At 43.2% G+C, this 52,824-nt stretch overlaps 2 protein-coding genes across 2 annotated transcripts; one reads left to right on the forward strand and one right to left on the reverse strand.

Moving 5' to 3' along the window:
* Positions 1 to 11,565: 11,565 nt before the first annotated feature.
* Positions 11,566 to 17,117, reverse strand: LOC123653911 (U11/U12 small nuclear ribonucleoprotein 48 kDa protein-like). Its single transcript, XM_045589888.1, has 6 exons — positions 16,994 to 17,117; positions 16,550 to 16,724; positions 15,736 to 15,899; positions 13,715 to 13,869; positions 12,838 to 12,988; positions 11,566 to 12,132 (listed from the first exon to the last, which is right to left on the reverse strand). The coding sequence occupies exons 1-6, from the start codon at positions 17,108 to 17,110 to the stop codon at positions 11,608 to 11,610; spliced, it is 1,287 nt and encodes a 428-aa protein (XP_045445844.1). The 5' UTR covers positions 17,111 to 17,117; the 3' UTR covers positions 11,566 to 11,607.
* A 1,295-nt stretch (positions 17,118 to 18,412) lies between these two features.
* Positions 18,413 to 51,054, forward strand: LOC123653912 (eIF-2-alpha kinase activator GCN1). Its single transcript, XM_045589889.1, has 38 exons — positions 18,413 to 18,466; positions 18,500 to 18,560; positions 18,635 to 18,737; positions 19,149 to 19,344; positions 22,001 to 22,181; positions 24,630 to 24,794; positions 25,026 to 25,278; positions 25,656 to 25,834; positions 26,018 to 26,215; positions 26,377 to 26,529; positions 26,973 to 27,132; positions 27,431 to 27,760; positions 28,011 to 28,204; positions 28,466 to 28,644; positions 28,882 to 29,011; positions 29,088 to 29,168; positions 29,547 to 29,770; positions 35,165 to 35,397; positions 36,078 to 36,248; positions 36,902 to 37,032; positions 37,478 to 37,614; positions 38,464 to 38,695; positions 39,030 to 39,263; positions 39,880 to 40,074; positions 40,292 to 40,420; positions 41,070 to 41,193; positions 41,942 to 42,178; positions 42,700 to 42,879; positions 43,939 to 44,228; positions 44,561 to 44,756; positions 45,215 to 45,729; positions 45,812 to 46,291; positions 46,875 to 47,134; positions 47,444 to 47,780; positions 48,346 to 48,576; positions 48,661 to 49,344; positions 49,753 to 49,980; positions 50,574 to 51,054. The coding sequence occupies exons 2-38, from the start codon at positions 18,546 to 18,548 to the stop codon at positions 50,694 to 50,696; spliced, it is 8,088 nt and encodes a 2,695-aa protein (XP_045445845.1). The 5' UTR covers positions 18,413 to 18,466; positions 18,500 to 18,545; the 3' UTR covers positions 50,697 to 51,054.
* The last annotated feature ends 1,770 nt before the right edge of the window (positions 51,055 to 52,824 follow it).

Consider the following 52,824-nt stretch of genomic DNA (forward strand, 5'->3'; position numbering starts at 1 on the left):
GACAAATGTCAGATTGTCACCTGTCCTGTCACATTCAAAACACCACATCTGATATCTAAAATTTCGTTCAGTAATTTTAAATCCCTTCCATCATTCGTTTTACCTTATGTGTACCGTTAAATAGTTAAATAGTTAAGTACCCATAATGAGTATTTTGTTTCACGCATCACAGTAAAGATTGAAAATAAAGTATTTTCATATACTTTATTTGTATGCAAAAGTATAAAGTATATTTACTAAAAATAAAGTAGAATACTTTATTATAAAGTATGGTTGGCAACCCTATATGCTATTAACCCTCTTAACCCCCCCCCCCCCATAACTTAAGGGTGAGAAAAATAGATGTTGGCCGATTCTCCGACCTACCCGATATGCACACTCTGTCTGATTTAGATAACCAACCTATTTTTTTTTTAAGTTTATTTTTGGAAAAGGAAGAATAAAACATTTTTTTACTGTATGACACCGCTGACTTTGATGATATTTACGTCACAATAACACCAAAACAGTCAAGAAATCTAGACAAGAGATAAACGCGCTATGGTTGGTAACAGCATCAATAAACATAAAATTTTAGTTGACATTAATAAGACGGATTTAGACAATCTATCGTTAGATAACAACAAATATTAGATCAGTTTCATGTATAACTCATTTCAATTTAATATGGCCTAATAGATATTTTTCTTAATAATATGTCTCTTTCTCGTTTTTTTGTTTCTTATTTTCAGATGGTAACAGATTTTTATTCTACTGGGAGGTGTTGTTTGTTGTGTGCGTAAAAGACAAACGCAAAAATATCATTTCATCATTTCATTCATTCATCATATTCATCAGGTCATTATACACAAAACATGCATAGAAAAAGAATAAAAACAAAAAAATATATACAAATGGCGGTCTTGTCAATAGATAACTATTGGGTAAAGGAAATGAAGGGATTAAAGTGAAAAGGTGTACCAATTATTTTCACAACTATAGGTAGTTTCTGTATCTAGTACTGACTGGGTGGTAATAGGAGATCGGGTCTTGTGGCCTACCTTGTGGGAGGCTTACATCCAGCAGTCGACTGTAATAGGCTGGTGATGATGATAGTTTCTGTATGAGTATGATACTGTAGTTCGTCGATTAAGTTAACCGAATATGAATTTAGTCATACTTATTGTCAGTGACATGTGTAACTAAAACCTACAACAATTTTTAACACATTTTATTGTCCCAAGACATTCATTACGCTTCAGCCTGTAATATCCCACTACTAGGCATAGACCTCTTTCCCATGTAGGAGAAGGATCAGAGCTTAATCCACCACGCTGCTCCAATGCGGGTTGGCGGATATATTCCCTACTATGAGTAACTATCGCTATCAGGTGTACATGATAACAACCGGGACCGACGGCTTAACGTGCTCTCCGAGGTACGGTGGGGAGACCCACAAGGACTGCACAAACACCCAGACCACGGCAAACACCTGTATGGCCAATACAAATGTTTGTCATGTGCGGGGATCGAACCCGCAACCGCCAGCGCAACAGGTACAATCCATGGCTGTAACCGTTGCGCCAACGCGTGTCATTTTATTGTCCCTAGACATTCATTAATAAGACAGTAAAAGTCTTAACATTTCGAAACTCCAGATTTTCGGCGACGCGGACGTCGAAGGTTACGGGCGACTCAAGAGAGTAAAGAGACAGATTCATATTACACAAGGAACAACGTACAATATGGTTATACGGACACGGTGACTAATGCCTTAATTAAAGTAAGAAATAAATTTAAAAAATATTCTGAAGTTTGCGGGCCGTGAAATTAGTGGCACGGGGAATGAACGATGATTCATGGCGAACAGTACAACCCATACAGTGTACCTATATTTTCTTATAATAAAATTGAACTGTACTGGCCTATGTTAAAAATTATGATGAAAAAATGTTTTATAGATAAGCTTAGTATATTACTGTAATGCACACAAAAAGTCTCTAAAAAAATTATTTTTGGAACGAAATTCCTTATCGCTCGGTACACGCACTGAGCGGAATGGGAGCGAGATCGAAAAAACCGTAACAAGACTTTTTCTCGACACTTCTTCAACATATGTCATATTTTATTTATTTTATCCACTAGCCCTGCTTTCTGCTCCGGGGTCGTGGATTCGATTCCCATCCCGAATCTGGGTGTAATATATATTTATTTATATACATATGTACATTACATCGATACAGAGCAATGAATGTATATACAAAAAGAAACTCAAAACTAAATGTGTTACCTTTTAAGGTGAATACAGCATGCTTAATATTGAATTAAAAATTAACAATAATTCAATTTAATTATATCACGTTCAATGCCATCCGCCTACCCGCTTTAGAGCAGCGTGGTGAATTAAACTCTGATCCTTCTCCTACATGGGAAAAGATGCCTATGCCTAGCAGTGGGACGTTACAGGCTGACGCGTATATCACGTTCGCAAATATAAAAAAAGTGTATCTGTATCTACTTATGCAAGCACGTAAGAAGTTATACTTCATTGGCTAGCTTACTTCACGTTGCTAACTTCTTCGTTGACTAGCTAACTTCAGGGTGTCGGGTTTTTGTGACGGTGTGCGCGCGTATAGTAAAAATTTATATATCATTTTTCCCTGACGCGCCAAAAAATATGTATACGAGAAATATTTCGTAAAAATGAAATAACAATATTAATTTAATATACGGGTTTCAAATCTTGGGCATGATTTAAAAAAAAATCCTCGTTAACCACCACCATCTTAGGCGGTCAGACAAATTTATCGACAAACAAAGACAAACATAGGAACGATTCTTTTCCAAAGTCAGTTCAAAACAAATTTTTACCATTAGTTTGTAAACTTGCAAAATTACCTCGTTAGAAAAAAACGGTTCATCTGCCATAGCGAGTATGAATTAGAGCAAAAAATACTGTTTTTGTTTAGATAAGTTCATTTATAGATCAATGGGATTGATGACGCTCATTACAGATAATAATCGTTAAAATAACGACCTCAGCCGATAAATCCAAACACCTGCGCCGGTCGCTTTCGATTCCCGCGATCGAGATCATCAAGTAAAAAGTGACACCACGCGCTGCCAGACTGTTAAGTCTTAAACCGATTTATGTTCATTTATTATATTATTCTCGTTTTTTACGTATAAAAAGCCTCTGAGATTCATTATTTGTGTATTTTGTTACTTAGCATAGATACATTAGCAAAAACTAGATAAATTGTAATTGGTAGCTTTATTTTTTATTAAAGTTGTTCCGACTGCGGTTACAATAAGAAAACTTTAAAAAAATTATAAATATAATTTGAATAATTGTGTTTGCTCGCAAACGAAAAAAAAAACCGACTTTAATTACATCGACGAGTAATACAACGTAGATCGACGAAAAAATAGTCAAGCAACTACGCGTTATCAAAGATTACTCAAAAAGTAGTTATCAGATCTCAATAAAATTTATATGTGACCACATGACAAACATCAGCTTTCGATTAAATTAAAAATTATTAAAATCGGTACACCCAGTAAAAAGTTATTGCGGATTTTCAAGAAGTTCCCTCGATTTCTCTGTTATCCCATCATCAGATCCTGGTTTCCTTATCATGGTACTAAACTTGGGATATCTCCTTTCCAACAAAAAAAGAATTATCAACATTGGTACATCCAGTAGAAAGTTATGCGGTATAATAAAACGTAGGTCGACGAAAAAAGCGTCAAGTAAAAACGCATTATTAGATATAGCTTGAAAAGTAGTTGTTAGATCTCAAATAAATTTAAATGGGACCAATTGGCACACACCACCTTTCGATTAAAAGAAAATTTGTCGAAATCACTCCACCCAGTCAAAAGTTCTGATGTAACATACATAAAAAAAAAATACAGTCGAATTGAGAACCTCCTCCTTTTTTGGAAGTCGGTTAAAAAAGAATAATTCACATTTTTTTTTTATTATTTAGGAAGAAACAGTTGTATACAATGTTGAAAATACATCTTGGACAGCAATTTTAAACCCTTAACTCCTTTTACGCTTATTTTTTACTGTATTTTTCAATATGATTATTAAAACTATACATTTTCTTGAAATTCATCGATTAAGATATTTTTCTTATTAGTACAAAGGACGCTTTCTCTTTGTTTTCCGGTTATAGACACAGGAAATACTTAAATTAACTAGAACGCCTCGAGCGCCGGCGTCTGCTAAGCTCCGTCACACTCTCGTTGCTCGCGCATCCAACAAGCCACTGCGACACCTGTATAAATCCAGTTTATCCACATATAAAAAGACAACATATATGCGTGTCAGTATTTATTGGAATACTGGCGACCCGCCCAGGTATCGCACGGTTGTAAAAACTATCGGTGTTCCTCTAATATATTATGTATGTATTATACATATAAATCTTCCTCTGAAAGCACTCTGTTTACGGAAGAAAACCGCATATCTGACATATAATGAACCTAATACTTCATACATTCTAGAATGATACTCTCTGCACAACAACGCATTACCTCATTAAAGTTTTTATCGTCCTAAGATAGCAGCGTCTCAACTAAATCTGACCAAGTTCTTACAAAAAGGTAAAGCTTGACTAAAAATCGTTCCACTTAAGAAAACCTTTGAAATAAATTAGCATAATTATATTTATGATTCAGTTTACGTTTGAGCATTAACTATCAACTTCGAGCCAAAATATAATATAAATTATTCCGATGTGAATTTCTTTGTTTTACGTGTATTTTATTTAGTTATTTACATAATCGCGCTGTTTACATTAAAGGCCTATCCCGTGTTCGAGATTCCTCGTATCTATCTGTATCTACAAATCACATCCAAATAACATGAAGATATAAAAATGAAGCACAGAAATGTTGTTTGAATGAATGATTAGACAATAACTGAGGTAGTAACCCGGGCAGACCTCTAGGTGGTCAATGTTACATAACTTCCAGGTCGAGTGCGGGTACTTCGGAGGGCAAGGCCAAGTCTCGCCTGGAGGTGTTGGCAGAGCTGCGAGACATGAAGCGCCGGCGAGCTCGCTACCGTGGCGTCGCGCCCAACAAGAACTACTCGCACACGCTCAGGGAGCTCATCGCCACGCAGGTATACACAAATAAAATTAGAGGTATAGGAGGCTCTAACTGAGGTAGAGCACAGCAGGAAATTTCCTGCTCAAAATCTGGAGCAGCCTATTTGTGGAAGTACCTCGACCTTACAGAAGATCACAGCTAAATAATACTGCTTTCAAGCAAAGCTGTATTCCTGTGGTGGGTAAGGTGACCAGATGGGCGGATTGGGGCTAGGGTCGGCAAACGCTTGCGATGCTCTGGTGTTGCAAGCGTCTATAAGCTACGGTAATCGCTTACCATCAGATGGGCCGTATACGCTTGTTTGTCGACCTAGTTGTGTAGGTATAATAATTTTGATTGCTAATAAACGAAAAAAATCTACTTCAATTACTTCGATAATAATTTTTACAATGTAAGTAGATGGAAACAATTAACTAACGCACTAACTTTCAGCTCGTATTGAACATTTTGAACACAGTCTAATATGGTTCATTTTTGCAATTCTTCCGATGTTTTATTTATATTAAACTAAACTAATTAAAGAACTTTATAATTTTGTGATTAAACTAAAGGTATTGTTTAAAAGACGTTTGGCAGTTGGCACTCGAGTGGTTTTGACTGATCACGTGATCAAAGTACTGCGACCTAACCTCGGAAACACCTGTGCTCACAGTAGAATATGGCGGCGATTTATGACGTCATATATTTCCCTAGTGTACTGCGACAGTATACTGGCAGCCATAACGAGACGAATTTTTCTACAGTGATAGCACTGTGCACATTCGGTTGGACTGGGTGGCGTTTGACAGGCTTCGTCGAGTCTTGACTTCGAAGATTCCACAATTCTTGAAGATAAAAGTCTTCGAGCAATGCGTCCTGCCTGTGTTAACATACGGAGCCGAGACGTGGACACTGACGAAGGAACTGGTCCACAAGTTTAAAGTCACTCAACGTGCAATAGAACGAGCTATGCTTGGGGTTTCTCTCAAAGATAGGATTAAAAATGAGACTATCCGCGAAAGAACGAAAGTAACCGACAGGGCGCACAGAATTAGCAAGTTGAAGTGGCAGTGGGTTGGTCATCCGTGTCGCAGAATCGATGGCCGTTGGACCGACGATCTACGTAAGATTACCGGTGTAGGCTGGATGAGGATTGCGGAAAACCGGGATGTCTGGCGCGAACTTGGGATGGCCTAAGTCCAGCAGTGGATTGCCATAGGCTGAAGTGATGAAGTGAAGTGATGATAGCACTGTGCAGTGCTCGCAGTGCGTATCGAAACATACCCAAAGTTATCCGCGAACACATAAAAATATATATATGGTCGAATTGAGAAACCTCCACCTTTTTGAAGTTGGTTAAAAAAGTGTTAATTTTAGAAACTAGCGGTGTGATTAAATAACTGATATTTTAGTTATTAGCCGTTTTTGGAATACTACAAAAATAATAGATTATTATAAAAAAACTAATTTTGAAATAAATTTTCAAGTCTTTGCAAATTTTAATACCTACCCTATTTTCCGACCTTAGTGTGGTGTCTTTCTTTAAATTGAATAAGGAACAAAGGACAAGTAACCTTAACTTTATAAAAAAACGAGTGTGCTTTAGACCACACGACCGAAGTAAAACCTATGAAACGTTACTCTTCTCTCTCTCTCTTTATCTTCACTTCCGTTCGCCTCCCCCAATCACACTTTTCGTAACGCTCTCGTCACGCATACACAAGCTTACTTCCCAAGGCAAGCGGGCGTAAAGATGTTTTATTTTAATAATATTTTATGTAGTACAAATGGCATGGGCAACTAAGAGCCCGTGGATGGTATGAAATATAATTTAAAAAAAAATTGGCAGTTACAGAGACTGCCGATAGAAGTAAAAAACTTAAAACTTTTAGTATTAAAATTTGAAATTTCATTGTGTTTGATTAAAAATTATGTGTATAATATTTATTTATTTATTTATTTATTCTTAATGTACACCAAAATACAGACACATATAAAGAAAGATACAATACAAGATGTACAAAGGCGATCTTATCGCTAAATAGCGATTTCTTCCAGATAACCTTTGGGTACTGGACACAATACAGTATGTTGCACAATACATCAGCTATATATAGTATATCTACACATATACTGCTATAAGCATGTCGGTGACACGAACGCACGAGGTTTCACCCATCCAAAAAGTACCCAACACGGCTAAAGAAGTTTTCAGTTCAAAAACTTTATAAAATAAGTAACCCCAAACAAGAAAAAAAATCCCTTATCATTGCATAAAGTTCATTTTTGGCCTGCGAAAATTTGACCACATTACTCACTTTCGTGCTCAGTTAAAATGGCTCCCTATTCGTCTTTGGCGTGATATGCACATCCTTTCCACTCTCTTTAATATCCTTCATGATCCAAATCCTCCATCGTATCTTCGATCGCGATTTCACCTACTGCCCTCTCCTACTCGTTCCAGGCGCCCTGGCATTACAGCTAAGCTAGAAATACCGAAATGTAATACAAAATTTAAGTTAAATTCATATTCGGTACGCGCCTCCGTACTATAGAACAATCTCCCAAGAGTCATTCAAACGAGTCCTTCCCTTGTTTCCTTTAAATATAAATTAAAGAAACACTTGCTTTCACTAGCTAATGTGTAATCATCTGTATATTATAGAATATGTATGTATTTACTTATATGTTACAGTGAGTATGTATATGTTTATGTGTATATGTATAAGTATATTTATATTTTGGTATGTACCTATCTTTATATGTATTTGTTAATATGTAGTATGTTATATTTTTGTATATATAAAATTTTATTATCTTTTATTTATTTTTTATTTTTTTCTTTGGTGTTTTTATTTTATGTTATTTTTATTTTATATTTCTTCTTAACGAATACTTTTTGCACTGTTTGCCTCGCTATATGAAACACTTACTCATGACCATGGGTTGACTGGAAGAAATCTCTTGCAGAGATAAGTCCACCTTTGCCATAAACCTTACTATTATTTTGTTTCTATATGTATTTCTGAGTGCAATAAAGTATATATATTGCGTAATAGAATAAAATTTAAGGGTACGGAACGTAAAGATTAAAGATATACAAGCGAATTACAAACTACTTCTTTGTCCATTATCTATTACATATAATAAAACGGTAGGAAAGTCAAAACTGTACATTGAATATTTTTTTAAAAGAATACTTAGGGTGTGATCTACAATCGATACCGAAGCCAAAAATGTAGTTTTTAGAATTTTTGTCTGTTTGTCTGTTTGTCTGTTTGTCTGTATGTATGTCCGGGATAAACTCAAAAAGTACTGCATGGATTTACTTCAAATTTGGCATTAAGAAGTCGGGTCAACATATAGGCTACAAATTATCACGCTATCACCTACAGGGAACGAGCAGTGAATCTTTATTTCTTCAACGTATTCTGTAACAACGTGTAATCTAACGACTCATATTTGAATGTTGTTATTATGTTTATAACCATGCTATAAGCTAGCTTCAAACTATAAATAAATACATTCTGTGCAGTATATTTAGTATCAGCACCCGTGCGAAGCCGGGGCGGGTCGCTAGTAAGAAATAGAATTGAAAATAAAATAGGTCACTTTCTACGGACCCGCCTACGATTTGAAAGATAGGAAGAGTTTTAACATATTTAAACACTTTCATCGTTTTCTCTCGAGGATAAGTAACGCAGCAGCTAATAAATTCAAGTCTTGACGTCTTGTAATTATATTCAACACGAGCCGAGCGTGTATTTAGAAGACATTTAAAAATGATTATGTTGATGAGTGAAACGCTAGACAAATTAATGTTATGAGTCGTGCGTGTCATCAAGAGTTTTACATAAATTTTATTGTCTGCTGTTTTGGTGTAGTGGCCAAAATAATTCGTTAATTTCGGCTCGTAGTTTCGAATATCATTCGGATACTTGTGCATAAACCTATTATACAAATATCTGCGGCACGAGAGCACGTAAATTAGTTGGGCCGATTGTTATCCTAAATATACTTGATAAATAAATACCTGAGTGAAAAAAAAAATGTAAATAAAAAATTGTCATCTATTTATTGGATTAAACCATAGAATAAGATTATTTGCGACTAACTTGTATTTAATGTAACTTTATTTTAATACGACCCACACCATAACTCGGCGTTAATTGACACTAGTTGCAGTCGCAGGTTACCCTGAGTCGTGTTTACGAGCAATATTCTGTGGAATTTTTCATTCCATAAATAACATTAGCACTACACGTTTATTTAATCGCAAACGGTACTCTTGTGCTTGCTGGGATATTGTGCAAGAACTGTTAAAAATATTACATTTTTTTGTAAGTATACTGCTTCTTCGTCTTCGGTGCTGCGTCTTCGGTGCAACAAAGCCAGCCCTGCGGTCACCAACCCGCCTGCCCAGCGTGGTGACTATGGGCAACACACATGAGTTCACGCCATTTTTGGCGTGAACTTGTGGAGGCCTATGTCCAGTAGTGGACTGCGAAAGGCTGCTGTGATGATGATGATGATGAGGATACTGCTAAAGTGACCAATAAAGATATGTTTCACTAGATGATGAACGGTTACCTTACTTGGACGCCTGCAACACCAGGAGCATGACAAGCTCGTTGCCGAGCCAGCCCTGAAGTCAACACAGCATATTCAGAGAAATTCTGTCTGGCAAGAAAGCAAACCTATCGTCGACCCTTCCCAGGATCCTGGCTACCTTACTCACCACAGGAACAGTGCTCCATTTGCGAGCAGTATTATGTAACTGTGAAGTTCTGTAATGTTGAGATACTTCTCCAGTTTGACTACTTTCAGATTTCAAGCAAGATTTTACCCACAATGACCTTACTTACATGAATCAGAAAATTGTTTTTAAAATAAACAAAATTCAAATCCACTAGCAGTTCAATCCAAAATTCTACTTTTTTAAGTCGGTATAAATATTTTCAATTAAACATCATCTTAGTAGTAATGCGATGCGCTCACGCATGTTGCAGTGCGCAGTCAAATGAGCTACCACAGAGTATACTAATACAGGTAATCTACAATCTTCATGGGTACACGCGCGACTCGCTTCGACGCTGCTAATAAAAATAATTCATATCTCTTTATCTTCAAAATATTGTTGTATTTTGACCACTCGGTTCCAGTTCGTTAACTACTGAGGTTTTATTGCTGTTACTGTTACTTTATATATTTAACTTGATATAATGTCCGTGTACACGCAACGACTGAATGGCATCACTTAAGTGTCATTTAATGGTTTATTATCTCATAACTTCGATCTCAAGCAATTTTTTTATTTAAATGTTTTACACTCAACGGCCCCAGTACGATAATAATTGTATAATGGGAGTTCAAAAACGGTACAAAACAAAAACTAAAATCAGTTGTACCAGTCATACTCAAAGAGCCCTAGGGCTGCGCAAAGAATCTTCACGAACATATTGGTCATATTGAAGTAAATTACTAAAATGTTACGGAATTACTAGGCAGGAAGGAGGAATTAATGGCTACAGCCTATCGCAGTCCAATGCTGGATGTTGGCTTCCCTAAGTTCGCGCCAAACCTACCGGTTCTCTGCACTTCTGCAGTCCTCATCCAGCCCCCACCGGCGATTTTACGTAGATCGGTAGATCACCAATCCAGATGGCCATCCCGTTAGCAAACACGCGGTCTCAACTTCAGGATAGATAGGTCTACTCCAACAGCCATCGGTCCTGCGACACAGGTGTCCATTGCCACTTCAACTTGCTAATTCTGTGGGCTATGTCAGTTACTTTTATTCTCTCGCGGATAATCTCATTTCAAATCCTATCTTTGAGAAAGACCTCAAGCCCGTTCTATCGCACGTTGAGCGACGCGACTTTGAACATGTGGACTAATCCCCTCGTCAGTGTCCACGTCTCGGCACCGTATGGCAGGACGCATAGCTCGAAGACTTTTGTCATCATTGAAGCAAGGTAGCATAATACAGCAAAGCAAATCTCAAATTTTTTTAAATAGTCAAACGATATTTATTAATCATTTTTAGAAACTACGTCAGATACAATCATTGAACTAGTATTTAAAACTATGCCCCTGAGTGAATTTTGGTGCAGGATACGAAATAAATATCCACAAGATTCCTTAGCTCTGAAACTTCTTATCTCGTTCCGAATAACATAATTATGTGTTACAGAGTTCTCGACCTATACGCACCTACAAAAACAAATAGTTTTAACTCTCTTCATTAAACAATTGTTGGAAAATTAAAAATTAGTAGTAGTCTGTAATATTTGTATTTATGTATGTATTACTTCGATGTATTTTTATAAAAAATAAATAAAAATAGCTATAAAAATCAGCTGTTACCTGACCTACCACAAGCATTTAAATTGCTTACCGTAGAAACAGACGACCGTGTGTGTATGTTATGAGATATTAATATTTATATAGTACATGGAGAACTGGGTAACAAAAAAAAAAATATGGTATTATTTTTTTTTTATTAATGTACATAAATCTTAAATATTATCTTTGTTCTTCGGACCTTGTTTTTTCTTTAGAGGCGTGTCTTCTTGACTTCTCACAATGATTATCATAATACCGTGTGTATTCAGTCTTCTCACTCCTTCTGTATTTGTCTTCTTTTCTCTCCCTATGTCTCTTTCGATCTTCTTCGTGATATCTTTTCCTATCTATTGAAATATTATCACGGTCGTCGCGATACGCGTCATATTTTTCATGTCTTCTTCTGTCATCATATCTGCTATATTTTCTATCTCTTTCTGAATATGTAGAAGACTCTCTTTCGCGTTTTTTAGAATAGCTACCATCCATATGTTTGTACTTTCCTTTACTATCTTGTATATAGTGTTCTATTTCCTTGTCTCTTTTACTCTCCCTTAAATTGGAATCTTCTCTTACTCTTCCTTTTATGTATTTTTCCTTTTGTGTGTATTCGTCATCTTGTCTCTGTGTGTCGTGAACCTTTGTCGCTTTGTGCTTATTTTGTTCAATTTCTGCATCTGCGTTTGTGCCCGTATATAATTCCATCTGTGAATTAAACACATTTATAATAAAGACAATTTTGTTTAGCAACTTTGAAATAAAAGAAAGTTAAATTTTTTTTTGATAATTTATATTTAATGGTTGATAGAATACTTGTGTCTGAAACATAGGAGATTTTAAGAAAAACTATACAAAACTTTATTAATAAGAGCTAAGTCCAGTATGTTATAAAATCTGTTGCACGAAGTGGGATCCTATTTTTAGTTGTGACACCGGATATCTAGTTCAAAAGCTAGCTAAGAAGACTCCACTTCCTGACATAGTCTGGATATTTGGTTGGTACGTTTGTAGTTGTGTATTGTATTTCCGGACAACTGACATACAAGTAAATAAATCCTGGCGAGGATCGTTGAGTATGAGGCGCCTATATTTTTTTAATATATCACTAGGTCGGCAAACAAGCGTACGGCTCACCTGATGGTAAGCGATTACCGTAACTCATAGACGTCTGCAACACCAGACGCATCGCAAGTGCGTTGCCGACCCTATCCTCGTCCCCCCAGGAGCTCTGGTCACCTTACTCACCAACAGCAATACAATACCGCTTGAAAGCAGTATTATTTAGCTGTGATCTTCTGTAAGGTCGACGTACTACCCCAGTCGGGCTGCTCCTTATTTTGAGTAGGAAATTTCCTGCTGTGCCCTACCTCATTTAGAACCTCCTATACCTCCAATTTTATTTGTGTATACCTGCGTGGCGATGAGCTCCCTGAGCGTGTGCGAGTAGTTCTTGTTGGGCGCGACGCCGCGGTAGCGAGCTCGCCGGCGCTTCATGTCTCGCAGCTCTGCCAACACCTCCAGGCGAGACTTGGCCTTGCCCTCTGAAGTACCCGCACTTGACCTGGAAGTTATGTAACATTGACCACCTAGAGGTCTGTTTCTTCCTCTTAGGTACTAAATGTTATTCTTTACTTTAAAATGAAGTGAATTTGAAATTTCAGGACTCTGTCCCTAGTTTTGTACGATTAATCATCAAATTCTTTTGAGTTATTTCTTCGAGATATCAAAATTTAATTTTTGATATTTAATTACTGTTTAGGAACCAGCACTCCGTCGTTAATTGACATTTAATTTATTCGGCTGAAGACCTTTCTATTTAAATCAGTCGAAAATTAAGGATTAACAACACTGTGGCGTATCTACAATTCTACACATATACAAACTTTTTACATCAAAATAATAATCAAACCTCATTTTCGTTTTATATTTTTTATAAAAATATTTTTGATAGATTTCAAGAATTTATATATAAAATTCTTTCTATAATTTGATTATATATTTATTATACACTGATTTTATTACATATTTTTGCATAGTGAACATTGTTTTTGATTTTATTACTCTTTAATTTAATAAAGACGGTGATTTTTAACCCCCGACGAAAAAAGAGGGGTGTTATAAGTTTGACGTGTCTGTCTGTGACTCCGTAACTCGCGAACGGATAAAGCGGTTTCAATTTAGTTTTTTTTTTTTTTTTGTATGAAAAGTGAGTTATTTAACAGTTCGTATAACTATCAACTAACTTGCAAAATATAGGAACTAATCACATATAAGTAAATAAACATACCCAGCCAGCGCCAAGTCAGACAGATCGTGAGCGGAGGGCATGGCGTTGACAACCGCATCATACATGGCTCGCCGTTCATCCCTGGTGTAGGCGACCGCCATGCGGCCCCACGTCAACGGCTCTGACTCTACACTTCCATTACCTTTGTTGACGAGTTAAGTTTTTATTTATCATAATTACTATTTACAAGCATGTTATTTTGTTTCAAATAAATAAATAAAAAACATTATTTAAGTATGCTTCAAAAGCAGCTTATATAGTCATTTTGTCTTCTGAGAAGTATCGGCAAGAAATTTAAATTAAACTTTTAAAAAGCGATAGAATATAACCGGTAATCTTAATATATTAAATAAATTTGCACATTGTGTTCAGTTTAATTAAACTTGAAAAATAGGCTATATTTTATTTCGATATAAATAATTATTATATTCACAAAAAAAGACGGTACGCCATGAATATTTCCGAAATATTCTTATTTGGAAAATATTTTGAGATATATTCAAACGACATTGGCAACAGCATAAAACGACTAGCCCGTTGGCGCAGTTTGTAGTGACCCTGCTTTCTGCTCCGAGGATTGTGGGTTCGATTCCCACCCAGAGTCTGGGTGTAATATAAATATTTATTTATATATTTATATATGTATTATTTATAAGTATGTTTATCAAAAAAAATATGTATCTATACCAGTCGGCTGTTACCGAGGAACAGACGACCGTGTGTGTATTGTGTAGATATTTATTATTAAAAAAAATAAAAGATTAAGCTGCAGTAGCAAATTTTTTGATATAAATAGACAAGATGCTCCCATCAGGGTGGTAATTCTCGTTGTAATGCAATACAGTAGTGCTAAAATCCCATAAACGATTTTGCAATTGTCTCAATGTGTGTGTTTATTAAAAAGAAAATAACTAATAAAATTTATTATTCGGTGCGATATTACATAGATAATAATGATGTGTAGACTTAGTGACGCTGTATTTCATAAAAGATTTTTTTTTATGTCACTAGGTCGGCGAACAAGCGTACGGCTCACCTGATGGTAAGCGATTACTGTAGCTTATAGACGCCTGCAACACCAGAAGTATCGCAAGCGCGTTGCCGACCCAATCCCCAATCCCCCAGGAGCTCTGGTCACCTTACTCACCAACAGGAACACAATACTGCTTGAAAACAGTAGATTGAAAACAGATATTACTAATTTTGTAGTAAAATGCAGTTTATATATTGTTGTGCAAAAGAGCAACTGCGGAGTTTCTTGCCGATTCTTCTGCAGAATCTACTTTCCAAATCGGTGATAGCTTCACTTTTAAAAATTATAATCACTTTTAAAATTTTAGTTTGCAAGATGACGATTCGAAAGTGCTTTTGAAATTTACTTTAATTCCTTATTTTACCAATTATTTAAAAAGGATACATTATGTAAAGGATATATGTATTTACTCGGCTACGTACTGTAAATGTGAAAAAAAAGTAGTTTAATATATATTTTCTTAATTTTTTTCAAATAAATTTATATAATATATAAAAAAAAAATCAGCTCCAACGCGCGACTGCGGCTTACTCCTTAAAAACAATTACTGATATTTAAATATAACATATTTATTTCTTTCTCACAAGAGACAATGCAAAGCGAAACATTAATCTTTTTCTATGAGGTTGCATTTTTACGGCTAGGCTTTAGATTAAGAACCGCATTTTGAAGTTAGATAGGTTAGGGTTACTTTATTTTCTTTTTGTCACCAAATTATGTCCATAAACAGACTAATGTGGTAGTTAGATAGATTAGGATTACTTTTTTTTATCGCCAAATTATGTCCATAAACAGTCTATTTGGTAATTAGATAGGTTAGGGTTATTTTTTTTTTATTACCAAATTATGTCCATAAACAGTCTAATTTGGTAGTTACATAGGTTAGGGTTATTTTTTTTTTTTTTGTAACGAAATTATGCCGATAAACGGTCAAATTTTGAGCTTAGATAATTCGACAGTTCTTAATCTAAAAGCCTTACCATTTTACTTTTTCGCATGATTTCACTCTCTTTATTTTTTCATTGCTTATATTGTATCTTAAGGAGTAACCTTCATTGAAATCAATTATAAAATGTTGTACAAATCTACCTTTTTTGAACAACGGATCGTTTTTAGAAGCTGCATCGATTATTTGTTTTATGTCATCAGATGCTGAAAATAAATTATTAAAATTTCTCAAATGTTACTTCACTTATGCCGATTGTTATTTTAATTTTAATTCGCATTCAGTCTGTAACGTTCAACTAGGTACAGGCCTCTTTCTCCACGTAGGAGAAGGATTGGTGCCTATTTTAATCACCACATTGCTCCACTGTGGGTTGACAGTTATGTTCCCTATGCTTATATACTATGAGTAACAATCTCTATCAGGCATTTATTATAACAACGGGGACCGATGGCTTAACATGCTCTCCGAGAAACAGTGGGGAACCCACAAGGACAGACATCCGGAAACCGGAAACAACCGGAAGGAAATTTTAAAAAAATACAAATATCCATCTCGAGCAGGAATCGAATCCACAAACCATCGGTATTTTAGGTGACTACTCACACCACTCATCACCATCAGAGCGGTTGTTAAGACTTTTATTTAAATTCAGCTATGACAATTTATGTTTTTTACATGACATTTTCTAAATAATAATAAATTTAACTAATTTATAAATAAACGCCTCATATATTCCATTAGGGTGTAATTCCTGTGTATGGGGTCCAGAAAGACAACACACAAGACATTAAATAAAACCATTATCTTCATTGCAAGAATAATGATAAAAAAGATACATCAACTTTTAACTTACTTAATTTAATTAGAGTTTTGGCGTCAGGATCCAAAGGCTCCGGCAAGAATGTGTCATCAAGATCATATCCCTGAGATTTCAGAAAACATTTATGTTCATGTTCCTTTTGTGATTTTAGTGGTATCCTGTGGTTTGAGTCATATTCACAGGTGACCATGGGATCTGCTTTGATTTCCTGGAAATTAAGATAGTATAAGAAGTATCTTATTTAACATAATTTTGTGTTGACAAAATACTAAAATGTGTAAAACTGTGGACGTGGACTGCATTCAGAGTTTTTGATGCTATAGGAATAAAAATTATTGCAAGCTTAAAACAAAAAAGATTAACAGATAAAACAAATATGAATGTGATAGGTTGTACTGAAAAAAATACAATTTTTGCTTTATATACATATAATATCTGCATTTTGTGTCAATATTTATGTACAGTTGCAAAACAAACCTGCATCAAAGTATCCTTGTCCCACTGTAAGGTTTGTAGAATCAAAGTTACTTCATTATCTGCTTCCTTTATGAAAAGCTGCAGCTGGGATAACTGTTCCCGTCTTGACTCCATCATCTCTATAGCTTAATTTGAATTGACTTAATGAAATATAATTGTTACAAATGTAACAGTTACTCTGTAAAGTTTTTATAATGGGTTAATGGCTGTTTAGCCACAGAATTTTTATCATTTCGGGCTAGCTGTATTGATAGTTGCAGTTGAGATATCAGTCATTGAATTTTAAAATCAGGTAAGTCAGGCTTTCAGTTTTAAATGTTAACCTAAGTACAAACATTGAAGTTAAAATTAAACTGTAATATGTTATAAAGTAAAAAAAATAATGTTTGAACTGGTAGTAGATCTATTTGTAACTTATATTTATAGCAGTCATTATATTACACAGTAATTAATTTAAAAAAAAACCTTGTCAATAATTAATTGGATAGATAGATTAGCTGAGAATAAATGAACGATTGTTTCTCTGGAAGAATCGGTGATAGCTAGTCTTTCTTTTTTAGAGATAAAGGATATAAAAGAAATGTATTTAAACAGGACCACCAGTATTAGGGGCTCTGAAAGCCGGTCTTGAATCATTTAAAAAAAACATACCCACAAACTAAATTTAAATAAAAAAGGCTTACCTGAAAAAATAATATATATAGGTAAGTTCAATAATTAATTCATTTTATACACACTATAGCAATATAAATACGTAAGAAAAACAACATCCCAGTATCTACTGCCCAGTGAATATAAAGGTTATAACGCTCCTCACACACAAAGTACTTTTCATTAAACGTCTGTCAAGTCTTGTCACTTGTCATTGTCAACTACAGCTGATGCATGGCTGATGCCATATACCAAAGCACAGATAAATGAGATAATTACTTTAATACCAACACCACAAATTACACACTATACCTAATATGAGCTATAATTTATTAGTCTTATTTATTTATTCAATGTTATTTTTAATGTTGATTAAAATTGAGTTGACAACCCGTTACAAAAACTACTTGTACATTTATAACTCCTTCCTATAATATCGTTACTAATTTAGTTCCATATTTTTCTTGCACTATATATATAGGTATGTATGGATGTATATGTATGTTTATATATGTTTTCAATTTTATGCACGGATTTCATAAATATTTCTATTTAAACCTTCTACAATAGTAAGCCTATAACAAAATTGACCAGAATTGGTCTAGCTTTTCTCTAGTTTTCTCAAAAGAATCTCTCGAGACTTTCTTAAGTTACCAACACATCCAACTTCATCTAAATTCACTTTTGTTTCAATATAGAAGATATATTGATAAAGGTGCAATGCAATAACGACTTTCGCATAATGGCAACCAAAAAAAAGTAACAACTGTCAGCAGTCATAGTCCTTTTTAACTGTAATGTCTGAAATCTAGTAAGACGTGTGCTCTTGCCCGTTTAGGGTATATATGTTCTGTGGCTCTTGCAGGCCGATTTATCTGAAATTCTTAATGTTTTTGGAATAATGGCAGATTCTGAGGTAAATACGAAACTCACGCATTACTTTTTGTAGATAAACTATAGGTCGTATTAATCATATTATATTATTTTTAGGTTTTGAAGAAGTTAAAGGATATTCCGTTTAAAATACAAACCGCAAGTTTAAAAGAAAGACGTGATGTTCTTAAAGAAATAGAAAATGTTTTATCAACTCCGGGTAAGTTTATTAATTTTTCATATGTTCTAGTCGTATAAAACTTAAAGGGCGTATCGTATACTGTAATATAGTATAGTTAGGTTATCTAGGGCTTTCGGGCTAGCTGTATTGATCCATTATTCCTAAGTTTGAACTACGCACCTGAACATAGCACCAATCTCCGGTGCATTAATCAAAATAATTTCATACGCACATGACAGAAGGGTGCTCTCACAGTTCACTTCAGTCAATATAAATACATCAATACTTTAGTAAGCTTTCATCTGTTGCTATGATGTGTTGTTTTCAGGTTATTTCATTAAAATTAAATATCAAAAGAATATAATATAAGATAATTGTCACCGAAATAATTATTAATAGGGTACACTGTCTCATTTTATTACTTATTAGTGTGTAATATACTATATACAGGTATAACAGAGCCAGCTGTACGCTATGTCTGTCGGGTGTTATTGCTCACCCTAAACCGCTACAGGGACTCCACTTCCCAGCACTATGTTAAAAATCTGCTGGTGTATCTTGGAACTGAACACAGAGAATGGACTCTAAAGAATCTCTTGCCAGCTTTGCTGGAAGTATCTGAAAATTTGAAATGTTTAGCACCATCGTAAGTCTTATGACATTTTTTTTTTAATTTTAAACATCTTGTTTGAGTAAATCAATATTTTAAGTATGTGAATTGTTTATTTTTATTGTTTACCCTACTTAGTAATCTATGTAATATATTTATATATATAATATGCAATAAGACTGCCTTTTTTACACGTTTATGTTTTCCTTTTTTAATGTAAAAAATTTCCTCTTATTGTACAATAAAGTATATTTGTATTTGTTGGTCATTCTTATTTAATACAATCTTGCTTACAGTAAATACTTTTCTTGAAACAAAACGTAAGACAGTATGTGTATGTATTTATTAATAGTTTTAGATACCTCTAAATATCAACATAATAATATCAATTAGTATGATGATGCAAATGAATGGATAAATGTTTAGAGTTTTTGTATCTTTGCTTTTGACGTGACAACATCTAATAAACCGATGAACGTCGGTGGCATGCACGTAAAAGGATGACTCATTGCGTTATGCTCAGTGATAGTCATTCCATATACTATCGCTCGATTGGCCTATACATCCGAGGAGATGTTTTGTTATGACGTTGTCATGTTAAACTAGCTTCCGTTAACCATATTTACAGACAACCAGTTTTTTGTTTTTAACGTTGAAATGATATTTAAAAAGTTCAGTTGTTAGCGCTTTTTCCATTGTGCTATTGCGAACAATTATGATTTTCAAATTGTTTTAATAGACTCGAGGTATGCTGGTTATTTGACAATGAACACATAAAACATTATACCATTGTTTTATAAATTTAAATTACACGAACTATTAGTGTCCGACTGAAAGTACGGTTTTGGTTTCCGGTCGAGTTTCGGCGAAAAAACGGGTTACGGTATCGGCGGCAAACCTGTCAAAATTAAGATCAAAACCGAAACTGTATTTGCCATTTTTCGCGCTGTGAGCGAGTGTTTCCAGTGAACAATTATTTATTGCTGCTGGTCAAATTTATTCAGACAGAAAGAGAAATCTGCGAGGCGAAAATGATTGATGAATTGATGAAATTGATGAACTATTATTTCTTACATTTTTTTTGTTCGGATATAATTTCGTCGTTTATGAACCTATTCTAATGTTTTTTTTTTTGTTGGAAAAGAGATATTCCAAGTGTGATACCATCATAAGGAAACCAGGATCTGATGATGGAAACTCTCGAAAATCCGCAATAACTTTTACTGGGTGTACCGATTTTGATAATTTTTAATTTAATCGAAAGCTGATGTTTATCATGTGGTCACATATAAATTTTATCGATATCTGATAACTACTTTTTGAGTAATCTTTGATAACGCGTACTTGCTTGACTATTTTTTCGTCGATCTGCGTTGTATTACTTGTCGATGTAATTGAAGTCGGTTTTTTTTTTCGTTTGCGCGCAAACACAATTATTTGTTGGTTGTTGTTTGTTAGTAGTTGTACCTATTCTGATATAAATAAGGTAACAACTTAAATAAGTAATATCGTTTATTATTTAAAAAAAAAATATTTCAAAAAAGAATCTACCTACTGAAATAATACACCTCACCTATCCTAATTTTAAGGCGCAATTAAATTTTTTTTTCTAAAATGAGGGGTTGCTTTGATTCATCAATAAGCAAAAATATAAATAAAATGTAACTTTGTAATTTAAAGATTAAAAAAAAATAAAGACAGACTGATTTTAATAACGTTTTCCTTTATTTTTAACCGACTTAAAAAAAGGAGGAGGTTAAACCGACCGTACCGTATAATCGGAGATAACTTCGTCGTTTATGAACCGTTTTTGATGATTCTTTTTTTGTTGGAGAGAAAATATCCGAAGTATGGTACCATGATAAGGAAACCAGTATCTGATGATGGGATCCCAGGGAAATCGAGGGAAACCCTCGAAAATTCGCATAACCTTTTACTGGGTGTACCGATTTTGATGATTTTTAATTTAATCGAAAGCCGATGTTTATCATGTGGACACATTTAAATTTCATCGAGATCTGATTTACAACTTTTGGAGTAATCTTTGATAATGCGTATTTACTTGACTATTTTTTCGTACCTACGTTGTATTACTTGTCGATGTGATTGAAGTCGAGTTTTTTTTCGTTTGCCAGCAAACACAAATTATACGCTCAAAACACGATCCTTGTAAGGAAGTTTCAATTTCGGCCGAAACTGCGACCGTTGGCGTAAATCGGTTTCGGACATTACAAACTATATTTTGTGTTATAGATGACCTCAAACAATCAATGTTATGGACATTATGAGGAAGTCATAAAAGACGGACTTATTTTTTTTTTGAGATAAATATTTATTAAATATATTAAGTTGACGACGCGTTAGCGCAGCGGTAATAGCACTGGCTGTTGCGCAGGCGGTCGCGGGTTCGATTCCCGCTCACAACAGACATATTTATCGACTATATAGATGTTAGTCGTGGTCTGGGCGTTGTGTTTGTGTATTGTGTGTTTCCGGACCCCCGACACAGGAGAAAATCCTACTGGGGGATCCGTTGAGTGTAAAAAGTTTATTATTATTATTAATAAAGGTTTTGCTATTTTATATCTACTTTTTTTAAAATCCTTCCAAGATCTCATTCATTATTAAAATTTAAAAGGAATCAGATTGTCAATGAAATTTTTGTTTAATATGAACTATGTTTCCGTTTTAGCAAAAGCACCAGTCAAACTGGCCTATATGCACTACGTTGGACAACAATTTTAGTGGAGGGCTCCCTCAAGGCACCTGAAGATGCCCTGGACTATAAGACGCTTGTGCTCACACAGGCCTACCTGTTGACCGCGGTCACTGCCTTTGGTGACAAGAAAAAGAATGAAAAAGGATATTCTATGGTAAGTGATAATTAACTTTAATTCAGTCTTTTGTCTATCTGCAATCATCTGTTTTGATATAATTATTTTTTTTAAATTGGTATGTATGTTAATGGACATGATTATTTTTATTTAACTAGCTTTTACCCGCGGCTTCGCTTGCATTGAATTTTTTTTAATAAAAAGTATCCTATAACACTTCTAATATCTCCAAAAATATGTATACAAAGTTTCATGATGATTGACTAAGTAGTTTTCGCGTAAAAGCATAACAACAAACTTACATCCACATTTACAATATTATCTTATATATAAAATTAGGGATTAGGGATAATTGCACACTTTAAAGATGTGATTTTCTACAAATAAGCAATGTTGATTAAGAAGACAATGCGAACATGTTAGCTTCTTTTTGTAACTCTTCTTTTTTTTAAATCGTGAATTAACAATTTAGACTATAGTTTTTAAAATATTAGTTTTTAATTTTTAAAAAAAAAAAAAAGCTACTACTACGTTCTAGTACTTTGTGGTAGAGTGACAGATTTTAGATGTGTTCTTTAGTTTCCTTTTGTGTCTATATGTCTTTTTTTCTCCATCTGAAAAATATGACATGTCCATTGATGAGGCCTTAACCTCTATTAACTGAAATAGTTTAAAATTGTTATGTAAAAGAGCTTTCTTCAACCAACTTCGAAAAAGGACGAGGTTTTCAATTTGATTGTTTTTTTTTTTTTTTAATGAGTTTTACCTCATAACTTTTTCGTGGGTGGACTGATTTTGATGATGATTCGTTTTTTAACCAAAAGCTGGTGCTTGTTATGTGTTTCCGTTTAAATTTGATTCAAATCAACTATGGCTAGTAGTATTTGTTTATACAACTAGGTTGGCAAACAAGCATATGGCTTACATGGTGGTAAGCAGATATAATGACTTGTAGATGCCTGAAACACCAGAAGCATCGCAAACACGTTGCCGACCCTACACCCATTCCCCTCCAGGATCAGTGGTCACCTTACCACAGGAACTCAACCCTACCTAAAGCAGTATTATTTAGCTTTGATCCTCTGTAAGGTTGAGTTTACTACCCCAGCCGGACAGGATATTTCCTGACGACCCCTACCTTAGTTTTAGGTTATATGACTATAACTCAAATAATAATGACTAGCCCGTTCGCGCAGTTCTGTGCCGCGGGTTGCGGGTTCGATTCCCGCCTGAGTCAGGGTGTAATATTTGTATATATATATATATATATATATTATTTCTATGTATATTTATAAAAAAAAATATAGTTATAACAGTCGGCTGTTACCTGTAACACAAAAAAGCGATATATCAATAATGCGTATAAATTACTTGACTTTGACTATGTTGATGTTCTCATTTTATTAATAGGTGGCTACCTAGCGTTTATTATTTACTTATGTATATTATATTTATTTGTATTACATATCCATATGTTAACTATTAGTATTTAATTTATAAAATATTCTAATATATACATTTATTAAACAAGCATATCCGCACGATACCCGTAGTATACGGCGGCTTTGACATTAGCTCTTTCAGTGTTTTTTATACTGATATTTATTTTGTAATTATAAAGGAACGATCTAGAAAGACTCTACCGCGCATGATCGACAACTTTGACAAGGCTAAACAGAAGTAATTTGGTGCTACAAGAGATTTAATTATTAATAGCCTAATCTATATACGTGAAGCAAAAACTTTGTACCCCTTTTTACGAAAATCGCGCGGACGGAGGAGTATGAAATTTCGCACACTTATAGTTTATATAGACATGAGTGCAGAATGCTAATATTTTTTAAAATTATGCATAAAAAATATAGAATCAATAAAAAAATATTACACATACTACCATTACCAATTCGGAATGCCCTTCCGGCTTCCGTTTTTCCAACTAACAATAACTTAGGTATCTTCAAATCAAGATCCAGGACTCTCTAATTAAACCGGCTGAAGGCTCCCGCCGGGGTTTTGGTCGGTAATGCACCCCCAAGTGCTGAAGCCGACATATGGTTTAGCAATGCCTACCCGGGCATCCTGGATATCACCCGTAAATGGGTTCCCCTGCGATAACAAAAAAAAAGGTATCTTCAAATCAAGGGTGAATAGGTAGATACCGATCTTCTAGGCAAGCGCGCACCATCTCAGGTTGCATCTTCACTTACCATCAGGTGAGATTGCAGTCAAGCGCTAGTCTATATATTAAAAAAAAAAAAACATTTATTTGACACACACGCATATTTACTCTTTTGTTTTTTATTATAGAAGTATAGTCTTTGACAACAGAACCTTGATAATGTTCAAACTTATAATTTAAATTAATTGTGGTCGAATTTCGACCATTGGGCGACCACCAGTTATTGTTTAATTGCTAAAGTGGTATAAATTGAAGTTGGTTTTTTTGTTTGAATTCGAACTCAATTTTATTGAAAATGTTTTTTACAGTTGCACAATATCTGGAAGGCGATGGGAAATGAAAAAAGTCAAAAATGGTTAAATGTTCTGCTGTCACAAGCACCCGACTCCGGCCCATATTTGTGTGTCACATTTTCAGCATTTTGTCGTCACGCTAAGGAGATCAATGATAAGACACTTATCTCTAGTCACAAGGTAAATTATTATAAAAAAAATATATTATTATAAATATTATTATAAAAAAAATTAACACATCCTTTTTTGTTTAGAATCTCTTCAGACTATCAGCTGACACATTTAAGTTAATACCAAACATAAATTGTTTGCTTAATACATTATCATAACGATAAGTAGCTTAATAGACTTTTAAAAAGTAGAATCTGAAATCTGTACACTTTAAAACAATAATATTAAAAAAAATTTTAGGCAAAGATGCTGGATAGTTTTATTAAAAGCCTCATAAGCGTTAAGGCTCGGCCCAACGCCAATTTCATCCAAGGTTCCTATGACTTGCTGCATTTAATGCAAGCTCTAGACGTCCAGGAAGTACTGCTACCTGCTTTGCAAAAGGCCATGCTCAGGAGCCCAGAAACCATAGTGGAAGCTGTGGGGGTGGTGATTGCTAATCTAGATGTTTTTGTTGATGGGGTAGCCGTTGACATCGGCAAGAGTTTGATTGGTAAGTACATCATTATTTTCACAGTCAATTATTGTTTTCACTACTGAAGTGACGAGTAGTAGTTTACTAGATCGTAAAAACACTTTAAAGTTAAATTTTCTTCCAGCGATATTTGAAAAGTTAGTCAACACCTGTGCAAATGAAATGAAGCTAGTTATTTTTTAAAAAACGAGTGTCCTTTAGACCGCACGACTGATGTAAAACTTCTTTAGCTCCATCTAATTTATATCTCCCTCTCAACTTCCGTTCGCTTCGCCCGATAACACTTTTCGTAACGCTCTCGTCGCGTATTCACCAGCTTACTCCTCAAGTCAAGCGTGCGTAAAGAAGTTTTACTTCAATAAATGCATAGTGTAGTAACAAGCTTTTATCCACAGTGAACCTGCATTCGCGTGACGCGTGGGTGCGCAGCGGTGCGGAGGGCGCACTGCGAGCACTCGCCGGCTGCATCGCCGCGCCGGCCGCCGCTAAAGCGCTGCTGGCGCACGCCTTCGCGCACTACAACGGGGCCAACGGCAAGCTCAGCTCCAGCGAGGACAAGATCGCCGTACTTAATGTGAGGATACGAAATATTTATACGTATATTTTTTGAAAACTTATATAAAGAAGTAATTTTGATTGCTAAAGGTTATCCGGCTCGAAGGACCATTTTGTTAAATAAAAATACATTTTGATTAGTAGGCGAACAACTTTATTAAAAAAAACGTAGTCTAATACCGTACATACGTGTCGTTTGTAGGGTGTGGGCACACTGCACCAGTTGGCCGTGATCCCCGAGGAGCGCCGCAAGCTGTTCGACGACGTCGCCGTGCAGATCGCGCGCGTGCTCGACAGCGAGTCGCACGAGCGCACACTCTGCGTCGCGCTCGACGTCCTCTACCTCTGGACCATCAGCCTCAACACCCTGCTGCCCGAGAAGATCTTGCAGATATACATGGTATTCCACGTTCACGTCAATACTACCTTAAAATAAATAGTATAAAACTATACTTCTGCACGTCATAAACTCGGATTCTTAATCCAAGGCAAGGCAAACTTTGGCATTGAACATAATTTAGCACATCAATATACTAACGTAGAGTATTCTGGCGTGTGCAGAAGGGGTTGTCGGCGAAGAGTACGACGCAGGTGGTGCGCATCGCCTACACGTCGCTAGTGTCGCGGGTGCTGCGGCGCGGGCCGGTGCACGCGGACGTGCTGCGGCCCGCGCTGCTGGCCGCCGTCGAGCGCGCCGCGCAGCAGCCGCTGCAGGTAGGCGGCGAGCCAACACTACGTTCAATACTTATCGCTTAGTCAATTGCTCCAAACTCTGTCTCTGTGTGCCGTGTCACCGTCGGGCGCGGTTCAGATTCCCGCTCGGAGTGGATATTTGTGTTTATACAACTATTTATTTCCGGTCTGCTTGTTGGTCCTGAGTCTCCCCACTGTGTCTCGGAAAGCACGTTAAGCTGTCGGTCCCCATTGTTATCATATACACCTGATTGTGATCGGTACTCATAGTAGGAATATATCCGCCAACCCGCATTGGAGCAGCGTGGTGGATTAAGTTCTGATCCTTCTCCTACATAGAGAAAGAGGCTTATCCCCAGCAGTGGGATATTACCGTGCTGAAACTACTACAGAGTACGCTATTAACCCCACATTAGGTTTGTTTTTTTGTAACAATAAAAGTACAAAATATAATTTGGTCGCAGAACCTGGTGGTGAGCGAGGGCATCAGCGCGATGGCGGCGCTGGCGCAGCTGGACGTGGACGGCGAGCTGCCGGCGCAGGGCGCAGTGTGGGCGGCGCTCACGCATCCACAGAAGCACGTGCTGCTCCACGAGCGCATCCTCGCCGCCGCCACTGACGATGGTACCGCCCAACCCTACCGCCCTTGCTCAGATAAATTCATTTATATCATTACATGAATCTTAATGCTAGTATCGCCTCGCTTCGAGTAAGTAGCGAGCCGACAGCGATTATTTTAACTCTGTCGTCCAGTAAGTAACTTTTTATTTAAATCAATGTGCTACGCTTTGTTACAAACTTTTTTTTTAATTTTAATTTTTTATTTTTATTGGTGTTCATAACGAGATTTCGATATTTTATTTTTATGATTTCCGTTATTCGTTTGCTCTAAGGTAGCTCTATAACATTTACCCCTTTATAGTCCTAATACAGGTGGTGTTACTATGCAGAACTGTATTGGAAAAGTACGACAGTGTTGCCAGTGATGAAACTTCGCCGGTGATGAGGGCTTTCATAATGGTCCTTTTGTCCCCGACGAAGACGGTTCGCTCGGTCGCTTTACAAGAGGCTAAAGCGCTGCTCGCCAATCCAGATAAAGCTTCCTTGGCAAAGAATTTAGTTTCGAAATTGAATGAAGTACTAGACGAAGGAAAAATATTTGCCGTTAAGGAGAAGACGCCGCCGGAAGAGAAGCCCGATGTAACAGGAAAGATGATACTGGACTGTGTACACGTGCTGTGCTCTTATAAAGGTTAGGATGTTTTAGAATGCTTCGTGTCATAAGTTTTCAAAAAGTAATTTGCATGTTAAGTCGAGTCACTACATGAAGCATCTGATGGCCTGTTTAAAACTTCTCTCTCAGAGGCTCATTGACTGACTCTAAGAGCTTACTCTTAGAGTTAGTTGAATTTGACAGTATATTGTGATTGCCAGTTGCATAGACATAATTATGTAGATCAAAAATTATTTATTATCTTTATCATTATTTTCAATTCGTGCAGAGTACAGACAAGATGAGCTAGAAAAGTTGGCGCTTGAGGCACTGCCAAGTTGCCACCAGCCGTTGGTAACAGGTGTCGCCCCCCGCGCCTGGCTACGCCTGTTGGCCTATTTGGGTCTCGACCCATCACGTCTCGTCGCTACTCACTCCACGCGCCTCAAGAGCGTCTACATCACCAACTTCACTCCCACAGAGGTACTGCTGTGTAGTCCTGATCAAAATTTTTGACTCAATCAGACAATTCCAAAATTGAGTTACAGATGACTAATTAAATCACTTTTTTCTAACATTCTGATATTGTGACCAAATCCTAGTTTATAATCAAAACGTTCAAATTTAAGGGTTACTATGATGTTCCAAAAATGCTTGCATTGAACATTTGAGACAAACATTGTGGTGGAGAGGGTGGGAGGTGCATCTCAACTAGTATTCACGGCTCATGTTTGGTGTTCATAGACAATGCGCGGTGTGTTGGCAACACTATCGTCCTGTAGTCCTGAAGTACTGGGTGGTGCGGCGCTACGGGTGGTGCTGGACACGCTGCAACGGAACGACCTGCTGGCCGTTACTCGGGACGACTACTTCGTGTACCTGACGCCGCCTGGCCTGCTCTACGACAAGAGCGTCGTGCCGGGGTACGTTACTGACCGCTCTGTTATCTTCTTACGGCGTACCTAAATCGAGCTTAATTGTACCTCTAGGTCAATTTTCATTATAGCATCTTTTAGGATCTTTATATCTGATATTGGATATTTGAAAGCAATATCTTTGTAAATTAATTTCCAGTGCTACCCACACATATTTTGTTTTTATTGTCTATGGTTAAGACAACTAGGTAATACAAAAATAAATAATGAAATTTTATTATTCAGAAACGAGGACAGCAGAGAAATGAACCTCAAGCGTGAAAGCAAGGCGTACAGCTACAAGGAACAGCTGGAAGAGCTACAGCTGCGCCGCGAGCTTGAAGAGAAGCGGCGCCAAGAGGGAAAGATCAAGGAGGTCCGTGTCTAGCGCACTGTACCTCTACAGCTGGACTTTATGTTGTTATACCCTGTAACACTCAATCTGCTTGCAGGTTCAGTTGACAGCGAAGCAAAAGGAGGCCATAAAGAATCAACTTGCTAAGGAGAATGCCATTCGAGAACGACTCACTGCTGTGAGTAATTGAATTGAACAGATGGAACTTGTAAACGTAGATGTTGTTATAAGGGAGTAGAGATATGAGAGTCAAAATTTAGTTCTCCACACGGCTTTACTTAGACTTAGTAGATATCCCTACTAATCATACGAATAACGATTGTTATCAGGTGTTTATGACAGTAACCGGGACACTAACACAGATCAAAACCAGTTACTTACTCCGATATTGACAAAAATCAATATTGAATTCGTGACCTTCGATTTTAATGGAACATCTATATTGGAGACATTTTAAATAATAGTTTACATGATACTCGACAGTTCACTAATCCATTTGGCCTAGTCTTCCTGTTGTTTTTATTTGATTAACGTTTTGATTTGCCGTCGCGTGCAGTTGAACGCTTGCGTGGAGAAGGCGGTGGCGCTAGTGGAGGCGGTCGGCGCGGGGTCTGCGGCGGCGCTGGGCGTGCAGGCGCGGCGCGTGCTGCGGGCCATGCTGGGCGCGCTGGGCTCCCCGCTGGCGGCGCCGCGCCTGGCGCCCGCCTACCACCGCCTGCGCACCGCGCTGCTGCCCAGGCACCCGCGGCTGGCCGACCACGTGGCGCGCGTCACGCTCAGGTGTGTACCACCACCACCACCTACCGCGCCCGGCGCCCGCCTACCACCGCCTGCGCACCGCGCTGCTGCCCAGGCACCCGCGGCTGGCCGACCACGTGGCGCGCGTCACGCTCAGGTGTGTACCACCACCACCACCTACCGCGCCCGGCGCCCGCCTACCACCGCCTGCGCACCGCGCTGCTGCCCAGGCACCCGCGGCTGGCCGACCACGTGGCGCGCGTCACGCTCAGGTGTGTACCACCACCACCACCTACCGCGCCCGGCGCCCGCCTACCACCGCCTGCGCACCGCGCTGCTGCCCAGGCACCCGCGGCTGGCCGACCACGTGGCGCGCGTCACGCTCAGGTGTGTACCACCACCACCACCTACCGCGCCCGGCGCCCGCCTACCACCGCCTGCGCACCGCGCTGCTGCCCAGGCACCCGCGGCTGGCCGACCACGTGGCGCGCGTCACGCTCAGGTGTGTACCACCACCACCACCTACCGCGCCCGGCGCCCGCCTACCACCGCCTGCGCACCGCGCTGCTGCCCAGGCACCCGCGGCTGGCCGACCACGTGGCGCGCGTCACGCTCAGGTGTGTACCACCACCACCACCTACCGCGCCCGGCGCCCGCCTACCACCGCCTGCGCACCGCGCTGCTGCCCAGGCACCCGCGGCTGGCCGACCACGTGGCGCGCGTCACGCTCAGGTGTGTACCACCACCACCACCTACCGCGCCCGGCGCCCGCCTACCACCGCCTGCGCACCGCGCTGCTGCCCAGGCACCCGCGGCTGGCCGACCACGTGGCGCGCGTCACGCTCAGGTGTGTACCACCACCACCACCTACCGCGCCCGGCGCCCGCCTACCACCGCCTGCGCACCGCGCTGCTGCCCAGGCACCCGCGGCTGGCCGACCACGTGGCGCGCGTCACGCTCAGGTGTGTACCACCACCACCACCACCTACCGCTCCCGGCGCCCGCCTACCACCGCCTGCGCACCGCGCTGCTGCCCAGGCACCCGCGGCTGGCCGACCACGTGGCGCGCGTCACGCTCAGGTGTGTACCACCACCACCACCTACCGCGCCCGGCGCCCGCCTACCACCGCCTGCGCACCGCGCTGCTGCCCAGGCACCCGCGGCTGGCCGACCACGTGGCGCGCGTCACGCTCAGGTGTGTACCACCACCACCACCTACCGCGCCCGGCGCCCGCCTACCACCGCCTGCGCACCGCGCTGCTGCCCAGGCACCCGCGGCTGGCCGACCACGTGGCGCGCGTCACGCTCAGGTGTGTACCACCACCACCACCACCTACCGCTCCCGGCGCCCGCCTACCACCGCCTGCGCACCGCGCTGCTGCCCAGGCACCCGCGGCTGGCCGACCACGTGGCGCGCGTCACGCTCAGGTGTGTACCACCACCACCACCTACCGCGCCCGGCGCCCGCCTACCACCGCCTGCGCACCGCGCTGCTGCCCAGGCACCCGCGGCTGGCCGACCACGTGGCGCGCGTCACGCTCAGGTGTGTACCACCACCACCACCTACCGCGCCCGGCGCCCGCCTACCACCGCCTGCGCACCGCGCTGCTGCCCAGGCACCCGCGGCTGGCCGACCACGTGGCGCGCGTCACGCTCAGGTGTGTACCACCACCACCACCTACCGCGCCCGGCGCCCGCCTACCACCGCCTGCGCACCGCGCTGCTGCCCAGGCACCCGCGGCTGGCCGACCACGTGGCGCGCGTCACGCTCAGGTGTGTACCACCACCACCACCTACCGCGCCCGGCGCCCGCCTACCACCGCCTGCGCACCGCGCTGCTGCCCAGGCACCCGCGGCTGGCCGACCACGTGGCGCGCGTCACGCTCAGGTGTGTACCACCACCACCACCTACCGCGCCCGGCGCCCGCCTACCACCGCCTGCGCACCGCGCTGCTGCCCAGGCACCCGCGGCTGGCCGACCACGTGGCGCGCGTCACGCTCAGGTGTGTACCACCACCACCACCTACCGCGCCCGGCGCCCGCCTACCACCGCCTGCGCACCGCGCTGCTGCCCAGGCACCCGCGGCTGGCCGACCACGTGGCGCGCGTCACGCTCAGGTGTGTACCACCACCACCACCACCTACCGCTCCCGGCGCCCGCCTACCACCGCCTGCGCACCGCGCTGCTGCCCAGGCACCCGCGGCTGGCCGACCACGTGGCGCGCGTCACGCTCAGGTGTGTACCACCACCACCACCTACCGCGCCCGGCGCCCGCCTACCACCGCCTGCGCACCGCGCTGCTGCCCAGGCACCCGCGGCTGGCCGACCACGTGGCGCGCGTCACGCTCAGGTGTGTACCACCACCACCACCTACCGCGCCCGGCGCCCGCCTACCACCGCCTGCGCACCGCGCTGCTGCCCAGGCACCCGCGGCTGGCCGACCACGTGGCGCGCGTCACGCTCAGGTGTGTACCACCACCACCACCTACCGCGCCCGGCGCCCGCCTACCACCGCCTGCGCACCGCGCTGCTGCCCAGGCACCCGCGGCTGGCCGACCACGTGGCGCGCGTCACGCTCAGGTGTGTACCACCACCACCACCTACCGCGCCCGGCGCCCGCCTACCACCGCCTGCGCACCGCGCTGCTGCCCAGGCACCCGCGGCTGGCCGACCACGTGGCGCGCGTCACGCTCAGGTGTGTACCACCACCACCACCTACCGCGCCCGGCGCCCGCCTACCACCGCCTGCGCACCGCGCTGCTGCCCAGGCACCCGCGGCTGGCCGACCACGTGGCGCGCGTCACGCTCAGGTGTGTACCACCACCACCACCTACCGCGCCCGGCGCCCGCCTACCACCGCCTGCGCACCGCGCTGCTGCCCAGGCACCCGCGGCTGGCCGACCACGTGGCGCGCGTCACGCTCAGGTGTGTACCACCACCACCACCTACCGCGCCCGGCGCCCGCCTACCACCGCCTGCGCACCGCGCTGCTGCCCAGGCACCCGCGGCTGGCCGACCACGTGGCGCGCGTCACGCTCAGGTGTGTACCACCACCACCACCACCTACCGCTCCCGGCGCCCGCCTACCACCGCCTGCGCACCGCGCTGCTGCCCAGGCACCCGCGGCTGGCCGACCACGTGGCGCGCGTCACGCTCAGGTGTGTACCACCACCACCACCTACCGCGCCCGGCGCCCGCCTACCACCGCCTGCGCACCGCGCTGCTGCCCAGGCACCCGCGGCTGGCCGACCACGTGGCGCGCGTCACGCTCAGGTGTGTACCACCACCACCACCTACCGCGCCCGGCGCCCGCCTACCACCGCCTGCGCACCGCGCTGCTGCCCAGGCACCCGCGGCTGGCCGACCACGTGGCGCGCGTCACGCTCAGGTGTGTACCACCACCACCACCTACCGCGCCCGGCGCCCGCCTACCACCGCCTGCGCACCGCGCTGCTGCCCAGGCACCCGCGGCTGGCCGACCACGTGGCGCGCGTCACGCTCAGGTGTGTACCACCACCACCACCACCTACCGCTCCCGGCGCCCGCCTACCACCGCCTGCGCACCGCGCTGCTGCCCAGGCACCCGCGGCTGGCCGACCACGTGGCGCGCGTCACGCTCAAGTGTGTACCACCACCACCACCTACCGCGCCCGGCGCCCGCCTACCACCGCCTGCGCACCGCGCTGCTGCCCAGGCACCCGCGGCTGGCCGACCACGTGGCGCGCGTCACGCTCAGGTGTGTACCACCACCACCACCTACCGCGCCCGGCGCCCGCCTACCACCGCCTGCGCACCGCGCTGCTGCCCAGGCACCCGCGGCTGGCCGACCACGTGGCGCGCGTCACGCTCAGGTGTGTACCACCACCACCACCTACCGCGCCCGGCGCCCGCCTACCACCGCCTGCGCACCGCGCTGCTGCCCAGGCACCCGCGGCTGGCCGACCACGTGGCGCGCGTCACGCTCAGGTGTGTACCACCACCACCACCTACCGCGCCCGGCGCCCGCCTACCACCGCCTGCGCACCGCGCTGCTGCCCAGGCACCCGCGGCTGGCCGACCACGTGGCGCGCGTCACGCTCAGGTGTGTACCACCACCACCACCTACCGCGCCCGGCGCCCGCCTACCACCGCCTGCGCACCGCGCTGCTGCCCAGGCACCCGCGGCTGGCCGACCACGTGGCGCGCGTCACGCTCAGGTGTGTACCACCACCACCACCACCTACCGCTCCCGGCGCCCGCCTACCACCGCCTGCGCACCGCGCTGCTGCCCAGGCACCCGCGGCTGGCCGACCACGTGGCGCGCGTCACGCTCAGGTGTGTACCACCACCACCACCTACCGCGCCCGGCGCCCGCCTACCACCGCCTGCGCACCGCGCTGCTGCCCAGGCACCCGCGGCTGGCCGACCACGTGGCGCGCGTCACGCTCAGGTGTGTACCACCACCACCACCTACCGCGCCCGGCGCCCGCCTACCACCGCCTGCGCACCGCGCTGCTGCCCAGGCACCCGCGGCTGGCCGACCACGTGGCGCGCGTCACGCTCAGGTGTGTACCACCACCACCACCTACCGCGCCCGGCGCCCGCCTACCACCGCCTGCGCACCGCGCTGCTGCCCAGGCACCCGCGGCTGGCCGACCACGTGGCGCGCGTCACGCTCAGGTGTGTACCACCACCACCACCACCTACCGCGCCCGGCGCCCGCCTACCACCGCCTGCGCACCGCGCTGCTGCCCAGGCACCCGCGGCTGGCCGACCACGTGGCGCGCGTCACGCTCAGGTGTGTACCACCACCACCACCTACCGCGCCCGGCGCCCGCCTACCACCGCCTGCGCATCGCGCTGCTGCCCAGGCACCCGCGGCTGGCCGACCACGTGGCGCGCGTCACGCTCAGGTGTGTACCACCACCACCACCTACCGCGCCCGGCGCCCGCCTACCACCGCCTGCGCACCGCGCTGCTGCCCAGGCACCCGCGGCTGGCCGACCACGTGGCGCGCGTCACGCTCAGGTGTGTACCACCACCACCACCTACCGCGCCCGGCGCCCGCCTACCACCGCCTGCGCACCGCGCTGCTGCCCAGGCACCCGCGGCTGGCCGACCACGTGGCGCGCGTCACGCTCAGGTGTGTACCACCACCACCACCATCTACTACGCCCGGCGCCCGCCTACCACCGCCTGCGCACCGCGCTGCTGCCCAGGCTGACAAAGTCAAGACAAAGTGATGTGTGCCATTTGAATCGGTATAGTATATGCTGGTATACCATTCTATTTATATAAACATATAAAAGCGCTGTAAAACGTCACTGTCACTCTTCAGTTGTTTCACACGACTTTACTCATGTATTATTTCATATCTTATGACATATAATTTGATTTGATGAATAAACTTTAATACTTTAAATATAAGCCATCAATGACCTTGTTGACTCGTTTAGGCTCCACAAGCCGCAGTGCGACCTGGACCGCAGCTGGGAGCAAGAGGACCTGTCGCGCGCCACGCTGCGCACCATCAACATGGTGTACGCGGCCACCGTCCCTACCACTACCACTATCACGACGAGCCAGGACGACGAAGACGATGAACACTCCTTCAGCATTGACCAGCCCTCCACGACTGAACACTTAACCGCTGCCGGGTTCTGCTATGTGTTCCCTCTGTTCAAGCAAGGTGTGTCAAAGTGTTCGATTATAGATTTCTACTACTAAACTTAAAAACTTAAACATTGCATGAGGCATTTTGTCATATCACAAATTAAGATCGATCCTGTGGAACCTCCACCGCTAGCCCAGGAAATTGAATGAGATACAAACAGGATAGTGGAATGAGATGTCAAAATCTAAATCAAAAATTACTTTATTCAAACAAGCTTCAAGACCACTATTTTATATTTGTCTTATAAATTATCTTAAGTTAAAAGCGAAGCTACCACTGATTTGGAATGTAGATTCTGCAGAGATGACTCGGCTATAAATGTGTTGTGGTGGTGAAAAAAACCGACTTCAATTACATCGACAAGTAATATATATACGGTTGAATTGAGTAACCTCCTCCTTTTTGAAGTCGGTTAAAAAACTCTGCAGTAATTCTTTAAAAAAACTATGTTTTAATATAAAATTGGTAATATCTTGCATGAAATAGAGAGTCACTAAATACACATTATTAGTATTAATATATAATCCTGCCATCTATGTGTTGGGGTTGGACTAGCAGCAGCAACAAATAATGCGAGATAAAAAAAACTTAAACAGTGCACTAGTTGTCTTTTATATTAGACATAAAGATCGATCTCACGAGCCTACAGCAGCAGATCACCAGCAAGTAGTGTAACAGTGTGGTCCTCGTGCCAGGGCTGACCCGCAGCAGCACGCGGCTGGACGAGGCGACGACGGCGCGCGCGCTGGCGGTCGTGTCGCAGCACGCAGCCCTGCGCGGCGACTGCTCCGGCCCGCTGCACGACCCGCTGCACCCGCAGCTCTTCCCCATCGACCAGATGTTCCGCCTGCTCATCGACCTCGTCGGTGAGTGCACCGCGACAGATTACTGATATTTTCTTCCAACTAGATAGAGCACAGAAACAAATATCCTGCTCAAAATCTGGAGCGGCCGGACTGAGGAAGTAACTGAGGTAGGGCACAGCAGGAATTTCCTGCTCAAATATGGAGCAGCCCGACTGGGGTAGTACCTCGACCTTACAGAAGATCACAGCAAAATAATACTGTTTTCAAGCAGTATTGTGTTCCTGTTGGTGAGTAAGGTGACCAGAGCTCCTGGGGGGGATTGGGTATTGGGTCGGCAACGCGCTTGCGATGCTTCTGGTGTTGCAGGTGTCTATAAGCTACGGTAATCGCTTACCATCAGGTGAGCCGTACGCTTGTTTGCCGACCTAGTGACATAAAAAAAAAAAAAAAAAAGTATCTTGACCTTACAGAAGATCGAAGCTAAATAATATTCAAGTGGTTGTGTTTCTGTGGTGAGTAAAGTGGCGAGAGCTCCTGGGGCTTTTACGATGCTTCTGGTGTTGGAAGCGTCTAATGGTAACTGCTTATCATCAGGTCGGTCGTGTGCTTATTTGCCACATGGAACAACATACAATCCTGTCAGAGATAATCATAAGAGACACAACCCCAATACGAGGACCTCGATTACGAACAGTAGTTGAATTGGTCGGTAGGCACCTGCGGGGGGCGCGTGATGGCGGCCTGCACGGTGGCGCTGCTGGAGACGGCCAGCTGCGCCGCGCGGGCTCCGATGTTCTACGATGACGTGCTGTGCCTGCTGGACGGCTTGCAGAGCCCGTTGCCGGTTTGTGCACATTTATATAGAACATTTCTCGGTGGATGTTATTTCTCTAAATTCTGTAGAGAAAACGTTATGTATGTATATTTTGAAATCGGTTCAGCTAACTCCAAATCCTAGTCTTAATTACGTTTTACTTTACGTTACGTAATATTAGCAAAATTTAAAAAATGTCGTAGAGCATATCATTGTCATCACATTAACACTTCAGCCAAACCTCTTTGTGCCGAAAATGGCGTGACAACGGGGTGACGTATAGATATATATATCCACTTTTGTAAACAATTGGGATGTGGATAATACTAAAGAATTAATTATTATTAGTCTTTCTGCAGACTGACGAATGTAAACGTATTTTTCTCATCGCCGTAATATTCGTTCTCGCGACTTCGTATCGTCTCGTTGAGAAGTTCTCTAACCGTCCGTAACGCACACTTCCGTGACCGGGCAGGTGGTGCGCGACGCGGCGCTGCGCGCGCTGCGGCTGGTGGCGGCGCGCCTGCCGCCCTTCCTGGAGGACCCGCAGCACGCGCTGGCGCTCGCCGTGCGCCTCTACGTCGCCACCTTCGACGTGCGCGAGGACAACAGGTACCGCGCGCCATTTGTTGACCAAAACCAAAACAATCGATAACTACCCTCCTAGTCGACAACCCTGATGTGTGTGTCTGGAAACTTGTGTCACGATGCTTATCGGTTTATCAGGTTTGATAAAAAAGTAAATATAGGTTGACATTTGAGTATGTACCTGTCAGTTAAGTTACAAGAGGGAGTCACCAGTGGGGAGAATGTAAAAGCGTATTTTTTTTTCTTTTGTCCAAATCGAATAGTTACAATTGATTAGATTACAAATGTTTTCTTTATAATGTCTTTAAAAACGTTGTTTGTGAATTTGCTTCAATTCAAAGTTCAAAGAACTATTTAAGTTTTTATAATAACAATAGTAAAGCATGAACATCTAATTGTCGATTCTTTGTTTTAGGTTAGTACCTACCTAATTATTTTTTGATTGTGATAATTGTTATGTAAAACCTATCTGTTTTTAATAAATAAATCTTTGTTTTAGATGAATCAAAATTGTGTTATGCTTTAACAAGAATATAACTCATTGGTCTTATATAGATATTATTTTGAAAATTTCAATAAACTTTACATAGAAAAAAATACAATTGAGTTTTGGGGTATTAAAGGAGTCTAAAACCTTACCACACTGAAGGAGTGGAGGTTGTAAAAAAATTACTAAAAAACGTCATGTGATTAATGAACGTACCATAAAGTTTTTGAGGGTGATTAGTAGGGTCGACAACGCGCTTAAGATGCTTCTGGTATTGCAGGCGTCCGTTTATAAACAGTAGTAAATAATCGTTTACCATCAGGTGAGCCGTACGCTTGTTGGCTGACCTGGTTGTTTAGATAGTACCGTCCATGTCCATCGTGCAGGTCGCTGGCGCAGGAGTTGTGGGCGGAGCTGCCGCGCGCGGGCGAGTGGGTGGAGGGCGCGCCCGAGGAGCTGCAGGAGCTGCTGCTGCAGCAGGTGCAGCACCCGGCTGACGACATCCAGCTGGCCGCCGCCTCCGCGCTCACGGCGCTGGTGGGGCGCGCGCCCGACCCGGCCGCCGCCGCCGACCGCGTGCTGCAGAGCCTGCACGAGATATACGAAGAGCGGCTGCCGGTGAGCTGTCTCTCTTCACACTCACAACTCTATTGTGTACTTCGTGAGCTTTTGAATCGGCACAGCTATTCGGCGTATTAATATTCTAGTTCTATACAAGAAAATTTGGGTACTGTTAGAGAATCTGTAACGAATTATAAAGCTTTCTCTGTCGATTAAAAAACGTACAGCCTTAAAGTGAACTGAACAGTCGTCGCACATTCAATTATTATATTCAATTTTGAGTTTAAATCATCTGGAAACTCAAAATGAGCTCGCCATACGTAATAATAACTTAATCAAAATCAACCGAGACACTTCGGAGTCGCCCCCCTCTACGCACACCGTCCCGCAGCTGACGCCGGCCGTTCTGGACGCGTTCGGGCACGAGACGGCGGCGGCGGTGGACGCGTGGGGCGCGCGGCGCGGCGTGGCGCTGGCGCTGAGCGCGCTGGCGCCGCGCCTGGCGCCCGGCGCCGTGCCCGCCGCCATGGCCTTCTTCGTGCGCCGCGCGCTCTGCGACCGCAGCGACGCCGTGCGCGACGCCATGCTGGCCGCGGCCATGGCGCTCGTCGAGCTGCACGGGAAGGTACGCTGCCACGAGACCCCCCCCCCCACTGCCCAAACCTGCACTCTGTGCTGCTCGTGTTTGTGTTAATTACGAAAATAAAACTATCCATATCTATACGTATAATAAAATGGTAGGAAAGTCAAAACTGTACATTGAATATTTTTTTAAAAGAATATTTGGGGTGTGACAATCGATACCAAAGCCAAAAATATAGTTTTTAGAATTGTTGTCTGTTTGTCTGTATGTATGTACGGGATAAACTCAAAAAGTACTGCATGGATTTACTTCAAATTTGGCACAAATATTATTAAGAAGTCGAGTCAACATATAGGCTACATAATATCACACTATCACCTACAGGGAACGAGCAGTGCACCTTTATTTCTTCAACGCATTCTATAACAACGTGTAATCTAACGACGCATATTTGAATGTTGTTGTTATTATATTAATAACTATGCTATGAGCTAGCTTCACACTATAAATAAAGACATTCTGTAGTATATTTAGTATCAGCATTGCACCCGTGCGAAGCCGGGGCGGGTCGCTAGTAATTGATAAAATTACAAATGGAAATGTATTTAGTATAAATAACTATAATATGCAAATGAGACGAACGGACGCCCGGTCGCAGGAGACGCTGAGCACGCAGCTGCCGGTGTTCGAGCAGTTCCTGGACACGGCGCCCAAGTCGGGCGGCTACGACGCGGTGCGCCAGTGCGTGGTGCTGCTGGTGGGCTCGCTGGCGCGCCACCTGGCGCCCGACGACGCGCGCGTGCGCCCCATCACGCTGCGGCTCATCTCCGCGCTCTCCACGCCCAGCCAGCAGGTCACACGAGCTCTTATCTGATATCTTGACTGTTATGTCTTTTATTCGGCTTAATTCAATGTTTGAATTCCAAAAAGCCTTATAGTGTCTCACTATAGATTCTAATGAGACACTATCAGGCTAGTTGATGTTTACGAGTTTATGAGAACTATGAAAATAAGCTAAATAGAAAATAAGCTCTTTTTCCTTTGTTGACATTAATGATGTGTGCTAACAGGTGCAAGAAGCAGTCGGTAACTGTCTGCCACACTTGGTGACGTCCCCTGCGCTGGAGGCGGACATCCCCTCTATCGTCACTAAGCTCCTCAAGCAGCTACTCACCGCTGAGAAGTACGGAGACAGGAAGGCGAGTAAATTTTATCTTCTTTACACTCCTGCCACCCATAGTATCTATAGGCAGAATTCATTCATGATCAGAGCTTGTCGGTTGTTCAATGCGGTGTGCCGGAGGGTCGATATTGATATATTTAGCACAACTGTGACAAGACTAAAAAAAGAGCGTTGTGTATCGATTTTTTCGCAAATCAACGGTAGTATATTTATTTCAGAAGTGGTGTGTTCTTGGCCGTTGTATGGAGTTCTTTGCGTAGTTATTGTTTTCGATCTTATATTAAATTGATTTTTTTCCATATGGCCATCATACTATTTGCGAAAACTTGTAATTGGCCGTAACTAGATCATTGTTTTTTTATATTTGTAATTTAGCTGTAAGTTTTCAAAATTTGAAAATAAAATAAAATAAATAAAATTCATTGAGGTCTTTTTAAAAATGAGATTTTATATAACTGATGTGCTGGCAGGTACAGTGGTTACAGCAACTGGTTGTGTGGTATTTATCATAGCTGCGATCCCCACTTTTACAAATGTAGGCCACACAAATTTTTGTCCTGATCTGGGTGCGTGTGTGTACAATCTTTGTTTCCAAACCTCGAATTCATCCTACTGGGAGTTGTTGAGTGTGCGGTGTTTTGTTTATTTTTGCATATATTTTATAGGGTGCCGCATATGGAATAGCTGGTATTATCAAAGGCCTCGGCATTCTGTCGCTCAAACAGTTGGATGTGATGGGCAAGCTCACTGATGCCATACAAGAGAAAAAGAACTACAAGTATAGAGAAGGTATTGCTTTTATAATTGTTTAAATACTTTTTCAATTTCTTTCCGTACTTAATGTTGCTATCATTTACACTCATCAATATTAAAAATTCTTATTTATGTTTATTTATTGCTGTGTCTGTCTGTGACTTCGTCCGCGTGGAATTTAACAAAAACGTAATTGTTCGGTTCGCAGAGTTATATTAAATAAATATCTAAGATAATAGTAGCCTAAGTTACTCTTTACTATATCGGCTATCTTCCAATGAAAGTCCTATCAAAATCGGTCCAGCCGTTTCAGAGATTAGCCGGAACAAACAAACAGATAGATAGACAAAAATTGTAAAAAAAATGTTGCTTTGTGAAAAATATATCGTGTATACATCATATATGCATTTAGTAAAAAGTGGATTATTGGATTTGGGTTAATAATAGGCATTTATATTGTAACACGGTTATTTTAATATCACAAACAGACACTCCAAATTTATTTATTTGTATAGATTAGATTTTTGACTATGGTTCAATACATCGGTATTGGTTATTATAAAAGAAAATTACAAAAAATGAAGAGGGCATTCAAAATACAAGAACAGTGTGGTTGCGCAAGTGAAACTTTAGTGAATAAAACATTTACATTAATACACAGATCAAGAATAAAAGTTTCACTAATAATAAATAGACTTACGATATTTGAGCTCACCGTCAATGCTGTAGTTTACACGAAGGTTCAGCGTAGCGGCAACAGATAGTTAAGCGAGTCGTGTTGCAGGCGCGCTGTTCGGCTTCGAGATGCTGTGCGCCAAGCTGGGCCGCCTGTTCGAGCCGTACATCGTGCACGTGCTGCCGCACCTGCTGCTGTGCTTCGGCGACCCGTCGCAGTACGTGCGCGCCGCCGCCGACGACACCGCCAAGCTCATCATGAGCCGCCTGTCGGCGCACGGCGTCAAGCTGGTGCTGCCCTCGCTGCTGCAGGCGCTGCAGGACGACAACTGGCGCACCAAGGCCGGTGAGTGGCTCGCACCGGCTCCGTCCGCTGACTCTGCTCTAGGCTGTGCGGCATCGTGGTGGTACAACAAAGAAACGAGTTACATCAGCTTAAGTAATTCCATTCATACTTGCCTGTTAGATATGGGACCACCCTAATGGGTGGTTACGTCACATATTGTATGGACGAAGTGTGACATTGCGTGACAAGGGTGGGGCTCCCAGGTGACAAAAATATACGTAAGTATTGAAACATGATATTAGAATTTCACATTTACGAAATAATTTAAAAAATTAAAGTTTAAATTGTCTTATTGACGAATCGACTCCTGATTGACTAGTGAAATTCGTATGACGTATAGATGGCCCCTGATCTATTCATAATAAATTGAAATTCACAATATAACAATAACTTTGAAAGTATTAGGACAATGACTATGAAAATATGTCAAATAAATAATAATAACATTAAAGCAGTAGAGATTTAGATAAAAAGAGTACCTTGAAGAAGGCCGATATGACTTGAAAGTGGATATGGCGCAGGTTCCATCGAGCTGCTGGGTGCCATGGCGTACTGCGCGCCAAAGCAACTGTCGTCGTGCCTGCCGTCCATCGTGCCCAAGCTCATCGAGGTGCTGAGCGACTCGCACATGCGCGTGCAGGAGGCCGGCGCCGAGGCGCTCAAGGTCATCGGCTCAGTCATCCGGAACCCCGAGATCCAGGGTAACTGTCAGCCACATAACCAGTAGCGTATTTTTAACCGACTTCGAAAAAAGGAGGAGGTTACTCAATTCGACCGTATATATATATTATATATATATATATATATATATTTTTTATGTATGTCCGGGGATAACTCCGTCTTTTATGAACCGATTTTGATAATTCTTGTTTCGTTGAAAAGGAGATATCCCTAGTTTGGTACCATGATAAGGAAACCAGGATCTGATAATGAGATCCCAGAGAAATCGAGGGAAACTCACGAAAATCGGCATAACTTTTTACTGGGTGTACCGATTTTGATAATTTTTATTTTAATCGAAAGCCGATCTTTATTTATTATTTATTTATTTTATACTTTATTGTACACCACAAATAAATTACAAACAAAGCATAAAGATAGTTACAGACAGTGAAGTACAATGGGCGGACTTATGGCTAATTAGCCATTTCTTCCAGACAACCCATCCCTTTATCATGTGGTCACATTTAAATTTCATCGAGATTTGCTTACAACTTTTGGAGTAATCTTGATAATGCGTATTTTCTTGACAATATTTTTGTCTACCTACGTTGTATTACTTGTCGATATAATTGAAGGCGGTTTTTCTTCTTTTGCCTGCAAACACAATTATAAGATTCAGCGCCCCGTCACAAAAGCAACTGCATTAGATATGATATGATAGATATGATATTTCTAGTTTACATAGGTGCAAGTTTATTATTAAAAATCGATTATTGCAAAAATCGATTATTTTTTAACATCCCTAGTACGTATGCTTGATTTGCGCCACACGTACGCGATTGTTTGCCCTTCGCAGAATGCTGCCCCGGGCCATGGAGCTTTTGGCCCTAGGGTAAATACGCAATTGCACAAGATAATGAGAAAATAATATTGTTAAAAAAACCGTTCAGATATAAATTTTTTATTTTTTTCGACGTTTCGAATACTTTACAGCAACCATGGTCACGAGACGACCTCTCTCCTAAAAAGATGTTTCATTAAATGCGTTTGTTCTTTTAAAGTTGATCCTGTCTTATGTTAAACTGTCTCCTCGACAGCAATCGTGCCCGTGCTGCTGCAGGCGCTGCAGGACCCGTCCAACAAGACGTCGCTGTGCCTGCAGACGCTGCTGGACACGAAGTTCGTGCACTTCATCGACGCGCCGTCGCTGGCGCTCATCATGCCCGTGGTGGAGCGCGCCTTCCTGGACCGCAGCACCGAGACCCGCAAGATGGCGGCGCAGATCATCGGCAACATGTACTCGCTCACCGACCAGAAGGACCTGCTGCCCTACCTGCCCAGCATCATGCCGGGCCTCAAGAGCTCGCTACTCGATCCCGTGCCAGAGGTGAATTCATTCTCCCTAATAAAATACAAAATAATGCATTAGATAAACGCACAAAATGTATCGATCTCTCTCTATACTTGATCATTGATATCCAGTTACTATCAAATTAAACTTATGATAAAATAGGAGTTAGCGCATCCAATCTCGTTTCTGTTTTGATTAGTCTCATATATTTTAATTACATTATATACTATACATATCTATATAATTCATTGTACACCATAATGCTATCTTAATATAAGATAGTAACCAGCTCCAGCCTGCATATATGGCACAAGTTAAATTTGACATATGTAGCTCTTAGCGACGAGACCACTAACGCTGCCCGCCAGGTGCGCTCGGTGTCGGCGCGCGCGCTGGGCGCCATGGTGCGCGGCATGGGCGAGAGCAGCTTCGAGGAACTGCTACCGTGGCTCATGCACACGCTCACCTCGGAGACCAGCTCCGTGGACCGCTCGGGCGCCGCGCAGGGCCTGTCCGAGGTCGTGGCCGGCCTGGGCAGCGAGAAGCTGCACATGATCATGCCAGGCATGTATGACAACATACCGACCGCTCCCGTGTGACATGTACGCGCACAGACCCCGACGGTTTGGGAGTTTGAATCCCGCTTGGGATGGTCGGGTATTTGTACAATATTATATTCCGGTTTGGATGTCTGTCCTTGTAGAATCTCCCCACTGTGCGTCGGAGAGCACGTTAAGCTGTCGATCCTGTTTACTATCGTAGGCACCTGATAGCGATCGTTACTCATAGTAGTGAGTATATTCGCCGCCTCACAGTAGAGCAGCGTGGTGGATTAAGCTCGATCCTTCTTCTACATGGAGAAAGAGGCTTATGACCCGCGGTAGGATGGTACAGGCTGAATGGAGATCGACGATACTGCGGCGTACTTTAAAATTAAATGAACTTCTCAAATGTATTTAATATGGAAATAAAATAATAAATTTGATCTTTCTAACGTCTAACCCATCCATTGTCATCTATAGATATCATCGCAACGGCGGAGCGCGCTGACATCGCGCCGCACGTAAAGGACGGCTACATTATGATGTTCATCTACATGCCGGGCGCCTTCACCGACGAGTTCACGCCCTACATCGGCCAGATCATCACTCCCATCCTCAAGGCGCTGGCGGACGAGAACGAGTACGTGCGCGAGACGGCGCTCAAGGCGGGCCAGAGGATCGTCAACTTGTACGCGGAATCCGCCATCACGCTGCTGCTCCCGGAACTAGAACGCGGCTTGTTCGACGACAACTGGCGCATCCGGTACAGCTCTGTTCAGCTTCTCGGAGATCTCCTGTATCGCATATCCGGCGTGTCCGGCAAGATGAGCACGGAGACTGCATCCGAAGATGACAACTTCGGTACCGAACACTCGCACAAGGCGATCATAAACGCGCTCGGACCGGAGAGGCGGAACCGAGTGCTGGCGGGGCTCTACATGGGCAGGAGCGACGTGGCGCTCATGGTCAGGCAGGCGGCCCTGCACGTCTGGAAGGTCAGTCACGAGTCTATCGCGATATGTAAATTTTCTCCTGTGTTTCAAATTATTTCGATGATACTGATGTGATTCCACTTAGGTGGTCGTAACGAACACGCCCAAGACACTCCGGGAAATTCTACCCACGCTGTTCAACTTGCTGCTGGGCTGCCTGGCGTCCACCAGCTACGACAAGCGGCAGGTGGCGGCGCGCACTCTGGGCGACCTGGTCCGCAAGCTGGGCGAGCGCGTGCTGCCCGACATCGTGCCCATCCTGGAGCGCGGCCTGCGCTCCGAGCGCGCCGACCAGCGCCAGGGCGTGTGCATCGGGCTGGGCGAGATCCTGGCGTCCACGTCGCGCGACGCCGTGCTGGGCTTCGCGGACGGGCTCGTGCCCACCGTGCGCACCGCGCTGTGCGACGAGCTGCCCGAGGTGCGCGCGGCCGCCGCACGCGCCTTCGACTCGCTGCACGCCACCATCGGCAACAAGGCGCTGGACGACATCCTGCCGCCCATGCTGGACGCGCTGCGCGACCCCGACCCCGCCGTGGCGGAGGCCGCGCTCGACGGCCTCAAGCAGGTGCGTGGGCGCTCGGTGTTTTCTCTTGAATGTCGTTTCTTTTCATATATCATATCGAATCGGTACTCAGTACTTACAAGGATAGATAACCATGACTTGATTATTAACTGACCTGTCTATTTACGTTTTATATTGGCTCATTGTCAGACTCTCATCGATTTGTCAGACTCGCTCTCGTTTAGTGGTCCGTGCATTGTGTGTTCGTGCTTATATCCGAACGATTTCGAGTTCGATTCTTGCTCGGTATGGGTATGTGTCTTTATTCAAATATTTTTTCACGGTTTGCTTGTCTATCCTTGTGGATTTTCCCATCATGCGTCGGAGAGCACTATGAGCAGTCGGTTTTAGCAGATCATAGACGCCCGAAAACGATCATTACTCATAGTAGGGAACATATTCACCGACTCGCATTAGAGTAACTCGGTAGATAAACTTCCGACCGTTCCCGTACGAGAAAGTGGTCTATGCTCAACATTGGGACATCACAGTGACAGTGTAATCGCGATCGTGGCGCATCGACTTGCATGCACTACTGCATGGCGACCCGGTCCGCGCGTACCAATATGGTGCACGTGCGCTGCAGGTGATGGCGATCAAGTCGCGCGCGGTGCTGCCGTACCTGGTGCCGGTGCTGACGGGCGCGGGCGGCGCGCCGGCCGACACGCGCGCGCTGTCCGCGCTGGCGGCGGCGGCGGGCGGCGCGCTCACGCGCCACCTGCCGCGCGTGCTGCCGGCGCTGCTGGCGGCGCTGGAGGCGGCGCGCGGCTCGCCGCACGAGGCGCGCGAGCTGGAGTACTGCCGCGACGCGCTGCTGCCCGTGCTCGACGACGCGGGCGTGCGATGGTACGCTGCCTATATGGCCTGCGGAAACTACAGGAGATAGATGAACTGTTCATTCTTTCATTTTGGCCTTTGATACAATAGCACTTGGACATAGCCTGGCCGAGAAGAAAAATATAGCATTGTTTTAATTAAAATAATACAAACATTATTAACAATTTATATATTATTAAAATGTAACTTTATCCTATCGCTCCAAAATTTTTTGTATCGTGGTTTCATAAAACCACACAATTTTATATAAAACAATACCGTTATGGAAATTTTGACTCATAAACCTGTAGAATAGAAAGTAATCCGAGCAACCCGCAGCATCATCGACACGCTGCTGGAGAGCGTGCGCGCGGCGGGCGGCGCGGGGGCGGGCGGGGCGCGGCGGCGCGCGGCCGCGGTGCTGCTGTGCGCCTTCGTGACGCACTCGCGCGCCGACCTGGTGCCGCACGTGCCGGCGCTGCTGCGCGGCCTGCTGCTGCTGTTCGCCGAGCGCGAGCGCGACGTGCTGCTCACGGCCTGGGAGGCGCTGGCGGCGCTCACGCGCACGCTGGAGGCGGAGAAGCAGCTGGGCTACGTGTCCGAGGTGCGCCAGGCGGTGCGCTACGCGGCCGCGGACCTCAAGGGCGAGCCGCTGCCCGGCTTCTGTCTGCCTAAGGTACGGTTTTAATCCAGAATATATAAAAAATAACTTTTATTTCTTGCAAATTTCAAATTAAAATACACAAAAAAACCTCAAACTTTTTAACCGACTTCAAAAAGAGGAGGTTACTCAATTCAACCGTATATATATATATATATATATTATGTATGTTCGGGGATAACTTCGTCATTTATGAACCGATTTTAATAATTCTTTTTTTGTTGGAAAAGAGATATCCCAAGTGTGGTACCATGATAAGGAAACCAAGACCTGATGTTGGAACCCCAGAGAAATCGAGGTAAACCCTCGAAAATCGTAGCAACGAATAGCGCGTTTATTAATTCTTTTTTTTCGTCTACTTACGTTCTATTTCTTGTCGATGTAATTGAAGTTGATTTCTTTTTTCGTCTACTTACGTTCTATTTCTTGTCGATGTAATTGAAGTTGATTTCTTTTTTCGTTTGCGAGCAAACGCAATTATTAGTACCTAATTTAAATATTTAATAATTTCGTTTAATTTCACAAAATTATATAAAAAAGAAGTCAAGAAATTCATTTTAAACCATTTTCTTTCATACAGGGTATAGCACCGATTTTACCACTGTTCCGAGAGGCCATCCTCAACGGTCTGCCGGAAGAGAAGGAGAACGCCGCCTTGATGTTGGGCGAGGTCATCAAGCTGACGACGGCTGCCGCCATCCAGCCCTCTGTAGTGCACATCACCGGACCGCTCATTCGTATTCTTGGTGATCGGTTCAGTGCCAACGTCAAGGCCGCCGTCTTGGAGACGCTCGCTCTCTTGCTGTCTAAGGTACGACGAATATAAAAATATTTTAACAAGCTTCTGAAATTCTTGATGCGTGATAAACTTGAATAAAATGTTTTGTCATTTTAGGTCGGCGTAATACTAAAACAATTTTTGCCGCAATTACAAACGACATTCATCAAAGGGTTGAGCGATCCGAATCGATCCGTACGCATTAAGGCCGGCCTTGCCCTCTCTCAGCTCGTATTAATTCACACCCGCGCCGACCCGCTGTTCCTGGAGGTGCACAACGGCGTCAAGAACGCCGAAGATCTGACCGTCAAAGAAACGATGCTGCAAGCTCTGAGAAGCGTCATCACAAACGGCGGAGACAAGATGTCGGAGCAGCTCGCGCTCACGGTGCTGGCCATGCTGACGTGCCCCGCGCTGCTGGCGCACCCCGAGGACCCGCCCCGCAGCGGCGCCGGGGGCTGCCTGGGCGCGCTGCTGCACTGCCTCGCCCCGGCGCACCGCGACGCCGCACTGCTGCACCACGTGCTGGCTGCCGGCAACCCCATCCAGAGCGCCGCCACTGAGGACTGGCTGCTGACCCACGGCCGCTCCTGCGCGCTCTTCGTGGCCCTCAAGGAGACCCCCGACCAGGTGTACCGGGATCACTTCGAAGAGAAGATAGACAAAGCGCTGCTCGGCTACCTCGCCAGCGACAAGATCCCCATCGTGTGCAACGGCATCCGAGGCATCGGCTACTTGATCCGCTACCTACTCGAGAAGGATAGGCCCGTGCCCCCCAATATACTCTCTCAATTTGTTAGGGTAAGTTTTCTTGTTTAGGGTAAGGTTGTTCGGTTTTTTACCGACAACTCAGGTGTTTCGACATACCTAAACAATATTGCATTACAATATTGCATACGATTGTATGGCGTCGAGCTTAATAAATGAGACCAGGACTGCATTTTACTTCAGTGCATATTTTAAAGTTTTTAAAATTAGATGGTCTCGTCAACATTAATAATATTTAACATTAACGTAATATTGAAGAACATAAATAAACAAAAATATTTCACTAAGATCTCGAAGGACTAATGTTGGATACCTTATTCACGCAACCTGAGCTAACCACCATTAATCCTTCGAGCCGGATCTGGATGGATAAGTTTGAAACATCCAGTTACACGCGTCGATAACCGTACACGTTGTCACGACCTCGGCCTCCGCCCACAGAGCATGAACCACAGCAGCAACGAGGTGAAGCAGCTGATGGCGCGCGCGTGCACGCTGGTGGGGCGCGCGGGCGCGCTGGACGTGCGCGGGGCGGGCGCCGACGTGCTGCGCGCGCTGCTGCCGGCGCTGGTCAACGGCACCAAGGAGAAGAACACCTACGTGCGCGCCAACTCGGAGATCGCTCTGCGCGCCGTCCTACGCCTGCCGCAGGACGACACCTTCCACCAGGTCAGCCGCATTTGTGTCTCATTGAAATCTCTTCCATCTCCATTCCACGAGTATGTCAGACTACTTTTGCCATTTGTGACCTCTTTATTTAAAAAAGAATTATATTTAATTACCAGTTGTGCCCCTGCGGCTTCACTCGCGTCCATTTGAAGAAAAAATATACAAAAATATTGTACAGCCAATAGCGTTCGGGTTATCCAACACAAAAAGAATTTTTCCATTCGAACCAGTAATATAATTATATATGTAATATGGATATTATTTTACAATTCTAATAGACGTGTAAATCATCGAAAAATAGTCCGATATTAGCCGAATATACCTTATAGACTGAACCTTTTTGTGGTCACGTGTGCACGCAGCCACCGATAGCAGTGATTAGTGACGTACGTTTACGTTACGCATGCAAAGTTTTGACTTTATCGTACTAATCTCTCACCATTGAAATTAGGCTCAGTTGCATGACCTGTATATAAGACCATGTTTTAAACACGATTGAAACAAAACGATTTTTTTTTTTAATAAATGAACAGGGATTTAATGATATTTAAACGGTCTTGTACTAGTCAATAACAAGTAGATGTGTCGTGCAGCAATGCATGGCGCTGCTGGAGGAGGGCATGCGCGAGGCGCTGGGTGACGTGGTGTCGCGCGTGCTGCGGCGCGCCGGGCACGACGGCCGGGACGAGGAGCTCGACTGCACGCTCGTCACCTGAGCTGCGCGCGCAATATATGTTCTATGTTATGTGTGCCCGGTGTTTCATTTGTAATCGTACCTTCCCTAAATAAATAACTCGAGTAGATTATTGTACCTTCCCTAATAAATAGACTAGCCCGTTGGCACAGCTCTCTGTCTGTGACCCTGATCTCTGCTTTAGGGGTGTGGTTTCGTTAAGTCGAGTATGTATTTTTATATAATTAAGTTCTATTTATAGAAACATTTATCATCTATGAAAAAAGTTATGTATCAACTTGTTACCTAAAACAGGCATTTCGTTGTCTATATTGGCAACCGCTGACTGTATGTTAAATATATTTATTTATTTCAAAAATAAATTTACGTTTACTTACCGCTGTAAAGATTTTTTGTGGCTTAGGCTAAACCTGGATGGAGTGGCATGTTACCTTTGGTAATAATAGATCCCATATCGAAATGAGTTAATATTGTTGATATGTTAAGTCTAGAGTATACTATGGTTATCACTTATGCTGCTAAATTAACAATAAAAACATTCAGATCGTAGGTTTTGTATCTTAATTATAATTAGTAAGAAATATTGATGTAAAAGAACTTTCTTTTGCATGGCCGTTGATTCTGGTTATTAATATAAAACATCAGAGAGCAATTGTTACTCATTTAAGGGAAATTATATGCCAAATAACCTTAAGGCCTGTTTCACCAGTTGTAGATAATGCCATAACGGATGACATTAACTGAGTATAATTGTGTTTGCAGGCAAACGAAGAAAAACCGATTTCAATTATATCGACAAGTAATACAACGTAGGTAGATGAAAAAATACTCATTATCAAAGATTACTCCAAAAGTTGAAATCAGATCTCGATGAAATTTAAATGTTACATGATAAACATCGGCTTTCGATTAAATTAAAAATTATCAAAATCGGTACACCCAGTAAAAAGTTATGCGAACTGTCGAGTTTCCATCGATTTCTCGGGGATCCCATCATCAGATCTTGGTTTCCTTATCATGGTACCAAACTAGGGATATCTCCTTTCCAACAAAAAAAGAATTATCAAAATCGGTTCATAAACGATGGAGTTATCCCCGAACTTACATTTAAAAAAAAATATATATAACAGGGTGTCCCAAAAAGTAGTGATACGCGGAATTCCAGAGATAGGGCACCCCTTGGGGTATCCGAATCACCCCTATGTATGTTCAGCGATTTTGCATAGTTTTCGAGTTATGAATTTTTTTATATGTTTTTGAGAATTTTCCACCTGAACAACTTTAAAAATTTCTAAAAAAAAAAATTGAAGACTTTAGAATTTTTGTTTTTGTATCTAAATAAACATAAGCTGTAGCTTCCCGTTTAAAAGATTCAGCTTCTTAACTTTGATGGAAATTGTGAAAATCTAAGTGTAAAGTGAAAATTTTACGTTTTGAGAACTATGACTTCAATTTTCAACTTAGAATTAAAAATCTAAACAGGCGATTTTATGGTTTCTAATTAGGCTTAAAAACTTTTCCAGAGTCTCAGCTTTCATAATCATAAATAAAAAGTTGGACTTAATGGGGCTACTTTTGCTAAAATTTGCCTTCAAAGACATCAAGGTGGAAAATTCTTAAAATTAGCAATTTGAATAAAAAAAATTTTTTTGCTCAATTTATTATTCCTTTAAGGTTAAATAGTTTTGTCGGCGCTCTAGCTGGATCATAAGTATAGGATTCGTGCGGAGGAAATGATAAATCCGTAGACTGAGTGATATGGTTCCAAAACGATGGTGCTCCATGCCACTTTGCAAGAATAGTCCAGACAACACTTAACAGAAAGATTTAGAGACAGATGGATCGGCCGTGGAGGGCCCATTGCATGGCCGCCGCGGTCCCCAGACTTGAATCCAATCGATTTCCATGTATATGTATATATATATATATATATATATATATATATATATATACATATATATATGTATATATATATATATATATATATATATATATATATATATATATATATATATATATATATATATATATATATATACATATACATGGTTGAATTGTGTAACCTCCTTTTTTGAAGTCGGTTAAAAAAGGTTTTGATTCATAATTCCTTTTTACCACCAAAGTCTACTATATTTATGAAATATTTCTAT

Source organism: Melitaea cinxia, chromosome 5, assembly GCF_905220565.1.
Source record: "Melitaea cinxia chromosome 5, ilMelCinx1.1, whole genome shotgun sequence".
Taxonomy (NCBI): Eukaryota; Metazoa; Arthropoda; class Insecta; order Lepidoptera; family Nymphalidae; genus Melitaea; species Melitaea cinxia.

Excerpts from the sequence above, each read along its gene's own strand:
- LOC123653911 (XM_045589888.1), bottom strand. The coding sequence starts at position 17,110 with ATGATGGAGTCAAGACGGGAACAGTTATCCCAGCTGCAGCTTTTCATA. Across the intron at positions 16,725-16,993 it reads ACAAGGATACTTTGATGCAG|GAAATCAAAGCAGATCCCAT; the intron begins GTTTGTTTTGCA and ends CTTAATTTCCAG. Across the intron at positions 12,989-13,714 it reads TCTGACTTGGCGCTGGCTGG|GTCAAGTGCGGGTACTTCAG; the intron begins GTATGTTTATTT and ends CATAACTTCCAG.
- LOC123653912 (XM_045589889.1), top strand. Across the intron at positions 25,279-25,655 it reads CATCGGCAAGAGTTTGATTG|TGAACCTGCATTCGCGTGAC; the intron begins GTAAGTACATCA and ends TTTTATCCACAG. Across the intron at positions 28,205-28,465 it reads CCAACTTCACTCCCACAGAG|ACAATGCGCGGTGTGTTGGC; the intron begins GTACTGCTGTGT and ends TGGTGTTCATAG.